Below are 72,089 nucleotides of genomic sequence, written 5' to 3'. Positions count from 1 at the left end.
TACATTTAATTTTAAGCATGGGTCTTCTTGTAAAAGTGTTCTAATGATTTAACTATGTTTATCATCGTATGAATTGATGATTTCCATGTTAAAAACCTAATGAACTCATTTATATGAATATTTCAAACTTTTAGTTAAATAAGCATGTTGGTAAGGTGTGAGCTTTGGTTTTCTAATGTTGTTGTTTTGGTTTAGCTACTGCCCTAAGGGCCTTATTATGATGTAATATTGAGAAATTGATTATAATGGATGATTTTTTGGTTAAATGATGAGTTGACTATATTGTATAGTTCTTATGTTGAATTGCTTTTGAGTAGTATAGTCCACCTTCTTGGTGGCGGTGTTTATTTGATTAACTTGTTATTACTTAGTATGTTTTGTGAGTGTGGCTTTGAAGGCCTAGTATATGAAATGAAGTGATATTGAAGATAAGTCTTGCCGTGTGTTTTGTGAAGTTGAATAGCATGTTTGACTTAGATTATGTCTAGGTAAAGTATATGACTTGTGAAGCATGTAAAGTGTGTAAGTTGATGAATGTAGGACTAAATCATGTATAGAGGCTAATGTTGGTGAAGTTATTCTTATATGCAAGATGTGCTCCCAAGTACACACACCCACACTTAAATGAATGTATAGAGCTAAATTGAGTAATTGGAGGATTTTTGAGGTGAAAACTCTTCGAGAGTTGAGATGAAGTGTTTAGTAGCAACTTCACTACATCCTAAGATCTTTCTAAGATAGGTCGCAGGATGAACGCCCTTCGTGAGTTGAGATGTGGTGTTCACTAGATATCCATAACCAATAGTTTAAAATGTTTAGAAACTGTGGGGGTTATGTCTAGCACGAGAGGATATGAAGAAGAGGTGGTTACACTTCATGAGATGAGATGTTGTATTCCAGTCTACCTCTTGAGATGAGTACTCCTCGTTAGTAGAAAATGAGTACTTAGAAGCAATCTCATTATCCCTTAACTATGCGCCCGTATAGGTGTAACCATTGGGAAAGCCATGTAAAAGCTAAAAAGAATGACCTTACTCTAGGCAAGTGAGGATTCCTCATCCGATAGGGGTTAATGTCGGAATTCCATGTCTAGCTCTCATGTCTTATGTCGGTTAAGCTAACCCTCCAAAAAAGAATGGATTGAACTAAGTCTTCTAAAAGAACGTACTACTTAGGGTAAGAGACAGTATGAAACGTTATCTACTCATTGCACTAGGTAGGACCTTCCGAAAGTGAAGACTTGGTGCCAAACCTTCTAAAATAATGTACTACTTAGGGTAGGTGGTGGTAAGGGATGCTATCTACTCATTACACTAAGTAGGCATTCCGAAAGGGAAGACTTTGGTGGTTTGTTGGGAGCCTTTTGATGTCTTGCAATTGATTGAGGGGCTTGTTTCTCCCGAGTTGAGTAAGTCGAAAGGGGTAGTCTTGAAGATTGCTTTTGTGTGTATTGAAGGATGCATATGCATATTTCCTTCATGTCTTACATTAATGAGTCTTAGGATAATCCTGAGGTAGGGAAACTCTTACAGAAAATGAGTTCACTTTCTTTTTCGGGCATTGAAAGTTCACTCATTTAGAATTATGACAATTCATTGTGAATGACTTAAATGACTTATTGTTAAAGTTCAAATTAGTTCACTATGATGTTATATTTGAGTTCACAGTATGTTATGGAAATTACTGTAAATGGTCTTTTTTGGTATAAAATTATCAAAACTCTTATCTAAGTGTTAAATGATGGTACTTATGATGTTTTGCTTTTAAATTCATGAATTTTATACTTATTTGGAATGAAAAGCTATTTTACTAAGATGTCCCTTTTTACATATTTTTGCATATGTCATGCTTAGTAAATTGTTTTGTACTAACCCATACTTTTCTATACCTTATAAGTATTGGTTGAAGACTTTTTGGAAGATTCGAAGGTGAAGCTTGGGAAATTCACTCTCTCAAGAATTTGTATGTCCTCATATATTCAAGGACATACTCTATTGTTTCCTAGCTTTATTATTAAGACTTAATATGTATTTTATTTCAATGTAAAGGGTCGTGTCCCTAAGATATTACATGTCGTGTATTAAGTTTGACTTGTGATGAAGAGATTTCTTAAGTATTTATGAAAGATTTCCTTTTTATTAATTTATTCGTGAAAAGTTTTAATTTCTCACTACTATTCATGTGTTATGTAATGAATGCTAGTTAAAGGGCTTGTACAAGACCCTAAAGAGTCAAGTACGCCCGGTCACAAAATGAGGGTCTCTCCTAACTTCTATGCGGTGCTTTTGGGTCATGACAAACTTCGTATCAGAGCCTAAGGTTATGGGAAATAATTTAGGTTCTAAAAGTATCACAATCCACATCTAGTAGTATCTTGGTCATTGGTGTGTGTCGCGACACATCTATGGACGAGAGGCTATAGGATGATAGAAATTTCACTTTCTTCTCTATTTTAATGTCGTGCCTTGGAGTTGAGTCATATAAGGTGTCTTCTCTTAACCTCTTCTCTTTGTGTTTATAGTACATGAATACGAGGAGATCAACCGCTATAAGGGAAGAGGGAGTTGTAGATAATGAGAGGATCTCTCCCCGTCTTTACCAAGTTCTTATTGTTGGTCTAGATGAAGAGAACGAGGAGGTTCCTTTTCAAGAACCTCAAGTGCCTCCTATGACTCAAGATCCTTTTGTTGAAGGAGATATGACTAATTCGGAGTTCAGGGATGCCCTAATGAACTTGACCCAACTCATGACGGCTCAAGCTCATGTAGTCAACAATCACTTTGTTGCCCAAGCTAACCAAGGATATAGGCCCCAACAAAATGCTAGTACACCCACTTTTAGAATTCGGGATTTTATGAGGATGGACCCTCTCACTTTCCATGGCACTAAGGTGGATGAATATCCACAAGGTTTCGGATGAGGTTTTCAAGGTGGTAGATGCTATGGGTGTGACCCTTAGGGAGAAAGCGGAGTTAGCCGCTTACCAACTCAAAGATGTAGCTCAAGTGTGGTTTATGCAATGAAGGATTGAGAGACCCTAGGAGAGGGTTCCGATTGATTGGGAGGAATTCAAAGAGGCTTTACTGGATATGTTTTTTCCCCTAGAGTGGAGGGAGAAGAAGATGGTTGAATTCATGAACATTCGTCAAGGTGGAAAGAGTGTGCAATAGTACTCTCTCAAATTCACCCAACTGTCTAAGTATGCCCCAAGCATGGTAGCCAACCCTAGGTCTAGGATGAACAAATTTGTGATGGGGGTGTCTAGCTTGGTGGAGAAAGAGTGTCATACGGCAATGCTTCTTAATGACATGTATATCTCTAGGCTCATGGTCTATGCACAACAAATTGAGGAGTCCAAAATTAGGGAGATAAGGCAAGAGGGTAAGAGGCCTAGGTTCTTCCATGGGAAACAAGTATAGGACTCCAAACCAATATTACCAAGATGGTGGCCATTTTTTTGAGAGGACTAGGTGCCCTACTTGTGGAAAGCCACATTTGGGTAAGTGTCTTTCCGGAACGGATGGTTGTTTTGCATGCGTTAATAAGGGCCACAAGATGAGAGACTTACCCAACATCAAAGCAAGAGGGAAAGAGGTCAATCAAGCTTCCTTAGATCCTAATGCTCCAAAGAAGAACCCTTCCTTTGGGATGGGAGCTAGGAAGGATAACTAGTCCTGAGTTGATGGTTTTGGTAAGTCTTAACTCTTTTTATTGTTGTTTTTATGATATGAAAAGATTTTATGTGGTTTTATAGTGCATATGATCATGTCATCTTGATGAATTCCTCAAAGAATGGAATTTTGAAAATTTTGACTATGTTGGGAAGTGTTACAGTGAACCTCACTGTAAAATTTTTGCATTTTGAAAAAAAATTGTTTGTCTTGAATTAATGTTTCAATGTGTTCATATGTATTGTATATAAGCATGTTTAATGTTGGAGAAGGTATTTCCTCCATAGGAGAAGGTTAAGTGTGAGTTTTGAAAATTTTGAAGTTTGCAAGAGTTGCCTATGTTGCTAAGTGTTTGAAAGTGTGAAATGATGTTCCTCGCTAGTTGATGCTTTTATTTTGAGTGTGTTTATCATTATTTAAATGTGTTATTTGATTCTAAGATACTCCTTTTTGTTCTTGAAGTTTTAGTGTCATTCGAGAACGAATGTTATTCTAAATGGGAGAGAAAGTAACGCCCCAAAATGAACTAAGGTGAACTAGAGCCTCGTGAGTGTTTCTTGAGTTAATTTAATTGTAAAATTATTTACTTTAGTGTTATTAGGCAGTGTGTGAAGTTTGGTTAAGTTTGTAGTTCAAACGTCCAAGGACGTCCATGATGTTCAGAAGGTGTGTCTTAGAAAGTGTTCTTGCATCTTGTTGTGTTTGAGTGAGTTTTACGTGTTTGTTTTCCTTGAAACTAATGTGGGATGTTCGTAAGACCTAGACAAATTATTTTAGGGGTTTAACATCCAGGTGCCACCCCACCTAGGACCCACAAGGGGCCCTAGAAGGAGGGCCCAAGACTTGGACAAAACTGCCAAAAATCACTACTCCATCGACGAGGCAGTCTACTGGCATGGACCTATCGACGCCCTGTCGACTAGGGGGAGTAGTCCATACTTAGTGGGAAGTCTATACCCCCATGTATCAGCCTTTGAAGTCATCGACGCCCAGCAGGACGGGACGTCGACCAGGCGACGCCCCATAGCTTGGGTCGTCGATTGACTCTTCCCAAAAGTTACTGAAGCTTGCTACCAACTTGGGGTGTTTTGTGTAAATTCATACCTTATTTTAAAACCCTAGGTAAATATTTTTAGTGTTTTAAAGTTATATTAAGTTAGTTTTAATCCCTAGACCTAGACAAGACCCCTCACTTCAAATATTCAAACTCCCTCTCTAAAGAAAACTCTCTCAAAGTAACCATTGGAGCTAAGACTCAAGGAAGGCAAGGAGGGCTGGTTCGCACGTGTATCTTCACCAAAATTAGTAGGTTACCTTCTCTTTGAGGTATGGTATCCATCCTTGAACTCTCTTCCATTCAAGGAGTCATTTTCAAAAGATTTCAAAAAGGGTTTACAAACTCTATTTCCTTCTACCTTTGATTTTAAGCATGGGTGTTCTTGTAAAAGTGATCTAATGATTTAACTATGTTTTTTCTTGTATGAATTGATTATTTCCATGTTAAAAACCTAATGAAGTCATTTATATGCATATTTCAAACTTTTAGTTAAATAAGCATGTTTGGTAAGGTATGAGATGTGGTTTTCTTATGTTGTTGTTTTTGTTTAGCTACTACTCTAAGGGCCTTATTATGATGAAATATTACAAAATTGATTATAATGGATGATGGCATTGTTAAATGATGAGTTGTCTATATTGTATATCTCTTATGATGAATTGCTTTTGAGTGGTATGGTCCACCTTCTTGATGGCGGTGTTTATTTGATGAACTTGTTATTACTTAGTATATTTTGTGATTATGGCTTTGAAGGCCTAGTATATTAAATGAAGTGATATTGAAGATAAGACTTGTCATGTGTTTTGTGAAGTTGAATAGCATATTTGACTTAGATTATCCCTAGGTAAAGTATATGACTTGTGAAGCATGTAAAGTGTGTAAATTGATAATGTAGGACTAAAGCATGTATAGAAGATAATGTTAGTGAAATAATGCTTATATGCAAGATGTGCTCCCAAGTACACACACACTTAAATGAATGTATGGAGCTAAATTTAGTAATTAGAGGAGTTTTGAGGTGAACGCTCTTCGTGAGTTGTGATGAAGTGTTTAGTAGCAACTTCACTACATCGTAAGAACTTTCTAAGATAAGTCGGAGGATGAATGCCCTTCGTTAGTTGAGATGTGGTGTTCAATATCTATCCTTAACCTGTAGTTTAAAGTGTTTAGAATATGTGGGGGTTATGTCTAGCACCGAGAGAATATGAAGAAGAGGTGGTTACACTTTGTGAGTTGAGATGTTGAATTTCAATGTACCTCTTAAGATGAGTACTCCTCGTTAGTAGAGAATGAGTACTTAGTATCAATCTCCTTATCCCTTAAATATGCGCCCGCATAGGTGTAGCCATTGGGAAAGCCATGTAAAAGTTAAAAAGAATGACCTTACTCTAGGCAAGTGTGCATCCCTCATCCGATAGGGGTTAATGTCAGTATTTCATGTCTAGCTCTTATGGATTATGTCGGTTAATCTAAACCTCCACAAAAGAATTGATTGAACTAAGTCTTCTAAAAGAATGTACTACTTAGGGTAGGTGGTAGTATGAGACGCTATCTACTCATTGCACTAGGTAGGACCTTTCGAAAGGGAAGACTTAGTGCAAAACCTTCTAATAGAATGTACTACTTAGGGTAGGTGATGATGTGGGACGCTATATGCTCATTGCACTAAGTAGGCATTCCGAAAGGGAAGACTTAAGTGGTTTGTTGGGTGCCTTTTGATGTCTTGCCATTGATTGAAGGGCTTGTTTCTCCCGAGTTGAGTGAGCCGATAAGGGTAGTCTTGAGGATTGGTTTGTATTAAAGGATGCATATGCATACTTCCTTCATGTCTTACCTTAGTGAGTCTTAGGATAATCCTGAGGTAAGGAAACTCTTGCAGAAAATGAGTTCACTTTATCTTTCGCTTGGCCTTGGAAGCTCACTCATTTAGAATAGGATAATTTATTGTGAATGCCTTAAATGACTTATTGTTAAAGTTCAAATTAGTTCACTGTAATGTTACATTTGAGTTCACTGTATGTTTTGGAAATTACTGTAAATGGTCTCTTTTGGTATAAAATTATGAAAACTCTTATCCAGTTGTTAAATGATGGTTCTTATAATGTTTTGTTTTTAATGTTATACTTATTAAAGTTATTTTACTCAAAATGTCCTTGTTTACATGTTTTTGTATATGTCATACTTGGTACATTGTTTTGTACTAACCCTGTACTTTCTATACCTTATAAGTATAGGTTGAAGATTTTTTGATTAATTTATTCGTGAAAAGTTTTAATTCCGCACTACTTTTCATGTCTTATGTAATGAATGCTAGTTAAAGGGCTTGTACAAGACCCCAAAGGGTCAAATATACCTGATCATGAAACGAGGGTTTCTCCTAACTTTTAGGGAGTGCTTTCGGATCGTGACAATTATATCCCCTATAAATTACAATGTTCAGGGGTATATGTACCCTTTTTCCCGACTAGAAATGTTTATAGAAAATAGGGCATTCTCTTTTGACATGTTTTCATTAATGCATGAAAAAATTTGAACTTCTGTTTTTATTAGCATTATTATATCATTTGTTTTACATTCAATGTCCACTTTTTCTTTTACACATTTTTTTTAAGAAACCATTATAAGAAGAAAAATTTTGTTGATTACCCTTTTAAACAATTATTTTAAAGTTTTACAAACTTTTTTGTACATTTAAAAAATATTACTTTTTTTGTCCCATTTTATGTAATACCTTTAATTTTTCTAGAGTTAAACAGTTTAACTTTGATCGGATATTTACGTATAAAATTTTTATTTATAAATAAAATTTATCTATTTATAAATTACGTAAATAATATTATAAATCACAAATTGATAAATCAAAATGTTGAATGTGACAAGTTAAAATAGATTGAAAATGTGATGTCCTTTATGTTGAAAGCTGCCATGTCGATGATGAGTGGGTCCACGTGATCAAATATTTCAAAATCCAACTTCAAATTCTTGACTTTGACCCTTTTCTTACCTACAAATCTCAAAAGAGCCTTCAATTGAATATGCTGCCAACTACTGCAAAAGAATTATTTATGAACCACTAACAACATGCCACGTCAACATCCATGTTAGCTAGATCTTGACTATATTTAAGAATGTCATGGGATCAACTTGCTCAAATAAAGGACCAATGATTCACTTAATTTAGAAAAGGAACATAATATTATAAAATGAAAAAATTAGACACTAAATGACCATTATGCCACTTTAGATCAAGGTCCATGAAGCACTTCCTCCTCTTTTCTTGCTTTCATTTCTTCCTTCCTCGCCCTTTTTTTCATATTTAGACTTTAAAATTCAAATTTAAATTTGAATGTACGCAAATATGAAAAGTGGATGAATATTATAAACTTGAAGTATTGAGAAGAGCTCATATAGAAAAACATATATTAGGATTGTTTAGAGGAGATTTGAGTTAGTCAGCATTGAAAGACTTCATGTTCAATTATTAAAGTTACTTCAAAGCCTGATTTTAAAATTTGATGTATCGTAAACGTGAATTGTTTCGAGTGAGTAATATATTAAAAGTTTTGAAACATTAAGGGGAGCTCATATCTGAAATTTGAAATTGTTTAGAGGAAATTTTGAGTTGATGGGGAATGAAAGATTCCACTAGCTATTAAAGTTTCTTCACAACTTCATTGCTTAGAGGAGATTTTAAGTTGGTTGGGATTGAAACTCCAATGTATAAATATTGTATAAACATTGTTTTGAATGTATATACATCCCTAATACATAGTTATACATCTCTATCATGCGTGCATACACACCCACACCCACGCACGCGCACAAAGGCACGCATAGGCAAATATCCATAATTTGAAGACTTTGAATATATTAAATATGATCTTTAAGCTAACCTTAAAACAAAAATAATGAAACTATGCTCTAGTTCATATAGTCAACCAATTGATCTACTAAAATTTTCTTGAAATTTGCGAAAGTATCCTTATTATGTAGTCATCTACGAAATGTTATGTCACTCCTAGACAACATATCATTTACGAAAAAACTAGACAACTCCGATCCTCAAAGCATGAACACATGCAAAACCACATTTTCTAAGATACCATAAGATTATTTTACCACACTTTTTGTATAGAATTCTACCATTTATAATATAAAATAATTCTAGGACTAAGTATTGCTCATTATCAAATACAAAATAAAATAATCTCTTAAGATTTTATGAGATTATTTTCCTTATTTATCAAATAAAATACACTTAATTGTGTTTAGTCTCTAATCATAAATAGAGTTACATTTTTTTTGCATATTCCCATTAGTAGTTTAATCTGGAAATGTGAGAAATATGGTAGGAGGGGAGGGATTACATATGAATAATTGAATGTAAAATGATTCTAATTAGTAATTACCATAACCTGTTAAGCAATTTAATTAAAATTTTAAGTGTAATTTTCTATTAATATATATGAATTGATAGTAGAAAACATGAAAGTGAAACAATGGTTTATTAGAAATTGTTTTAATCCTATAGTACACCTACTTGAAAAAATCGAGTTAGTTCCAGAAGATTAAATATAAAATATCAACAAAGATGAATTAAAGTAGTTGATGGCAAATTCATATAGATTTGGAACCAGTAGAGGTGTGACAAGCACTCTTTAAGTCAAAACAAATTTATAGAGGGAATTTCATTTTTTTTCCAAGTATACATGTTTATGCTATTCTTGAAGACATGATCTAGTAACAAAAATTGGTTGTGATTGGAGGCACGTCATATTAGTTGGAAGACTCCCTCTAATTAATCTATTTTTTATTTTACCTTCTTATGTATTAAAAATTTAGAATAATATGACAAATTTATACTTGTTCACTAAAAAATACATACATTATTTTTACATCTTAAATTTGCCAATTTGGGCTCGTACTTAGCACGGTTACTAATTATTACTTATGTGGATAAAAATGAGCAAAAAAGATGAATCAAAGAATATCATTTCTAAAATAGATAAACAATATTTAGATAAATTGTATTAGGCAAGTTCTATGTGATACGCTTAATTCAGACAAAAATAAATTAACATAAGTTCAAAAGATGTCACGTAACACTATTTCATTGAAATTTTTTACTAAATGTATGTATATAATTAAAGGCAAAAAGAGAAATAGCGAATATACTATATACAATGACATCCCTCAAACACAAGCGTACACACCACTTAGTAGGCCAGACACGTGAATTCGAAGGGCAAGGTTGTGAGTGTTCGAATGTAGATCTTGTAAAAAAAATTCACCCTTCTTATAGGCTTATTTTTTTATTTATTTTTCTTTCACCTTCTTTCTCATCATTGAAATTAATTGAGAAAATACATAAAATCTTTTCTAAATTTGTGCATAAAATTTATTTTAGCATCGTAACTTTACGAATGTTTAAGTACCCATAAAAAACTTTCATGTGAATTAAATACAATTTTATATATACAATATCAACTTTATGATTGCAAGGTGATATACACACGGCCAAATCATCGCCACCTGAGTGACACGTTGACAACACATCAATGGTGAAAAGATTTAGTTTTATTTTCATTTTGTCTTTATCCATGTCATATTTTCTTTTACATTTTTTTTATTCTTCCATACTATTTTCTTGTTCCCATTTTCAGTGTTGCTCGTCTTCTTCGTCGTTTCATTTCTCCGTTACAATGCTAAAATTAAAAGTTCCCTAGATAGAAAACTAACACAAATAACATGATTTTCTAATAATTTAACGACTATTGTGTGTCAAACGGAGAAATATATATATATATATCATTTAAGCTAGAGTTGAGCTTCAACGGCAATTGTAGGAGTCATTGTTGTTATAATAAATTTAAGATTGACAGATCTCAAGGTTTTCAAACCTTTTATCGTGGAGCTTCAACGTAATTATCGGAGTTATTTTTGTTATAATAGACTTAAGATTGACAGATATGAAGGTTTTCAAACTTTTTATCGTGATTGCCGGAATATGAGACACATGAAAAGAACAATTTATTTTAGGAGATATGGAAGAAAGCCAAGGAAATGGGTACAACCGGCGTTTTGTCCAAGTCATCTTGCCGGCGAGTACTTGTCATTAGAATTTCTCGGTCAAGGGAATAGAGAGAGTTAAAACCAAAAAGAGGAGATGAAACAGGGTCATGGAAGACAAAGTGGGAGCCACTGGTTCTAATTCTTTTTTTAATTTGCCACGTCACTCATTGAGGTGTGTTATTTAATTCATTACAAAATCTTTTAAGGTATTAGTAAAATTACGGTGCTAAAATAAATTTTGGTGACAAGTTTGAAGGAGATTTTATGTATTTTCTCAAATTAAATTAAAACAATTTATGAAACACTTAATATTATTAATTTTAAAAAGTTTATTTTGAAAAAAAAAAATCTCTTTAGAAAAGGTATGGTAGTGAATGCAAATTGTATTTTATTCATATTTTGTTTTGTTTTTTTTTAAAAAAGTAATATGATGTCACATTATTTTATTTATTGTTTTTCATTTTAGAAGGTGACATCCCTTATAAAAATCATGCTTACGTCACAGGACATTGAAGGAAGATAGATCCCGAATCATCTATGTGGATGATCATCCTCTAAACTAACTCAATCAATCCCGAAGGACCTTGTTTTCAAAGTTATTAATATTTTTTTTGTTATCATACATATATCTTTTGTCAGGACATAATTGAAATATCAAAATTATGGCTTACACCATTTTGCGAAAAATTCTGAACAAAGTTAATTTTTTTCTTCTAATTTTGAAGTGTTTAAATTTTTAAAATAGTCATCTCTTAATTTTAGTTTAAAAATTATTTTAAGGTTATTTTTCTAAATATAACTTTAATTTAAAATCAAATTCGAAAAGGGGTTCGAATTATTTTCCAAAGAAGGCGTGAGATACTTTTGATAACCCACATAGTGACACCCAATGGATTGAAACATCAACATTAACATTAATTTCGCTAAATTCAGAGGAAAATTTTGTACATAAAATAAACCTTATTTGAAGTGAAAATAAACTATTTTTAATTTTTAAATACTTAAATCAAAAAGGGGAAAATGATAAATATACCCTCAACTATCATAAATAGAATTTACATATTCTTCATCATACTTTTAGGATATTAATGTCCCTGATGTCCAAAAAAAAAAAATTACAGCATATATACTATTTATATTAATGGACATACAGGTGTTATAATTTTATTCACCGCGACTAGACATTTATTAACATCAAATTGACAGATTAGATTGCGTCACGTATCTCTATTTAGTCTTCCTTTAGAGTTTAGGGCATACATACTCGTTTTTTTAATGACAGAGGCACAAATATCTCAAAAATATGACGGAAGATATCTATATATCATTTAAAATAGTTTAAGGATATATTTGTCTTCCAACCAAAAATTAAGTATTCTAAACTATTTTATACATGTATGTAAAAGAAATTTGGTAAAACAAATTGAAATAATTATTTCATGACTATGAGTATATGTTGTATCATTGATCCAAAAAAAAGTCAAATTTCTTCTATATAAACTTTTAATAAATACATAAACTTTTAAATAGATACGTGTTTATATTTTGTCAAATACATGTACGCCTAATCATATACATATTTTGATCACTCTTTCTCTCCCCCTTCATCTCTCTCCTCTTTCCGGGAAACGACCACCACCAGCTCGCTGCTCGTTTCTTAACCATCAAAAACACAATTCCTCTCTGCTCTTCTTCTCACCACAAAAACCCCCAAGAAGGAAATGCCGGTGTAAAACGATACCACCATCTTTGTAATTTTTTTTTAATATTTCTATACGTATAATGTATTAGTATTATATAATTGAGACGTTTCATTAAAAAAAAAACAAAGACATAATATCCTATTGTATGAGTTTATATGAGTAGAAGTCAAGTAAATAATAAATATCGATTACCACAAGCTAAATATCAAAATCAAACTTTTAAATAGCATACTACGCCAAATTAGTTTGACATTATAATCTTGTAATTATTTTTTAAAAATAAAATTATCGAAACAAAGTTGTCAATATTGTATCATATTAAGTAATTTTTTTAAATAGTCATTCATGTTTAGAAATTATCTAGGAAGGTCACTTATGTTTGTTTTAGGACTGCAATATCACCAAACTTTTACCTATTTTTTTTCAAAATATATTTAACACAAAAAAACATTATCTCTTTCCTAATGTAATGTCATATCACACTACTCCTTTTTTTAAAATATTATTATTAACAATTTTTTTTTAAAAAAATTAGACATCCCATATACTATGCCTAGTAAAAAATATTACATAAAAAACTGTAATATGACCTCCTCCTGTTCTTCAAGGAATAAATTAACGTATTTGCATAAGGAATTGTCTCCTAAGGCGCTATATGTCTTTGATGTCGACCAAGGAAATCACCACGAGGTGAAATTCAAGTTTTCTTCTGATTCTTTTATTTTTGAAGTGTAAATTGTGAAATAATTTGAAACATGATATTGGAGTAATTTGCTTAAAATTTAGGAATTTTTGCTTGCTTATTTTTAAAATGGAGATTTCTATTGTTTGAATATGCCTAAGCTTTGAACAAATGTTTATAGCTTGTGTAAGAATCTTATTTTTTTTACCATGAACAAGAAACCTTTGATTTTTTACCTTGAACAAGCAACACATCTTTATATCCAGTTTATCCCTATATATCCAACTAAATCTATTGTCTTCTTCATGAGCTTCAAGGAAGTAGTTTAATTTTTTTCTCAACAGAAATACTAAATTTTCGTTTGAATATAAACTACAAATACTCGTAAATAAAACATATGATTTTCACTATAAAATTAAAGTAACTAGATTTTAATAGAAAATGAATAAATGTTCTCTTATAGATACATTAAACAAGTTGTCATTTAAAAAGTTTAAAAATATTATTATCAAATTAAAAATATGATATGATATCTTAGTAGGAGAGAAAAATGTATATTTTGAGTCTAAGTATATTTTTAAAAAATAGCTAAAATTGGATGATATTGTAATCCTTAAACATATATAAAAAATATTAGTAGATAATTTCCCAAACATAAATGATTATCTGGAGAAATTACTCTACTATATTCACCCCACCTACAAGTTAGTAAAGTGTGTGTACACTTTTTGTAACCAGAAGGAATAAAAAAGGCATTAATTTTATCACGATTCACAACCTAGAATTTACAAATGAGAGAATCACATTAACGTACTATTTAAGATTTAATATTATAATAGGAGTTTTCACTTTCAAAATATAACAGTAATCTTTTACCAAAATCTAATAAAAGAGGTTTAAAAAAATGGTAAAGCTATTTTCTCAAAACAAGGAAGTAGCATTCTCCCTTGCTATTTATTCCATAAATTTCTCCTAAATTTTTGCATTCCTCTATTCTCTTCTTTGAATAAAAATATAAAGGCATGTTAAATGATTTTTTCTCCTTCAAATACAATAATCAGTATTTTGTTCGACATTTATCCCATAAATTTCTCCTATATTTTTGTCTTCTAATATTCTTTACTTCGAATAAAACAAAAGGCATGATAAATGTCTTTCTCTTCAAACATGATAGTCAATACTCCCTCCCTCGGAGTTGTTCGGATGGTAAGCACCCTCACTTTCAATTTGAATATTGCAAGTTTGAGTCACTGAGGAAGGAAAAGGGGTGGGAGTTCCTAGTGGAGGGTGAAAAAAAATTATCTCCCTAATTAGCTGTCTATTTTTAAATTGACACTATTTTACCCTACTAATTTATAAAGTCAAATGGATTAAAAATTTAAGATTTTCAATTCTTGATTTGTCAAAATATAATTAGGTATAACTAAAAAAGTAAAAATGAACAAATAATTAAGGATAGAGAAACTATTTTTCATGATACTTATATCATAAATTTCTCCTAGACTTTTGTCTTCCCTTACTCTCTCATTTGAATATCTATTTAGAAATCCTGTTAAACATACCTTCATTTTCTCTTCTTTTTTTTCAAGCTCCATTACATTATTAAATTCACTTCATTAAAAAAATTATTTATGGGGAAAGATCCCCTCTAATGAAAAAGTATGTTCAGTGTTGTTCACTAACATTGTTGATCTTTTGCCATATATCCATCTAAATCTTCTATGATTGAGATTCGGGTAAAATTTATCCGCATCGATGTTTAACCAATTCAATACATGCATGTCATGTGTTTAAAAATATTGTTCATTTTATTTATCCTTAATTAATTAACACGTGTTTACTTCATTAAATCACATAATAATGAAAATTGAATTAGTTTGATGTGAAGCATCCGATACAGGTGAGTTTTTTCCTTGAGATTTAGTCTTGTTCTATATAGTTAAAATTGATAAAATTATTATGGACATAAATAATGGAAAATTACTTTAGCTAACGACAATTGTTTCTTCCCAATTCATTTCGTTGCTATTAAGATACTGACAATAAAATGCGTGAGTTTGAAAATTGAGCTATCTAGCCGAGATAAGTTGGCCTTCGTCCCATCCTTACTAACTAAAAGTTTCTTTTACGTAGGAAAAAATTGGGGGATGTCGCCCCACAACGGGAATTGTTGTAGTTGCTCTTAAGTCGTTAGAGCAGACAATATGTCACACTCCGAGTCTACACCCTGAACGAAATTGACACTCGAAAATCATTGTTGGTTTCCAAGCAAACCCTTGGTCTGGCTCATTACTCAGCGGAAGACTTATTCAAGCAAAATGAATACTCATGATGCAAAATAACTTTAAAAACTTAATTTAAACTTGACTCTAATAATCGTTTGAGAATAATTTAACAAGTATTAGTTAGATGTCTCATGGACTCAAAACATTACAACAACAGAGGAAATAATGATAGACTCGACCTGAACTATGTATAAAGCTTCTACTATTCAGAAGGATTACCGAGACAAGATTCATAACATCTTAACAACTGAAAGTACAAAAATAAAACCATCCGGAAGCAAGAAGGCTAACCAAAACTAACTAGAATTGTAAGTGGTATCAAAGGAGCATCTGTTGATGATCCTGAATATATCTATCTGCATCATAAAAGATGCATGCCAAATGGCTTCAGTACATGGAATGTACGCGCATGTAAGAGAAATTCTAAAGTATAAACATAAGCTTGAAATGATAGAAAAGAAACATACTTACCTCTTCTCAAACTAACTTAACTCAACTCAAACTCTCCTCAAGGGTAGGATACTTAGCTCAGGAACAAGATACTCAACTCGAAGATACTTAGTTAAGATACTCAACTCAAAGATACTCAATACAAGATACTTAAGTAAATCAACAATAAAAAATAGATGCAATATATGGAAAGCTTTTAAAACAATAGATAACAACTCAATTTGTATGTAAAAATACAATAATGACTCAACTGTATGTAAAATACAATAATAACTTTTATTTAGGAGATACTCTAATCAATAACTATCATTATGATCTATGTAATGATACACCATCTCCTTCACGTTGCCAACATTTTCCTATACCTTTATGGAGTATAATGTTGGGAAAGACAAGGCACTAACAAAGAATGCCTGACAGGATAACAGCGGAAGAATACCCAAGTCTATACTTTCCCTTTTCGATTTGAACCAAGAGAAGACAAACAACCACAAGCAATATGATAGTAAGGCAGCAAGTAATTCAATCAAACAAATATAACAAGGCAATGATAAACCAATCACACAAGACACCAAGATTTACGTGGAAAACCCTTCGATGTGAAGAGTAAAAAACCACGGGACCAAAAGCTCCACTATAATCACCAAGAGTTACAATATTGTTCTCCAAAATTGGCCACAAAACAAGTGCCAAACAACGAGCAACAACAAAATAAGATTGCACCAAATCTAGAGAATTAAAGGAGCAAAATCACCAATTTCGCAGCTACTGTTCACGACAGCAAAACTGAAGCTGCAGGCCACCAAATCCAACTCTGTCAGTTCCTAATCAAAGATTGAGATGAAGATAATATGCTGTCCAAAAATCAGCTCAATCTGACAAGAAACGAAGCGGGAATCGCAATTTGAAGTTGGCAATCTGCTCTTTTTCTCTCTTTTTGGCTGCTAAAAAATTCTCTGTGTATTTGAAAATAAGACCTAAATAGGCTTATATTTGCCTCATAAGAATGGGCCTATGAAAAAATGGGTTGGTCCAAATTGGGCTTTTATTTATCCACATAGGAAGGGAAAAAAGACCCATAACCCAACAATTCTCCCCCTCACGACTATGTGGAGGAGACCGCCATCCCGGCGACCATGCAACAATCTTCAAACTTCCCTCTTGGCAAAGCTTTAGTCATCATATCGGAACCATTGTCATTTGTATGAATCTTTTCAAGCTCAAGCAACTTAGAATCCAACACATCTCGAATCCAATGGTATCTCACATCAATGTGTTTAGACCGACCATGGAACGTAGAATTCTTGCCAAGATGTATAGCACTTTGACTGTCACAATAAAGCACATACCTCTCTTGAGCACAACCAAGTTCCCCCAAGAATCTCTTCATCCAAAGCAATTCTTTACAAGCTTCAACGACAACAATAAGCTCAGCTTCTGTAGTAGATAGAGCAACACATTTTTGCAACCTAGATTGCCAAGACACAGCTCCCCCTGCAAAAGTAACCAAGTACCCTGAAGTAGACTTGCGAGTATCGACATCACCAGCCATGTCTGAATCAGTATAACCACAAAGAATAGGCTTCCCTGTACCAAAACACACACTCAGACTAGAAGTTCCACAAAGATATCTCATAACCCACTTCACAGCATTCCAATGTTCTCTTCCCGGATTAGAAAGAAAACGACTAACAACTCCAACAGCGTGAGCAATATTCGGTCTTGTACAAACCATCGCATACATCAAACTACCAACAGCTGAAACATAAGGAACTTTCTTCATATCTTTCTTCTCATCATCACTAGAAGGACACTGTTTCGTGCTCAATTTGAAGTGCATAGCTAAAGGTGTATGACAACCTTAGCTTTGTCCATGCTGAATCTGCGAAGTACTTTCTGAATGTACTTCTCTTGTGATAATACCAATTTCTTGGCCTTTCTATCACGGACAATCTGCATGCCAAGAATCTGCCTTGCTGGTCCTAAGTCTTTCATAGCAAAGACTTACTCAACTCTTGCTTCAACTTCTGAATCATGCAAGTATTATGACCAACAACAAGCATGTCATCAACATAAAGCAACACAATAATAAAGTCACCATCAGAGAACTTTTGCACAAAAACACAATGGTCTGAAGAAGTCTTCTTGAAGCCCTGCTGACTCATAAAAGAACCAAACTTCCTGTACCACTGCCTGGGAGCTTGTTTCAAACCATACAAGCTCTTCTTCAATTTGCAAACATAATTCTCTTTACCCTTGACTTCAAAACCTTCCGGTTGCTCCATATAAATTTCTTCATCTAAGTCACCATGGAGGAAAGCAGTTTTAACATCCATTTGTTCAACCTCTAAATCTAGACTTGCAGCCAAGCCTAGAACCACATGAATGGATGACATCTTCACAACTGAAGAGAATATCTCATCAAAATCAACTCCTTTTTTCTGATTAAATTCCTTGACAATTAATCTAGCTTTGTACCGTGGAACTGGATTACCATCTTCATGTTTCACCCGAAAAACCCACCTGTTTTTCAAAGCTTTTCTGTCTTTAGGTAACTTAACCAAATCAAAGGTATGATTATTATGCAAGGATTTAATCTCATCTTCCATAGCATCAAACCACCTTTATTTTTCTTCACTTTCCATGGCCTTATCAAGACTCTCAGGTTCTCCCCCATCAGTCAAGAGTACATACTCATTGGGAGAATAACGAGATGAAGGAATTCTCTCTCTACTAGATCATCTGAGAGAACTCTCTGGAGCATCTATAATTGGTTGTTGGACAACCACATCATCTTGCACTGGAGCATCAACAACATCATGCCGGTCATTCTGAACATGATCACCATATTCATTATCAACTTGATTTTCATCATTATGAAGATTTTCTTCTAGTGCAATAGTCAAAGGAACTGGATCAACATCAACTAAGCTCTCACTAGTCTGAAAATCAGCCTTGTCAGCTTTGTCAAAATCTTCAATTGTTTGGTCTTCAAAGAATACAACATCACGGCTTCTAACAAGTTTCTTCTCAACAGGATCATAGAAACGATAGCCAAATTCATCTTGACCATAACCAATGAAGATACACTGCTTAGTTTTAACATCCAACTTTGACCTTTCATCCTTAGTAACGTGTACAAAGGCTTTACACCCAAAGAATCTAAGATGATCATAAGAAAAATTCTTACCAGTCCAAACTCTGTCAGGGACATCACCATCTAAAGCAACAGCAGGAGATAAATTGATAACATAAGCAGCAGTATTAAGTGCTTCTGCCCAAAAGGAATCTGACAGCTTAGCATCTGAAAGCATACATCTAACCCTCTCAACTAGAGTTCTGTTCATCCTCTCTGCTAAACCATTTAACTGAGGAGTCTTTGGAGGAGTTTTCTGATACCTAATACCCTGCTCTCTGCAATATCTATCAAAAGGACCAATATACTCACCACCATTATCTGAGCGGATGCATTTTAATGTCTTCCCTGTTTGTCTTTCAACCAAGGCCTGAAAATCCTTGAACACATCAAGTACTTGATCCTTGGACTTCAAAGAAAATACCCAGAGTTTGCGAGAATGATCATCAATAAAAGTCACAAAGTAAAGTGCACCACTATGAGATCTTACCTTAAAAGGACCACACAAATCAGAATGTACCAACTCCAGCAAATCGAGCTTTCTTGAAGGCGGATGACTCTGAAAAGAAACTCTTTTCTGTTTACCGGCTAAGCAATGAACACATTTCTTCAACTTTGCTTGTTTCACTCCATAAAGCAAATTTTTCTTAGCCAAACTGTCAATCCCCTTCTCGCTCATATGACTCAGCCTTCTATGCCATAACTCTGATGAAGTATCATTCTCCACCAAATTTACTGAGTCTCTGGACATGGAGCCCTGAAATACATACAAGTTAGACAACTTGTCACCACGGGGCACAACCATCAAACCTCTAGTAAGCTTCCACTGGCCAACACCAAGTGTATTAACATAACCCTCATCATCAAGATATCCCACAAAAATCAAATTCAAGCGAACATCTGGAGCATGCTTGACATTATTAAGAACTAGTTTGGAACCATTGTTACTTTCCAAACAAACTGTCCCAATGCCAATAACTTCAACTTCATGATTATTGCCCATTTTCAACGTTCCAAAATTACCTGGAGTATAAGAAGAAAATAATTCCTTCTTTGGCGTGACATGAGAAGTAGCACCAGAATCCACAAACCAGCTAGACTCATCACGAACAAGATTAATGACATTTTCATCACAAGAAACAAGAAGATCATTATTAGCAACAACAGCAACACGATTTTCATTATCGCCTTTTCTCTTTTGTTGTCTCATATCTCTCTTGTGCTTATAACAATATTTCATGATATGTCCATTCTTGTGGCAATAGTCACATGTAGTATTCTTGTATTTAGACTTTGACTTGCTTCTACTTTTACCTCTATCATTTTGACCTCTGGACTTGTTTCTCCCCCTATCTTCAGTAACCAAAACATCAGAGTGTGAAGCTGAAGAAGATGAGGCTTGAGATCTTCTTCTCATTTCTTCATTCAAGACACCACTCTTAGTATATTCCATGGTTACAACACCACTGGGAGCAGAATTAGTCAAAGAAACTCGAAGAGTTTCCCAAGAGTCTGGCAGAGTATTAAGAAGTCAAAGTCCCTGTATCTCATCATCAAACTTTACACCCATTCCGGACAGCTGGTCAAGAACACCCTGAAAATCATTAATATGATCAGAAATAGGAGTGCCCTCTTTATACCTGATATTCATTAATTGTTTCAATAGGAACAACTTGTTGTTGCCAGTCTTCGAAGCATAAAGTGTCTCGAGCTTGTCCCCCAAACTTTTGGCATGTGTCTCATTCACAATATGATTTCTAAAATTATCTTCAACCCATTGTCTAATATAGCCACAAACCAGCAGATGCTCAAATTCCCATTCTTCATCATTCAAAGACTGAGGCTTATTAGAAGCAAACACAGGTAAATGCATCTTCTTGACAAATCGAAGATCTTTCATCTTGCCTTTCCAAATATGATAGTTACTACCATTTAAACACACCATTTTGCTCATATTTGCCTCCATCATTCAAAAACGACAATCAACAATAACCAATGCTCTGATACCACTTTGTTGGGAAAGACAAGGCACTAACAAAGAATGTCTGACAGGATAACAGCGGAAAAATACCCAAGTCTATACTTTTCCTTTTCGATTTGAACCAAGAGAAGACAAACAACCACAAGCAATATGATAGTAAGGCAGCAAGTAATTCAATCAAACAAATATAACAAGGCAATGATAAACCAATCACACAAGACACCAAGATTTACGTGGAAAACCCTTCGATGTGAAGAGTAAAAAACCACGGGACCAAAAGCTCCACTATAATCACCAAGAGTTACAATATTGTTCTCCAAAATTGGCCACAAAACAAGTGCCAAACAACGAGCAACAACAAAATAAGATTGCACCAAATCTAGAGAATTAAAGGAGCAAAATCACCAATTTCGCAGCTACTGTTCACGACAGCAAAACTGAAGCTGCAGGCCACCAAATCCAACTCTGTCAGTTCCTAATCAAAGATTGAGATGAAGATAATATGCTGTCCAAAAATCAGCTCAATCGGACAAGAAACGAAGCGGGAATCGCAATTTGAAGTTGGCTGTTAGGGCTGAATTTTGACTGCGAAAATCTGCTCTTTTTCTCTCTTTTTGACTGCTAAAAAACTCTCTGTGTATTTGAAAATAAAACCTAAATAGGCTTATATTTGCCTCATAAGAATGGGCCTATGGAAAAAATGGGTTGGTCCAAATTGGGCTTTTATTTATCCACATAGGAAGGGAAAAAAGACCCATAACCCAACATATAAGACATCATCAACTAAATGGATTTACTAAGTTATGCTTAAAAACAATAAGAAATTATCTAAAAAGTATGACTCTTTTTACATATATTGACATACATGATTACGAGGACTTAGAGTTGTCTGGACTTGTCCACATACCGGCGTTCCTACTCCCAATAATATAACTAATGCTCATATGATCAAAAATATTTTCTCATCCTCAAACTTAGAGATTATTACTCAAAAGGTTCTCTTAAAAGAGATAGTGCTTAAAACTCCACGTGAACTAATTTGAAAATTGAGGTTTCCTCTCATCTTAAATGTAAAAACATTAAATCTTGAGTATGCTTAGTTCCCATATATTCATCTTTGATAAATGAAACTCAACTCTCCGTACTCTCATTCTCAGTTACTCAAATCTTCAAATAATTTATAAATAATGGTAAAAGACTTCTCGAAATAGGGTTCATGCCGAATTATGAAATGAACGACTTATTTAAGGTTTTCAATAACCATATATCAAACTCAATACTCGAAACTGAACAACTTCAGAAATCAAGGACTCAATGATACTACTTATCTCAAGAATGCTCGACTCATAGGGTTCATGCATGATTATAAGCATGAACAACTCAACTCAAGGACCTTCATGTATAACATATGGTATTCCCATAATTTATAATATAATTTAAAAAGTACTAGGAACTCAATACCCAAGAATATAGATTCAAAGATGCTACTCCTCTCAAACATACTAAATTTATGGAGTTCATGCGGAATTTATGGGCATGAAAGACTCGACTTAAGAATATCGATAATAATGTAGGCTCATGAATACACTATCCTCATTCTCATACTCTTTTAATTGATTCTTGAAACAATTATAAGTAATTGTAGAAGACTCTTCGAAAGAAATTCACATGAACTTTCTCAAATTGTACTCTTAACTCTACGTTGCACTTGAATTATGAATTCAAGTATCATGATTATGATAGATAGGATATCTTGATGATTAGATATAGTTTGGATAGTTAAAATCAAGAAGAGAGTCAAAATATATTTTAAAAGAACTTAAATGAAATGAACGATGAAAGAAGAATGGGGGCAGGCGACCCTAGCACATTCCTGGTGCAGGGAGCCAGCCCCTCAACTTCAGAGGGTAATTTCTACCGCACTACAGGCTCCTCACTCCATCCCCTCTAGTGCATCTAGGGGGCGACGCGCCAACCCTCTCCAGAACAATCTCATGAATTTTTCTTTTTGATTTTTTGTCCTAATTTAACTATAACTGATTCTTTTCCTCAAAATTCTCTCATATTTGTAAACAGAATACATGTAAATGAAATTATACTCAAAACTTCTCAAGAAACAATCATCAAACATAAAACTCTCACCTCAAAAACTCATCAAACTCCATTAATAAGGAATGAAAAACAAAACCACAAGAAACTCCTCAAGAACTCAAAGCATTCAACTTTAGGAGTGACATAACGGATGGAATTCACATGATTGGCGTATGGTCGAACGAAATCAATACTATGAAAACTTACATATGTTCACGAACTAGGTTCTTTGCAAAATCTTTGATGAACGTTTGGAACCTTTCCTTTTGAATCTTCTCTCTAAATTCCTAAACATTTTTGGGGATAAATGAAATTGATTTTAATCTATTTAGAACCTAAAATATGTGTAATTCACGATTATACTAAGTGGGGGTAAGGAAAATACTAAAATATCCATCCTTAGTTTGCTGAAAAGGCCCAATCGATAAATGTTGCACTCAAACAATCATATATCCCTCATTCGGACTCAGATTTTAACAAAATTGGTGATTGGAAAGAGGACTCGAAGATCTTTAGTTTGATACCTTATGGGACACCTAATTCATTATTTACTAAAAGTTAAGGTCGTTTGAAGTTGAACCACAACTCAAAAGAACTTACAAATAACTCGAATTAATTTCTATTTAGTTCGTTTTGAAACTCGAGATGCTACATCTAATTACTTTATTCACTTGCCCTATGTTTGGATCATTGTTATCCATTGTATTGTATTGTACCGTTACTATACCTACAATGATTATTTTGATTTTTACTTAAGATGAATTGTACTGTATTGTCAAATTTTGTTGTTACGAAATAATGGAAACCCCTATTTTGTGGAACAACCAATTTGGTGTTCCCATTGTTACTTAATTTTTTTTCCAATTATATCTTTACATAATATTTCAAAATACTATTTTACCCTTTACCTTAATATTTAAACCTAGTCAGACCTGTTACTCTATAATAATTAAGGATATTTAAGAAAATTTATAAATTACAATACAATCAAACCAAACAATTAAAATGGTACTAAACAACAACAAAAAATACAATCTAGTCAAACATTATATCTATTATACAGTACAGCATAATAGAGAATAATACAATACAATACATTATGAAATAATGGGTAACAATGATCCAAAAAAAAAGTGTTAGAAAAATTTAAATTCCTCAATAAAGTCTGACAACAAATAATGATTCGACTCTTAGCTCAAAAAGTTTTGGGGTGTAACACAATGGCCCCAACAAAATTAGCCTTTTTTTTCTTCTTAGTCTAAATTTTTAAAAGGTTGACTCCTCCTAAAATGACTTGGGACTAATTTTAAGAAATATACCTTAATAACATGGAGGCAAGTCTCTCAAGAAACACGTATCAAGACCTTGTCTTTAAAAAACTCTTCTCTAATCTCGATAGAACTGAATCAAGAGACGAGAATTCGTGGCTCCATAGCAACAAATTTACATTCAAGTGATCTATAATTTATGTGTGTTAGACTATAATTAGAAAAGATATATATAGCCCAAATTTGATGGGATAGCTTAATTAGGTATGTGAGCACCATGTTTGAATGGATAAAACATGTAATTTTTGTAAAATAGATATAATTGTGTATTGATGTGTTATCTTATGAATCCATTGATAAGAGTTTCATACTAGAATGAATTAATTGATAAATTATAAGGTCAATATGTAAATGTATGTAACACTAGAGGAATCATATGGACTTGTAACCTAAGAATTAGGTATAATTACCATTAACAAGGGTGAACTTCGCATAGTGAGGGCATAATGTTATTACTAAATTATTACTAGGCTATCGATCATGATAAGTGAAAAAGAATTCGTGTGGTTAATAAGAGTGAGACTTGATTTAGATTCATATATACTCTAAAGTTGAATATTTGTTGAGCGGTCTTCAGACATTATTGAGAGTCTATTTAGATTGACTTTTAAGTTCGACTTATTTTTATCATTTAACTTTATATAAAATGATTATAAATACTTTTAAAATTTACCTAAACACCTTTGAAATATTTAAGAACTATTTTAACTTAAAAACACTTAAATAAGTCAATCAAGCAGGCTCCGAACTTGATAATGTGATTTTGGTGCTTAAATTGTATGTGTTGTCATTGATGAAATCATTGAAATCCTTGTATTATAAATATATTTATAATTATTGTATACTGAATTTTATGAGTTAGAGTGGTAATGATAACATGGGTCTAGTACTATGACGAGTGACTTGAATTCGAGGTGATCTTTCGGATGAGTGGTGTGTGTGTGTGTGTATATATATATATATATAAAGAGAGAGAGATATATATATAAACATATATATACCCCTCACGGCTATATATATTATCACGCCCCGAGCCTAGATCATGGGCGTGACTGGCAGTCGAAGACCATTGTTGGCTTCGAACAAACACTTGACCTGACTTTCTTAACTCAGTAGAAGACTTAAACACAAGAGATAACTCAAGAAATGACTTAAAAGTAATACTTAGTCAAAATGGCAACTCAAGTCCTACTCGTTTATAAGTATGAAAAGACTAAAGAAGCTAGTACTATATGTCTATGAAGCCTCTAAACAAAGAGGAATGTTTGGACAGGACCCCCAATCATCCTAATAACTGAGAACTAAAAATAGTAAATGAATGATAAATATGTCCTCCAAAATGAAAAGAGGTTCACCAACTGACTTTGAAATGCTCACTGGATCAACGGTACGCCGGATGCTGATCCTATTTACATGTATGTGTTTCATGCAACGATGCAGGTCAACTGACATCAGTATATTAAATGTACGAGTATGTGAGTTGGAATAATAAAACGACTTAAGCTTGAAAATATTAAAAAGGAAACAATTATCTTGGCTCTTCTCAACTCATGAATACTCAACTCAATATTAAGCAGTAAAACACATGTGAATATATATATATATATATATATATATATATATATATATATATATATATATATATATATATATATATATATATACTGAAAACAATCTTAGTTCATTAAAGATAAAGCAATAACAAACTTAACTTTACTCATTTAAAGTAATATAACTTCTGTCGGAGATTCTCTAACCGACAATAATCACAATAAACCTAAGTGATGATACAATGTTTTCCTCATGCTGTCGAGGACCATCCTATACCTTGCCATCGGTATAGGAACTTACTTAACTTAGTGGATCCACTAGCTTAACTTAAGTGATCATCTAAAAAGCATGATCATTTGATGCCCATGATGGCTACATGGTTTAAGGAGACTTGAGTTATTATAAACTCGCATTTCACATATCGGTGTTCAATACTACTCCAAAAAAATATACTTAGCTCATGTGTTTTTAAAACAATTTCTTTCTCTGAGTTGAGATAATTGCTCAACACTTAGCTTTAAAATCTCTCTTGGAATGAATGTTCCCTTTTCTTGCTCAAAACTCATTTGGAAAATCTTGGTTTCCTCTTATCTTAAATGTGAAAACATTTATAAAGTATTAGGAAATACTTAGTTCCCATATAACATTTTGAGAAATGAACTCAACTATTTACTTTTTACTTAGCTTGAAACTTGAGTCTTAAAACAAATCTTAGGGAATATTTACTGTCCTTTTAACTTTTGGAAAATGAACTCAACTTTACTCTTTAACTAACTAGAAGCTTTAGTATTAAAAACAAAGTTAAAATGTTGCTAAATACTCTTGAAAACCTTTAAGAACTTTGTCTTGACTTGCTTCTTAACTTCTAGACTTGACTCTTAACTTCTTTGAATTTGATCTTAGCTTTCCTTGAATTGGATTATGAATTTAAGGTTCACGATCTCATGTTTATGGATTATTTTATCATGTTTAGTTTTTCCTTAGACTGTTGGAATCAACTATTAAACATAGGTACATCACTTAGAAACTAAGACTAAAAGGTGGGGGAGGAATGGGGAGAACTGGCGTCCTTGACACTTTGAGAGGTACGCGGCGCTAACCCTCAAACTTCAGTGAGAAGGGTGGGGCGCTCTGGCTGGCGCGGCTCCACAAGGCCCCACGAGGCACCCCAACCCCTATCTCCAATTGTTCTAGACTTTTCTCCTTTGTTTTCATCTCTAAACCCTATAAACTTCCATTGTTCCTTCCCCAAATATTTAGGATCATTATTACTCTCAATACCTAATAAATTCAACCCGAAATCACACCTAAAAATGTGAATCAAAACTTCAACAACACAACTATCAAGAATTCAACTAAAACTTCAACAATGTTCTTCAAGAACTCAATTTCTTAACATTCAATAGTTTAGATTCACTGAATTAAACAAGATTGACGCGTGGATTAACTAACCCAATACTATGTTATCTCACATACCTTTTTAGGGATCAACCCTGACGAATTCCACACGCATAGCTTGAATGTTCTTGGCAAATTCTTGTGTTTCTCCTCTTTTCTCCTTTCTCCAAGCCCTAACGTGATCTTTCAAAACTAAATAAAATCTTATTTTACCCCAATTAATCCCTAAAAATGAATTAATTTCATTAGGTAAGGAAAATACAACTTCGCCCTTACCAAATACGAATTGCACTTTCCTTAATCCAATAGCCCAATTCACTCATACGATATTGAAATCGCACAAATTTGGCAGAATTGAAAAAATTATTCTAAGGGTTCCCAACCATATATGGAACTACTCCTAACTCATCCTAATATAAGAATTATAGTCGTTTGAAAATGACCAAAACTCACTTTCCTAACTTAGACTATTTTTCTAATTTTTCTTATTCTTTCAAAAATAAATATTTTCATATTCTAACCTCTTTTCTAGTCATTTCTAGTTGTGAGATCTTACAATATCTCCCCCTTGGGAACATTAGTCCTCGAATGAGATTACTCTTACTAGACTTAGGGTAGCAATATCATGTTCAAACACACACAAGCAAGTGCAACCAAACGATCATGCTTACTCAAAATTAGACAGTACAAAAAAATAGTACCTTGGTCTACACTTTCTCCAGATTAAAAGAGATGTGTACATCTATTCTTCATGTCCTCTTCATCTTCCCATGTAGATTCTTCAACAAATTGGTTCCCCTAAAGGACCTTGACTGATGCTACCTCTTTGTTCTCAACTTGCGAACTTGGTGATCTAGGATTTGCACCAGAATCTCCTCATAAGACAAGTTAACTTTTATGTCTACATTCGAAGTTAGAATGATCAAGGAAGGATAACCCATACACTTCTTCAACATGGAGATATGAAACACTGGATGCACTGTTGCTAACTCTAGTGGTAGCTCCATCTCATAAGCTACATTGTCAATCCTCTTGGCTATACGATATGGTCCAATATATCGGGGACTGAGTTTCTCCTTCTTACCAAACCTCATAACACCCTTCATGGTGAAACTTTTTCATATACTCAGTCATCTACTTCGAACTCTAACGACCTTATCTTAACATCAGTGTAGGATTTTTGACGAATTTGCGCCATTTTCAACCTCTCTTGAATTAGCTTCACCTTCTCCATAGCTTGGTGAACTAAATCTGGTCCTATCGATCATGTTTAACCAACTTCAAACCATCCTCTAGGATATCTACATCTTCTCCCTAAATAGCTTCATTTGGAGCCATTTGTATGGTAAGAGTGGTAACTATTGTGGAAGCAAACTCAAAAAGAGGTAGGTGATCATCCAAATTTCCTTTAAAATTAATCACACAAGCCCTAAACATACCTTCTAAGGTCTAGATAGTACCCTCTGCTTTCCCGTTAGTCTGAGAATGAAAGGCAGTACTTAAGCTAATCTTTGAATCCAAACCATTCTGAAAAGATTTCCAGACTTGTGCCATAAATTGTCTACCTCTCTCTGATTTAATGGAGATCGAAACTCCATGAAGTCTTACCACTTCTTGAATGTATAACGTAGAATTAACCTCTGCCAAACGGGTAGTCTTTACTTACAAAAGTGAGCTATTTTTGTCATACTACCGACAATCACCCAAATAGAATCATGTTGCCTGCGAGACCTTTGTAAACCTCCGGGACTTTGGTGCTCTACTTAAACTTGCTGAGAATTCGAGCAATTGGCAACAAACTCAACAATTCCGTTCTTCATACCTTCCCACCAATATTTTTCTTTCAAATCGCGGTACATCTTCGTGGAACCCGGATGAATGTAATATATGTAGCTATGAGCTTTCTCATTGATTCTCCCTTGGATTTCATCAACTCGATACATACAACTTACCTTTATACTTCAGCACACCATCTCTCCCTTGTTCAAAAGGCAATACTTTTTCTTATGAACATTTGCCTTCAAAACAAGAAAAATGGTATCTTGGTCTTGCTTTTCTTTTACTTTTGACGCTAACGATGATTTAGCCCCATTTGTCACTACTATTCCTCCTTTTGTGGAATCCATTAGACAACACTCTTAAGCTTGAAAGTCTACGCACATCTTTTTCTAGTTCTTTCTTATTTTCTTCAAGATGAGCGGTACTACCCATAAAAACCTACCTAAGGCATCAACAACCACATTAGCCTTACCTGGATGGTAATGAATTCTCATGTCATAATGCTTGATTAATTATAACCACCTCCTTTGTTTGTGATTAAGCTCTCTCTAAGTGAACACATATTGTAGGCTCTTGTGATTAGTGAATATATCATCATGAATGGCATACAAATAGTGGCACTATTTTCAAGGCAAAAACCACAACAACCAACTCTAAGTCATGGGTTGGGTAGTTCTTCTCATGAACTTTCAATTGTCTGGATGCATATGCTATAACCTTGTCATTCTGCATTAGGACACAACCCAAACCAACTCTAGATGCATCAAAATACACTACAAAGCCTTGAGTACCTTCTGATAAAGTCAAAACTGGGGCAATAGTCAACCTCTTTTTCAATCTCTGCAAGCTTTTCTCACATGTTCAGACTATCGAAACTTAACTATCTTCTTATTTAACTTGGTCAAAGGAGATGAAATAGACGAAAACCCCTCAACATACCTTCTATTGTAGCTAATCGAACCTAAGAAACTCCTAATATCAGTTGGATATGTGGGTCTAGGAAAACTCTGAACTTCTTCTATCTTTTGGGTATCCACTTTAATTCCATCACCGAAAACTTTATGGCCCAAGAATGCCACACACTTAATCCAAAACTCACATTTTGAGAACTTGACATATGACTCCTTATCTTTCAAAGTCTGAAGAACTATTTTGGGAGAACTAACATGATCCTCTTCATTCATTGAATAGATTAGTATGTCATCAATGAAGACGGTAACAAACATATCTAGATAAGGTTTGAATACTCTGTTCATAAGATCTAAGAATATTGCAGGTGCATTGGTAAACCCAAAGGACATGACCAAAAATTCATAATGCCCATATCTGGTTCTAAAAGCGATCTTTGAAGTATCACATTCCCTAACTTTCAATTGATGGTAGTCTGATTTAAGGTCAATTTTTGGGAAGCAGGAAGCACCCTAAAGCTGGCCAAAAAGATCATCAGTTCTTGAAAGAGAATATTTATTCTTGATGATAACCTTGTTTAACTGGTGGTAATCTATACACATCCTAAGGAACCATCTTTATTTCTCACAAATAAGATCGGAGAGCCCAAAGGTAATACACTTGATTGAATGGAACTCTTATCTAACAAATATTTCAACTCTTTCAAAACTACTTGTGCCATTATGTATGGCGGAATAGAGATAGGACGAGTATTTGTAATGATATTTATGCGGAAGTTTATTTCATTCTCAGAAGGGACTCTAGGTAGACCATCAAGAAAGACTTCTTGAAACTCTTTTACCAAGGGAACTGACTTAATGGGGGTACCTAAACACTTCAGTCGTTAACTCGGACTAAGTGATAGACACAACCCTTTGAAACTAACTTTCTCACCTTAAGTTACAAAATATAACAACCCTTAGGCAATGCTGAACTACTACTTCATCTATGACTGGCTTATAAGGAATCTGAAACTTGACAACTCGAGTTCTACAATCTATTTATGCATAATAAACATGAACCAATCCATACCTAGAATGACATCAAAATCTATGTAACTCAACAAAGTCATCCATGGTACTCTTGTGATTGACGGGAAATGGTACAATCACGATATAATCACTCTACTAGAATAGAATTCTCAACATGTGTAAAGCTTTGAAGGGTCATGAAGTTGATCATGAATAACATAAAAACTGAAGACTTGGATCACACCAGTAACAATATCTTGGGATTCCTCTTGTTCTCCACGACTAGTGATAGCATAAAAATGATTTCCTTCTCAGTATACCCCTGAAGTATCTTATCCAGATACAAATCTTACTTGGAGAAGAAACTGAAGAATATTGGGCTCTATTTCCCTCTTTATCAATTATGTGCCTCTTATTAGGATATTCTCTTATAAAATGAAAATTTTGGCCATACTTGAAACAATCAGTGAAGCTATCACGACACAACCCTGAGTGGCTCCAACCACACTTGCAATATAAAGGGGTCTAAGTACCCCCTTGTTCCTTACCATCTTGCGATGCGAAGGCTTATATCTAAAGTTTTGAGAATCTTGAGTATTGTACACATATTGGTTCCTTGGTGCAGGTGAACTAACAGATGATGAAGTATGTCATTCTGCTTCTGTTATTAAGAAGAGCATATCGCATTACTCTTTTCTGCCCAGACTCATTCCTTGATGTCTTAGATCTTTTGTTCTTAAAATCTTCTTTATCCTTCATCTTGTCCTCGTCAAATTTTGCACATGAATCATTAGCCTTGCTATGTCAATGACACCTACTAGTGTGGTTGTATTACTTTCCTTACTTGATTGATGAGACAACTTAATAACAACAAGCTCATTCTACTTCTCATGTCGGAAACCATATCTTAGCTTCTCTTAGATCACGGGGGAAAGAAATGCTCAAAAAAGGCCTCCTCCAACAAAGCGCAACTCACAATTGGTTACTCCTATGCATGAGTTAGAAAGAAACATAAACTCTAACGCATGAAAACAGTGTAACAGAGTGAAGGAATGCCTAGATGTTGCAGCCTCCTAATTATTGATTTGTTGCTCTTCACACCAATAACTAGGACTCTACAGACATAACTTCATAGAATCCTTAGGACTTTTGAACTTTGTGCTTCGATACCAAGTTTCTCAAGCCCCGAGCCTATTGGAGGGAGTGGATCACGAAGACCATTGTTGGCCTTGATCGGACCCTTGAACAAGATTTCTTAACTCAACGGAAGACTTAAACACAATAGATAACTCAAGAAATAACATAAAAGTAATACTTAGCCAAAATGTCAACTCAATTCTTAATCATTTACAAGTGAAATGAAAAGACTATAGCAACTAATAATATTTGTCTATGAAACCTCTAAACAAAGAGGGATGTTGGGATAGGACCCAAAATCATCCCAACAACTGAAAACTAAAAATAGTAATAAATGATAAAGATGTCCTTCAGAATGAAGGGGGCTCACCTACTGACTCTGAGCTACTTATTGGATCAACGATACGACGGATGCTGATCCTAGTTACGTGCATGTGCATCATAAGACGATGTAGGACAACTGACATTGATACATTGAATGTACGAGTATGCAAGTTGAAATTCTAAAATGACTTAATCTTGAAAAGAGTAAGAAGGAAATAATCACCTTGGCTTTGCTCAACTCATGCATACTCAACTCAACATAAAGCAGTAAAACACATGTGATATATATATATATATATATATATATATATATATATATATATATATATAGCAACTAAAAAAATCATAGTTCATTAAAGATAAAGCAATAACAAACTTAACTTTACTCATCTAAAGTAATATAACTTCTGTGGAAGATTCTCTAACCGAAAAATATCACTATGAGCCTAAGTGATGGTACAATGTTTTACCTCACGTTGTCGAGGACCATCCTATACCTTGACATCGGTATAGGACCTTACTTAACTTAGTGGATCCACTAGCTTAACTTAAGTAATCATTTAAATAGTATGATCATTTAATACTCATGATGGCTACATGGTTTATGGAGATTTGATTTATTATGAACTCTCATTCCCCATATAGGTGCTCAATACTACTCCAAAAAATTAAATTAGCTCATGTGTTTTTAAAACAACTTCATTATCTGGGTTGATATAATTGCTCAACACTAAGCTTTAAAAACTCTCTTGGAATCAATGTTCCTTTTTCTTGCTCAAAATTTTTTTGGGAAATCTTAGTTTCCTCATATCTTAAATGTGAAAGCATTTATAAACTCTTAAGGAATAATTAGTTCCCTATAAATGAACTCAACTCTTTACTCTTTACTTAACTAGAAACTTGAGTCTTAATAAAATTCTTAGGGAATACTTAGTTCCCTTATAACTTTTGAGAAATAAAATCAACTCTTTACTCTTTAAGTAACTTGAAACTTGAGAATTAACAAAAAACTTAATACGTTGCTAAAGACTCTTGAAAACCTTTAAGAACGTTGTATTTACTTACTTCTTAACTTCTAGGCTTGACTTTTAACTTTTTGACTTTGATCTTAACTTTCATTGAGTTGGATTATGGATTCAAGGTTCATGATATCATATTTATGAATGATTTCATGATGTTTTGATGTACCTTAAAGTGTTAAATCAAATAAGAAACATAGGTACATCACCTAGGAACTGGGACAAGAAGGGGGGGGGATGGGGAGAACTGTTGTCCCTCGAGATCTTAGAGACGCCGGGTGCCATCCCTTAATCATTAGAGAGTAGGGTGGGGCGCTCTGTCTTGAGCGGTGCCCCAAGGCCCTACAGAAAGAGGTTTTCTTGTTGGGCTATGAGAGGCGCGACACCCTAACCCATATTCCTAGGTTTTCTCGACTTTTCACCTTCATTTTTCATCTCTAAACCCTTTAGAGGTTCTTTCTCCAAACACTTAGGATCATTAGTACCCTTAATACCCAATAGATTCAACCCGAAATCACATGCAGAAACATGAATCAAAACTTCAACAACACAAATATCAAGAATTCAACTAAAACTTCAACAATGTTCTTCAAGAACTTAATTTCTTAACATTCACATAGTTTAGATTCACTGAATTAAACAAGATTGGAATGTGGTTGGACTAACCCAACACTATGTGATCTCACATACCTTTTTAAGGATCATCCCCGATGAATTCAACACGCAAAACTTGAATGTTATTGGCGAATTCTTGGTTTTCTACTCTTTTCTCCTTTCACCATGCCTAGCATAAATTCTCAATCTTTCTAAATTGAATAAAGTGTAATAAAAAGACTACTTTTACCTTCCTAAATCTAGACAGGACTTTCTTTAATCCAACAGTCCAACTTCTGAAATCGAATAACTCACTCATACGATATTGAAATCACGCAAACTCAGCGGCGTTGGAAAGATTATTTTCTAAGGTATTTCCAACCATGTATGAAACTACTCCTAACTAATCATGATATAGGAGTTATTTTCATGTTAAAATTACCAAAACTCACTTTCCTAACTTAGATAATTTTCCAAATTTTTCTTATTCTTTCCAAAATAAATATTTTCAAATCTTAACCTCTTTTCTAGTTGTGTCTAGTTGCGAGATATTACATCCATATTTTTAATTATTTGGTGGGTCAGATGCCACACTGGTAATGGTACATGAACGAAGTTGTTCTGTGAGTATATCACATGTCAAATAACTCAAAAAATTCAATAAAAACTCACACAACAATAGTAAAGTGTATACTCACTAAGGGTCTTATGGTACATGAACAAAGTTGTGTGTGTTTTTATTAAATTTTTGAGTTATTTGATATGTGACATACTTGATGACTGACATGATTTAATCTATTATGGCTATACTTTTTGGTTGGAGAATTATTGTTTTGTGTTACATGCATGATAATATAGTTGATGTGGCTAATCGCTAAATATTTTTCTCATAAAGTCATGAGGATTATAATATTAAGTTTGATGGTTGAGGGGGATGGAGTGAAATGGGATCTTAATGTTAAGTTTGATGATTGAGGCTTGGGTGTTATAATGTAAAGTTTGATGATTGGCTTGAGGGTCAATCAATGACGCTTATCAGTACATATGGTATAGTGATAGTACTCTTGGTACATCCTTTGTTGGGTGTAGATATGTTACATATTGACTAGAAGTCTCCTATGAAGCGGCAAATAATCATTCTCATTTTTTTGTGTATTTTTTCTGGCGAACGTTAAGTTTTTTCTTGTTGTATTCTATTTAGAGGCTCTTGTACATACCTAGATTAGATCTTAAAAGTTGGTTGTTTAGAATGTAACGACCTGATCCGTTAGTATTCAAATGTACCACGAGTCAAGTCCTAATTTTGTTTGAATATCGGTGCCTAATAAAAATTGGGGCACACAAAGAAATTATTTAAAATTGAATTGATCTAAACTGAATTTGGCCCACCATGACGGATATTTATCAGTTATGGAGAAACACTTAAAGCCTGCATGACCGCTATAGTGGGGCTGACAGGATTAAACCCTGATTAATTCAATGTATTTTATTTTCCTCTCACTTGCCAAGGAGAAAATAAGTGAATGTTACTATAAGTATTTATCTAATAAACCTTAAGCACAAGGGAAATGGAGGGGAGATATTTTCGCACAACAAAGGGCAAGACCCAATAATTTTCAGTCCACGCTCGTTAGGATTCACTTCAAAGAGTAAAGACTTGCTTTCAAAGTATTTCAACAATTGTTTGGTGTTTAGGTAGACTAGAACTTCTTAACTGAATAGTTAGACCTATATCTACTCATGTTATATTGTCTAGACTATCGAGACATATTCATGCATAAGTCTTCAAGCACGAAATCTGATGCTAGGGGACATGATGACCTTAGAGAGAGGTGATTAAATGAAACATGGCACAATACTAGATTATTGGAGGCAGGACATTAGATAGCAGATTATTGGAGACATGAAAGTAGATAGGGGGTGCACATACGTGTATTATAGTAAAATGTTAGTTGGTTAGAGTGTTGTCTTTATTTTTGAGAGACTTAGCCATTTTCTTATAGTGTCTTGCTTTTGATTCCACCATCACTTACTGTTGATTGTGTCTAGCTTATCACATTATTTTGTGATTGTTATTATTTTCTTATTAGTTTTTTTGTTTCTCCAATGTGGTTTTCTCTCTTGATTATTCGAATATGTTATATTTAAGCCTAGGATCCTCTAGAAATAGTTGTTTTGCCTCCACGAGGTATAAGTATGGTTTGTATACCCTCACAAACTCTACTTGTGAGATTTCAGACTGTATATTATTATTGTATTTTGTATACAATATTTTATGCATAATCCATATACTTATTAATATATATTTGTATATAACTTAAGCTTATAAAATCAAGTAAATCAAATTGTATGTCATATTATATATCCATTTTATGAACTAACATATGTTATAATTCCCTTAGTTGCCAAAGAATAGAACACTCTTCATTATGAAGAAGGCATAAATAAATTAGAGAAAAATTAGGGTCTAAAGCATATAGAGATTGGCTACAGGAGACACCCTATGACTATAATATTATGCATGTGTAGGTAGATTCTTGACAAGTTAGTGAAAGTTGAAATCAATCTGACATAACTTTGATGCTCATCACTCATCATATATATATATATGACCTTAAATATATGTGGTGTAATTTTGAGAAAACTAAGCGGAAAAGCAAATATATACTAGTTAATTAACTAATATATCTATATTTTGAATTAATTACGACTCACAACTTAATTTTAGCTATATTTTTGTTGCCTCTCTCCTCTCTAGACTCTCTCATCTTTTATACAAATTTTACATGTATATTACATACAAATACAATTAGCCTTTCTTCCCACTCTAGTTCGCCTCTCTCCTCCCTCTCCAAATCTCGCTTGCTTCTCTCCTGTTTTTCTCATTCTCGCTCGCCAGATATACAAATACATATGTATTGAGATTGATTAGTTGATTATTTTATTAATTCAATTAGTTAGTCAAGATAATTAGCTTTGTGATTAAGTTGGTTAGAAAGTTGTTTAGGGTCAGTTAAGTTGCCGGTGATTAGTTGGATCAAGAAGATACATACATATATATATATATATATATATATATATATACACACACACAGTTAATTGTGATGAATGGAAGTTTCAATCTTTATAAAAATATATCTACTAAAATCTACATAGTATTAGAGCGCTGATTCAATTCGACCAGAGAGATGAGAGATGTTGCAACTGCCGCCATTGTTGTATCACAAACTGTTACAGTTGAAACAATTGATGATGTCGATCAAAAGCGAAAGCATCCCCTTCATCTTCATCACTCATACACTCCTACTAGTGTACTCACCATCATGCAACTTACAAGGATGGAGAATTACTCTCTATGGAGAAGATCCATGTTGAATAACCTTCTATCCAAGAGTAAGTTTTGTGTTCGGAACTTGCAAGAAGAGTGTTTATCAAGGTGAATAAGAACACTGGAGAAGTGCAACGCATTTGTATGTTCTTGGATCATGAACATTGTGTCAAAAGAACGCTCAATGGTATTGTTTATGCTATAAATGCATCCACGGTGTAGAGAGATTTGAAGGAGATATTTGATGAGGTTGTGATACGCTCAAACTTACTTCTCAAATAAGAAGTAAAGCGGTCGTATCAAGCAAAGAACACAACTAATGAGGTTAGGATCGTTTCCACGAGGAAAATATTTCAGACTTAACTTCAATCTATTATTACTATTATTTAGTCAATTATTCCCTTAGAAAACAAAGACAATAAAAGGGGTTTTTTTATTTCTAGATGAAAATAATTAGCTAAATCAAAGTAGACAACTAACATATTCAAATGTTGGAGTTTAATTAATTAATAAAAGTAACTAGGGTTTACGTGTTCCCCACAGGTTCCTAACTTGATAATTCTAACTATAACAATTCTTTCCTAGTATCTTGCATGCAAAGTGATAAGTTATGTATTTCTAAATACTTGGTCCGGCATCTAAAAAATTTCACTCCGCACCTTGGTCCGTCTACGTGTGTTGCTATACTAACCCTTACCTTTACGCCATATTAAGCATTGTCATTTGACTAAGTTATTACCTCGTACCAATTAATACTAGCCTATTAGATAGTATACACTAAATCTATGTTGATAATTTTTTTCCTATTATCTACCTCCTTGGTCCGGCAAGTAGAATTAAGACGAGTTCTAACATTGGTCATCCGTTAAAAAGACTTCTAAGCGAAAGAATTATCAATACATGCAAGACACTATTCTAGAATTGTTATTTTAGTTAGGTTTTACCTCATTATTCGCCTATGGTTCCCACAACCCTAGTTATGGAGTTTAGTTACCCATAGTCATAATCACAATATTCATATATATGATATAAGAATTCATGCACTTACTTCAATGAGAAAGAATAAAATCCAGAAATTTACTTGATTAATCGACAAAATCACCAACAATCAACTCTAGAGAAAAGTGTAACAATCCAAAGTGTAATAATCAAAATAATCTCCTCACAAAGAATATAACATAAAAGTGTCTAATAACCAAGAGTCTAACCCCAAAAACTAGGTTTTTTGAACTATTTATAAAAAACAAAAACCTAATAAAAGAAGGACTCTATTTGCTGGAAATCTGTCGAAACGCGGCTGGGTCGACGAACCTCGCGACGAGTCGTCGTGGTCACGAAGGGCCGTCATGGACTCTGTCGTCCTATACTTTGCAAATTCTTTTGTTGCTCTCTTCATTGCCCTCGACGACAGGTATGACGAATCGTCACAGGCATAACGGTCTGTCGAGGGTCTTCGTTCCATAACATTTAAAATCTTTGGAATTTAGGTACTGGACTACTTCTCTGATCATCACGACGAACCAGCATGAAGGATCGTCATGGCTACGACGTTCCATCGCGCACTTTGTAACCCCACACTTGGTCATACTTCCCCATCTTCCTTCAACAGCTTCACTACGATGCCACCTACGGACCGTCACAACCTCCGTAGGTGGTACTTTTCTGTATTTCTTGCTCAAAAACTTCCGCATTCATCTTTAGAGAGATTTTCTGCAAATAAAGAGAAACTTACATAAAAATTAATACAAAAAGGCTTTTGGACACACACTAAACTTAAGGAAAAAGCATTAAAAATTCCGTGAAACCACGGTATATCAGGTTGACGATCGAGAAGTTATCAACTGCATAGGGAGATTTGCACAACTCATCAAGGTAATTTGACAATTTCAACATATTTCTCAAAATTTTGATTGTTATGGGATGAGTTTGATAAGCTGGTTTATCCACCTTTATGCAAATTCTATAAGTCTAGAACTTATGTTGATCACCTAGCTTGTTTGAAGTTATTCTCTTTTTCATGGGATTGCATGAAGTGTATTTTCATGCACGAAATCAAATCATGATGATGAACACTCTACCTAGTGTCGGAAAGACATATACTATGCTAATGGTAGATGAAGGCCAACACATATTACAAGTTCACATGCAGGTGTATTTTAGATCTTGATCCAACTGCCATGTATACAGGGAAAGACATTCTAGATACAACTGTATTATATGCATGGAAAGAGAATTTTCAAAGGAAATCTTAGGTTAAAAAAAATAATTGGGATCAAATTTTTAATCGTTATAAGCTGCAAGACCACATCAAGGAGGATTTTTTCAGGCTGATTGAATACCCAGTTGACTGGAAGTTCAAGAAGAAGTTAGGACCACCAGCAAACCAAGTTCCATTTACTAAGCAACAGGACATGATAAATCATGCAAATGTTACTTCTGATGATGCATTTGGCTCTGTTCTCCAAGAGAAGAACATTTATCAAAAATATAAACACATGATAGTCAAGGAGGAACCAAGATCAAGATCCAAAGGTGAAATGAATATGACAAACATGGCAGGTATAATTTCAAATCCTAAAGCATTATTTAAAACAAAAATATAAATAGAAAAGAAAGATAAATTGATAATGGATTCAGGTGACACATGTCATATGACATCGTCTATGCTAAAAAAATAACATATACATCTAGATGTTTATTATGCAAGAGGGTGCATTTACCTAATGGTTAATCTACCTCATTGTCGTATGTTGGTAAATATGAGACTATTGATGTTAACGTGTTGAACAATATTCTTGTGTTCTCCAGATTCTCTCCAATGGGATGTTGAGGGGGATTGGTTAGGAGATTAATGGACTGTACTACCTCCCTATTCCTGTTTGGAGAATGAATGAATGATGAAATAGTGTCCCTCACACATCACTCAGATGCACACAAACTCTTTTGACATTGGAAACCCTTCAACAAAAGTCTTGTAACATGTAACTTTAGGAAGATAAAATATAGACATTATTGCATGTAATAGATGTTCAATGTGTCCTCTTTCAAAGCAAACCAGATTGCCTTTCCATATAAGTATATAAAACTGCTACTCATTGTGATTGTAGATTTTTCTTGACAATTGTTGATGACAATTCAAGAATGATCTGATTGTATCTGTTGAAAAAAAGAGTGATGTCTTTCAAGTTCTAAAACTCTTTTTTGCTTTAGTTCAAACTCAGTTTAATAAGCATGTCAAAAAGATAAGATTAAATAATGGCACAGAGTTCTTCAATAATGAATGTGGTACTTTATTTAAGTCTCTTGGTATTATTCAGGAAAGTAGTTGTCCTCACACTCCACATGCAAAATGAAATAGTGGAGAAAAAGCACATGAACATACTTGTGGTAGCAAGGGCACTAAGATTTCAAGGTACTACTCCTATCAGATTTTGGGAAGAGTGTGTAGTAGCTATTGTTATCTGATTAAAAGTAGGTGGTTTTGAAGGGAAAACTCCTTATGAAAAATTCAATGACCATAAGGCAAATCTTATCACCTCAGGACAATAGGATGTCTATGCTATGCAACTAGAATTGTTAAGCCTGATAAGTTCACCCCTAGATCTTAGGCATATGTCATGATATGATACTCAACAACTCAAACGGGGTATGTTATGTAAAATTTGTCTCAATAGAAATTTTTGGTGAAAAAAAATGTTGTTTTCAAGGAGGATGTGTTTCTTTTTCATCAGATGACCAACACACAACCACCTTTATTCTTAGGAAGTAACTGTCGTCCTGCGATTGATGATGAACTTGATAAGGCACCTATACTCAGGGAAGACAACTTGGTAAATATTAATGTTGATTCTCTAAGCATGATGTTCCTCACGTGGAAAATGAAGAGAAATAGGTTTACTGAGTTGATGATCTGTTGATTACACGAAATGACATTGGGTTATACACAAAGCACCTAGATTATTCTTTGTTTACTAAAAGGAACGGATCATCTTTGGTAATAAGCTTAGTATATGTTGATGATATGTTAATTACACGAAATGACATTGGGTTAATAGAAGAAACCAAGTGTGTGTTGCATAGTCATTTCAAAATTAAAGATCCAGAAAAGCTTAAATAGTTTTTGGGAATTGAGTCCCTTAGGTCCAACAAGGGATTTGTGATGAACCCAAGAAAATATGCTTTGGAGTTAATAGCTGAAACATGATTGGAAATGCTAAATCAAGTTTGACACCATAGGAATGCAACTTGAAGTTGACCACTGTAGAATTTGATCAATATATTCAGACTATTGATATTATGTATGAGGATGTTTCCAGATACGAAAGGCTTATAGGTAAGTTGTTTTACCTTACCAACACAAGGCCAAGCATAGCCTTTGTAGTACAGACATTAAGACAATTTACTCAACAACCAAAAATGTCACATTGGATTGCTGTTGTGAGAGTGAAAAGATACATTAAACTGGAACTAGGGAAGAGATTGTTGATAAGATCTGCTTAAAGACCTCACTTAATAGACTAGTGTTATACAGATTGGGATGCTTGTCCAAATACAAGAATATTTGTTACTTGTTTTGTATTGAAGTTTGGTGATTCACTCATCTTTTGGGAGTCCAAGAAACAAATTACAATTTCTAGGATATCTACGGTGACTTAGTACACGAGTTTGGCTAGTTTGATAGTTGAAGTAATATGGATTGTTCGCTTGTTTAGAGAAATGAATGTGAAATTGATTGAACCATCTTCTATCTTTTGTTATAGTAAGATTGCTATACAAATTGTTGTGAACCCAGTGTTTCATTAACGTACCAAACGCTTAGAGATTGACTATCATTTCATTCAATAGAAGATTCAGAAAGGACTCATCCAGACCACCTACATCAACACTAAAGACCAACAAGCTGATTTACCTACTAATGCTTTGGGAAGGACATAACATGAGTTCTTACTAGGCAAGCTTGGAGTGTTTTAACTTGTTCAGTACATCCATGTTGAGAGGGAGTATAGGAATTGGTTAATTGATTAGTTGATTATGTCAATTAGTTAGTTAAGGCAATTAGCTTTGTGATTAAGTTGGTTAGAAAGTTAGTTAACTTGTCAAGGAATTGTACATATACATGTAATGTAGCTGATGTATAGTTAATTGAGATGAATGAAAGTTTCAGCCTCGATCAAAATCTCTCTGTAAAAATCTTCAATATGTATATTACATATATATATATATAATTTATTTGACGTATATACATATACAATTTGCCTCTCCCCTTTCTCCTCCCTCTTACAATCTCGCTCACCTCTCTCCTCCCTCTTACAATCTCACTCGCTCTCTCCTCCCTCTCACAATCTCAATTGTCTCTCTCCTTCCTCTTCCACGTAATTTTTCCTTTGCGAAATATAGTGAAGGATGAGGCCGATCCATTACAAGAGCCCAATGATGAAAAGAAAAGAACGTCCTATCAAGCCCAAATTTTACCACGTGAAAACATACTGAAATGACAGCGTTCAAACAATATATTTGATTTTTCATTTTTATGTGGAAACTACAACATGGCCAGCTGTAAGCAACATTATGGAAAATAACTAAATTATCTGTTTGACCAGTCAAACCAAACATTGGGAGCACATAGTATGTTTACTTCAATTGTCAGTCCATTTTCTACTCAATTTTACTACTTCCTAGTTCCTCCGTCCCTATTTGTTAACGATAAAACCGATATTTTGAACTTTATATCTCTATATGTAATAGGTAAAGAAAAACTAAGACTAAATATCTAGATGGCACCTTAAACATAACTTAGCATGCATGTTCAACAAAGATAGCTACTCAAATTTAATAGAGGTATCTTATGAACATAAATGTCATACATAATAAATTACGTCTTAAAGTTGATTTTGAATATATAAATATTTATTTTACTCTTGTTTTCTTACTTTATTTATGAATTATCATCTAATATTTCAATAGTTCTTCCTCACATCTCCAATAATATTAGGCAAGAAAGATGTTTGGTATGATGAAGCTTAGGAGTACTACGATTTGTTGAGAAATCTCCCTAAGCTCAAAAATCAAATCAATTAAGATTATAGATATGTTTTGGATTTAGTTTTGTATAATTATTAAATTTCAAAATATAGACAGCATTTGATTTGATTAAATTGAAAAAAAATCGACAAATTATATATATAACTTTTATAATTATATATTGTAAAATTTTATATGTAATTTTAAATATTTTGTATAGCTTCGATCATCAAAACATGATTTGTTTCACTTATTTTATAGCTAATAATGAAATTTAGGTAATCAAGCTCATTTCTTAAAAGAAAGATATGAATCCAAATCAATTGATGTAAACAAAATATAACTATGAAAATTTTATTTTTTGAGTTAAGTTATACTTATTAAAAATATTTAAATTACCTAGACCATTCACTAATTAATCTATTTAATGCATGATAATCAAACATATTTCACGTATTTGGTCTCATTTATACAGGTGATTATACCACACAATTTTGTCAAATATAAATATTTATATGATCACTAATTAGGTTTGAATGACATTAATCTTAGAATGTGAAGAGAGTATATAGCCTAAAAACAACTAAAAAATATGTAGTAAACATAAAGAACCGAAACCACAAGTGACCAATCAAAACCTATTATTATGAAATTTAGAAATCTCCTTTAAGAAGAAATATGTAGGCTAGTTTTCAATCAAACTATTATGAGTCATTTTGTGAAGTATATTAGAAGAAGTAACACGTGTATTAACTTTGTATATTAATAGTATCTTATTTGATATGCATTTTTAATTTATAAACATTAATTATATATTTAATTGAGTATTGAGGAGTGTAATGCTAATATAGAAAATCAACAATATTGAAAATGCAGGGGAATTTAATGCATGTATTAGTATAGTTAAAGACCAATTGCCTCCTACAATTCTTTTTATCTTTTTCACCATATTTATGGAGGCTATTTTCAAAATAAATATATATTTTTAAAAAGAAATACGTAATACATGTTTAATACACTAAATTAAATAATATATAATAAAAACGTATATATAAATAATATAAATTATTTAATATTATTCTTATACACCATACTAAATGATATAACCCGAAAGAAATTAAAAGAATGATGTGAGTAAAGATGGAGTGGATAGTGATAGTGTTTGTGGGTGCAGACTAGACAGAGTGACAGTGGAGAGGAATAATGGAGCATGGTATAGTGGCAATTAGGAGGAGGCCTCACAAAGGGGTCATTTTGTGCTAGCTGGATACCCTCTTCCTCTTAGTTGGCATTCATTTTTACTCATACCTTTTTCAAAGTTGCATCTTTTATTTTAATACAGAAAAAATATTTTTTAAGTTAATGTAAATTATTAGTTTCGTTTTTGAATTATTAATAATTTTAATAATATGTTTTTATTTAATTAACTAAATTTACATCTGATTTGTCATATGACATAGCAAGCGATTTCAAACTGTTATAGAAGCATAAAAACTTTTACAAATAAAAAGCTGAAAGAAGTGTTTTAAAATACTTGTAAACTTGACGAGAATTTAGGGATGTATTTCAATTATGTTACAAGATTAAAAGTGTAATTAAATTCAGTTAATAAAAAAAAATATTACCAATAATTTAAAGACATGATTAAGAAAACGAATGATTCAAGTTCAAGTACTGGCAAGAGAGATTGGAAGAACGAATCGATGATCTCATGCTTCCCCAATATCTTAACATTCTACAGATCAGATGAAACTAATAATTTTCTTTAAATCTAGAACTGTTTTTAATATTTCTCTAAAAATAAATTGAATAATTAACATCTCATTTGAGTCAGTGTATAAACTCGCTTGCATTATCATAATAGTATAATGGATATCGTCCGACTTTTATATTTTTAATCGGAGATTTTGGATTCGGAGCGAAGGTATTCAGGAGGATAGAGCTGTCAAAGCTCGTGCTAGCAAGAAATGATGGTCACGTCGTGGACAGGTGTGGGAATATTAAAACGAATTTCTACTCAAAAAAATAAGAGTGTATTTATTTTTATATTTTAATAAAATAAAACTAAAATTACGGTCATCACGTGCAGCTGACGAGACCTTTGCCCAGTACTGGTCACGTGCCTTACAGAAGCACTTCTCCCTCAACACTCATCTCTATGCTGTTTTTTAGAGTTTCATTTGATTTTATCAACTAGGCGTTTTGGATATGTAATTATATACTGTAATATGAAATTATCATTTGATATGTGATATTACATTGATTTCATTTAGTGTTGTTATATTATGAGATCAAATTTTAAATTCTTAAAAATTTTATGATTTGAGAATTTTGAATGATGATTTGAGATTTTTTAAATATAAAAATTGATTTGCAAGTCTCAACTTATTTTTATAAGAATAACCCATATGTATACTTACTAATAATTAATTTCATGTGTAAATAAAATTTATAATTTATATCATTAGTTTTTTAGCTATTTTTATCTCATATAATAATTATTTTCACTAACATAGAATTTATTACTACTTCAAATCAATTTCTTCTTTACGATTTATATTCACTAAGTTCATTATTTTTTTTTTTACAAAATTTATTTACAAATCAAATTGACCAACAAATGACTCAAAGTAGCAGTGTTGATTTGCCTTCTTAGTCATACATATGAGCGAGAAATACAAATTCAGCGTAAAAAGATTGATCACATTATGTGGAGGACTATATTAATTAAAATAATACACCACAACTTATATATGTTTAATTTTATTTTTATTGAATTAAAAGTTGATCAATAAATATTGTATTTTTTAGGAATTTCTTTATGATAAGAGCATTATGAGATTTTATTAACTTTCGCTTATTAGGTAAAATTGTATAAATAATTGGAACATTTTTATATAGTTTTACAACTTATGAAATTTTTATGTTTATGAGAAAACATACTAACATAAAAAGTCTAAATAACATTTTCAAACAAAACTTTAATTTCGTCTCATGATTACATATCATGATTTCATATTGCATGGCCAAATAGACCATAAGATTAATATATTTATATTTTTTATTTACATTTGAATATAAAGATAATATTTTTATATTTAAAACTACAAAGTTATTAAGATGATTTATTTTTTATATTTAAGTACCCATAATTTATTTATTTTAACATTAAACATAACAAAATACATTAATTCAAATAAAGAATAGTTATATATTAGAAAAAACATGAATTTAATATGATATAATTATTATTGGGAAAAGCCTCTGATATACCTTGAACTTTGTTATTTAGAGTCGATATACCCCTTGTTATGAAAGTAATTCATATATACTTCTACTTATAAACAAATGACTCACATATATCATTTTCCTCTAATGGATATGAAAAAAAAAATTAATCTAATTTTTTATTATCTTTTTCTAAAAAATATAATCCCATATGAGTAAATTTTATCCTTATCAAACATATTTTTTTTGACTTTTTTTTAATTTCAATGACTAATTTAGAATTATTATTTTGATAATCAAATTTATTTATGTTTCACTAATATTCTTGTAAAATTTATTGTAGATGACTAAATTTTTTTATTCGAATACAAAAATCAAATTACAATATAATTTTTTTTCTTTAAACTAAGGAATGAAAAAACAAAAAAGAATAAGAACTCAAATAATTATAATAAAAGAAGTCAAAAAATAATTTATCTATGAAAAAAATTAAAATATACCTTGAACTTTGATAGAAGAATCATATATACCCCTAAATAATTTTTTAAAAAATTAAAAGTAAAAAATATAAATTTAAAACTTTTTAACTTCCGCTAAATGAAGGGTATATGTGATCTCATTTTGTAACGGTACGGATATATGTGAGCTGTTTGTATAACGGTAAGGACATATATGAGTCACTTTTATAATGAGGGATATATCAGCTCCAAATGATATATATATTTATGTTTGCTATTGATGATTATAGAGTACTTATGGATCAATTCAATCTGATTTATATTTTATTGATTTGTTTTCTCGTTTATCGGTTGTAAACATGTTAAATCAATAAGATAATTGCGATCAAATTTTGGTGAATCGGCTTACGATCCTTAACTATTCAATTTTTTGTTTAATCAATAAAAAATGTTACTTTAATTTTTTTTCCCCTTTCTCTTGTTTCCACTAGTTGATATATATAGCTTTCACAGGGTATTTATTGCTAAAACAAACATTTTGAACTAATAAATACAAGGATAAGAAATAGATGGATTATTTATGATACTAGATAAAACTACTAAAAAGACGTATTGTGAATGACTTGTGTAAACTTGTACTTTTAAGACACAAATTCATTTACTTCTTTCCAGCTATCTTTTTAGTGTCAATAGTGCTTATTAATTTCAAATCAAAGTAGAAATCTGAAAAAGCCCAGGAAATATTTTTTTGCCATTTAAATAATGAGAAAATATAAAAAAGAATAGCAAAAATAATAGATATAATAAGCTCTTTAGTTATAGTTTTCGTAAATGTACCCTATAGCTATAGTTTCATTTGCAATGAAGGTTGTCGTTTATGCATTTCACTTGCCCGTTTGTATATTTTTCTTGCAAATATAAGTATATACAAATGGAGGCTGCATTTATATTTCACTTGTGAATATATAGATAGGGTAAATATATATAAATTTTGCATTTATACATTAGAAAATTTTCAGATTTTGTTCGTATATTTCACTTGCTAATATAATAAAGTAATTTATCATGTGATTTTTTCATAAATCATAAATAAATAGTTAGTGTAAGCATATACAATTTTGAATTTATACAATCAAAAATCAAATTATACATATTTTAAATTTATACAATTAGGAAACAAAATAATAAAATTTAACCACAAATTAAAAAAAAAAAAACTGCAACTATATTACATAATATAGTTTAGAAGTTCTCTATTTAGTGTATTTTTTTCTGTACTTAAATGATCTTATCAGGATACCAATTTAATCATTAACTAAAACTTAAAAGTTGAAATCGAATTGATAGTTCAATAGTTAATAACTCGTTACAAAAATTAATTCAATAACTCAATATTAATAACATTTTTTTAATTTAATTTATTGGTAATTTGCATACCATTATGGTAGAAATTATTTGTAGTGGTACGGTGCAAGCGACTTATAATGGTGGTAATGATACTTGCGGTGAAGGAGATGATTAATGTTATATTAATTGACTTGATAGTGATCGTTGATAGTGATGATGATAATTAGAACGGTAAAGTTAATTGATGCAATTAATAGTTAAAGATGTTGGTGGTGGTGCTGGCTAAAAGATGTGTGGTAATTTATGGTGATGTTTAATAGTAGTTGCCGGTGATGCTAGTTGTGATGATAAAGGTAATTAGTAGTAAAAATTGATCGTATTAATGATAGGGATTTATAATAATGATGGAGGTGCGAATAATTTGGAGCTCACATTGAAGCTCTGACTAAATTCGGATCGTATTCTGCAGAGCCCGTTTGAAGATGACGCTCCCAATAAGATTTTCTCCATATTCAGAACACAAACTTAAGAACTTTGGTTAAGGACAAAACACTCCTACCAATACACCATCATAATGTCAATAGATAATTATAATGAAGAATACAATATGTATGGTAGTGACTTACCATTGTGGTTGCATTATCTAAAAATGTTTTGTTTGTAGTTTAATTATAAAATCAAATGACATCTGTGAGACAGTTTCAAGCTAGATGTGGGTGTTTGAATAAATGGACTTACATTATTTAATATTTATTCCTCTTGCTCAACTCACACATGATTCAATACTCTCCTTTCAAGTAATTCGGATCACCCAAAGATCTCTAAAATCTCGTCTACAATATTTAAACATGTAAGTTTGGATTATACAAAAATAAGGGTGGATCTAATAACACTAAAAGGAGTGTCGTGAGACACGACTTCATCAAAAGAAAAATTATTAAATACATATATATATATATATAATTAAAAGATAGCAGAAGAACTATTACAATAATGTTGTGATAAGTTAATTTGATACAAAAGTATATGCCGTGCGGTTGGTAAGTGAAGCTTACCATTCGAGGGCCCTGAGTTTGAATCCAGACAAACTTATATTTTTTATTTATTTTTTCCTTTGTTTTTTCTTTTCTTTTTTTGCCTTTTATTTCTTCTTCTTCTTCTTTATTTTTTTCCTATTGTTTTTCTTTTCTTCTTTTTCCTTTTATGTATACTGAGATTATATTTTTTTAACAAAATTATCCAGAAATAGTTAATTTTTTGGAAAAGATGTAATCCCCCTTATACGAAAGGGGACACCGCTTGTAAAAAATTTCTACGTACACCATTATATACAAAGAACCATCTCTACATTTAAATACATTCGATCATTCATGAATTAACATGTAATAAATGCAATATAATAAATAAATTTGTTCCACTCACATAACCAACACAAAAAGAAAAATTAAACATGTATCATGCATGGTATTGAGGGGTGGATCCACACATACTCTATCAGGTGCTCGAGCACCCATTTTCCTTTGACAAATACATTACATATGTATATAAAAAATATTGAGAATTGATATGATGTTTTCGTGAGCACCCATTAACCAAAATGGATGATCGGTACTTTGGTTCTTAAGCTAAAGTTAAAGTATGCGTGAATACCCTTGAGTGCGAGGGTTTGAATCCTTGTACAGTCAATTTTTTTAAAAATATTCATCTACAAGATTATTAATATGTTTGAAGAAATGTCTCTTTGTGTGGGAAAATGGTCGAACTATGGGTGGTGATTGGCTGTGTTGTTTGAAGATATAGGTTTGCATTGTAGTTTGGAGGCTGAACCCATTAGTGACCATCTAAAGATGACATCAATTTTCACTAAGACATTTTAACTAGGCTTTGTTTATTTTAGACAATTTATGTCGATGGGTTCAACCTAGTTTGGAGGAAGGTATTGAAGGATGTAACGACTGGATTCCTTCGTTATAGAAAAGTCAATGGAAAAAATTTTAGGGGTCAAAAAACTCTTTGATAGTATTTGAATTTTTCCCAACCTAATCCAAATCTGGACAAAATCGGAGTCTTTAAGGTGTGGAAAATCTGATAACAATCGGGTGAATCGTTTATGATTTTGATTTCTTGAGTAGTTAGATAACTCGTTAAGTAATTCGTACGAACTTTAGAAATAGAATTTGGGTGAGTAGAACTCCCGTAATCGAACTTAAAGTACAGGGTTTTTTTTATAGAGCATCGTGGGTTAGAAGTGTGTTGTGAAATGAGGATTTTGGAATTTTTTAAAAAGTTCTCTGTTTCGTTTTGGCCATTTTGGCGCTAGGTTAGGCCTCTCTAGCAGGGCCTCTACAATGGGAAAGAGGAACTGTGGCGGGTACGACGAGACTTAATATCGTAGGTGAAAGACGAATGACTCATTGGTTCGAGAATGCCTCAATGGCGGGGATTTGGGTCGCTTTGGCGTCGCCACTACAACAGATGAGGGTCGTTGTGGCGGTCTAGGCGCGACTTAATATCGTTAATAAATTTCTAAACGATCTTATTTGACATTTTTTGACTTTTTGAGCTAAGTGACGAATCCCAGACGACTCCTACTCATTTTCACCATCCTTGAGGCTAAATGTAAGTTTTTCACTCCCCAAATCCGTTTTTTGATCCGTAGAATGCAATAGAATAGATTAATGATGATGGTGAATGGTTTTGATATAGATTCTACGGTAGATGAATAACCCTAAATTGGCTGATTGACATCATGGGTTTGACCTAGGGTTCATAAAATTCTTATAGTTTTGGGTAATTAACGATTGTTTGTTGATTCCCGTCTTATTTTGCTTGTTTGTAGACCAAGAACAAGCGAAACGAATTCGAAAATGAAATGATCAAGTTTCTAGGGTTTAAAGCATGTTTCGAGGTAGGTTATAGTTGTAATTCTATGATTCTGTGATGTATTCTTGTTATTACTTCATTATGATGCAGGTATGTGTACGGATGGTGCATTGTTGATTCACACTTGTTGTAAATGACCATGACTCACTTGAATGTATGACTTGGAAGTATACTTGTATTTGTGATTGTGGTGTGATGGATTGGATTGCCACGTTTCGGCATAACTACATGAGATCGGATTGTCACGTTCAAGCATAAAATGTAATCGAATTGTCACGTTTCGATATAAAAATGGATCGAATTGCCACATTCTGGCATAACTTTGGGATTGGGTACCTCTTTCCGATGCACTAATAGTTTGGTTTTGGGTTCCATGAGAGGACCAACTATTTGTGATAAATGTAAAATTTTGAAGCATATAATATTCAATATTATACATGTTCGATATATTACATGATTATATTGTTGTAATTAACTTGTTCATGTTGCACTTAGATTGATAGCCATGTGATCATACTAATACTGATAATGCACTTGCTCTTATTTTTGTTGAGTACAGGACATTTTTCGATAACTATTGGCGTACCTCGCTTAGAAGATCTGTGATCATTACTTCCAAATTCAAGGTGAGCTAGCATCTTTCGGGCTGCCATGGAATTTCCTTTAGTCTACATCCACCATTTTTGATTTTCGGACTTAGACATTACTCTAGCTTGTTGTTTAGCTCATTAGATTGGGGTTGCATCCATTCTTGTTTTAAACTTTATTATCATTTAATAGTTTTGGTACATTGACTTTCAGGTTCTAGATTGTTTACTTCCGTATTTGTTTAATTAGTTTTTTAGAATCCTTGTTGAAGTTTATAAAAATTTCTTAATTAATTTATTTAACTTGCTTCTGTAACTTAAATGCATTAGTTATTAATTTAGTTGCTTGAGTTTTAATTGTAATAGTGATTCTCCCACCAGAAGGTTAGTGTGGGCGTCAATTACGACAATTTAAACCGTAACAAAAGAACCATCAATAGAGAAAGATGTGAAAGATATGAGTGAAACTTCTCTAAGTCAAGTCATGTTGTAAAATAAATCATCCTTGTAATGTGCAAGATGGGGTCGGTGATATATCTACAGAACTTGGAGACGTGGCAGCCACAATAAGTAAGATAGCTTGTACTTGATTAGATGTGACAATGTTATAGGAAGAAATTATGACTATTGAAGGGAAAGGGCAGCTTAATGCCATTAAAAATGAGATATCTATCTTAGACCCTCAAATTTGAAAGATTCAATTTTTTTAGTAATAATAAAATTATTATAAACCTTTATCAATAAAAAAAATTGTTATATCTTTTAATTTATTTTGATATATTAAAAAAAAATTCTTTTTTATTAATTTTTAAATTTAACTTTCACATAATATGTCTGATACCATAAGATTAAAAAAATATTTTGATATATATATATATATATATATATATATATATATATATATATATATATATAAAAATAAAGTTTTTCGTTAAACGAAAAAAATAACTTTACATGTTGTAAATAAAAAATAAAAAATAATAAAAAAGTTAGACCTCCAATTTATTTTTGATTTTATGCCACTAATGGAAGATAATGAGGAAGAGTTCTTAGCTGATGCTTTTGATCATTTGGTGTAAAATGATTCTTAAGTTAAGATATTCATGATGAAAAATTAAAATCTCCGTAATTGTTATTGGAACGATCCAATCTGCAACATAAGTAAATAGAATACACATGTATCGAAACTCGAAAGAACATCTTCTATTATTCATCACTGCGCAAACGGGATTATACTTTTATTTGCTTAAATTCAAATTTTGCATGTCTAAGCGAGTGCTGTTTTACCGGTTGACCATTTATTAGTTTCTTTGTTTAATGACTTTATTAGTTCAAGTAATATACCTTATTGAACTATCAAAAAATATTCAGAATTATATTATTAGATTTGGGGTGGGTGTGGCGAATCATAAGAAAGCATCATAATTTCGTGGGACAGAGCATAAGAAATATTTTCTTAAAAAGTCTTTCTAACTTACCAATTATATATGGAAAAATAAGCCAAAAGAAAAAACTCATTTTTAAGAAAAATATTTTCTTTTTCATTGAACACTTATAATATATTTATAATAAAGTTTTAATACACGAGAAAAATTTATAAAAATCACACTTTAATATATTCTTATACATTGTGTCACTTTTTTTTTCCCAAACAAGCATAGAATATTATAAGAAAAAACTGTTTAAATATACATGCTATTTTATCATAATCTCTAAGATTACCCATCATTTAAAAAGAAATATTCAAAAATCTCTCCTTGGATACATCATTCTCCTTTCGCTGATACATCTCAATTCCGTTGTCGAATATATCCCTCCCTTCTGGGATACATTCCTCACCTATGTATCAAGGTGTGTGTTGATGTATATGAATGTCCTATCCTTTCTAATACATCCCTTCTCTCTTGGTTACACCTCTCACATATATATTCAGAAATCCCTTCTCTCTTGGTTACATCTCTCACATATATATTCAGAAGTCCAGTGATGTATCCGTTAGTCTAGTGATATTTCAAAATTTCTAAAAGGGATTTTTGTAATTTGAAAAAGAGTACAGGAAAATAATGTAACTAGCTCTTAACTCCAAATAAGAAGTACTTCTTTTGTCCCGTTTAATATAGCACACTTTCTTTTTTAATCTGTCTCGAAATATAATGTAAAAAAAAATTAACTTCAAAGTTTTGCTTTTACCTACAATGAAATGAGGTATAGACACAAATACAACGAGATAGAAGGAGACAACTGATTAGCAGAAACAATTTTGTCTGAAGCTGCCTATACTTATCAGTCTGCCTTTTTTTAAAAAAAAATAGATACATGTTAAACAGGAGCGACGAAATAGGGTACCCGGTGAAACTTTCTGTTGCATTTCCGGTCTGAGGTTACCATGGGCCTGATAGTCCATGACTAATACGGTACCTGGCACAAACAAGAATTTTCCCAATTTTGAGCAAGACATATGGACTAGTCAGGCGCAAACAGTAGAAACTAGAAAATCCATATAACATTCTCTTTTTTTTTTTGGAAAATCAATATCAAAAAACACTAGAAGAATAGAACAGATCCAAATGTTTGGGCACTTAGGTGCTGTACAAACTATAATAGATGGTTTGTTCCAAGTGACATTCAAAACCAAATGGTATGTACAGAGCGGAAGAGAATTAAAATCAAAGTATAGCAAACAAATATATTTGCAGAAATTAGTAGGAATCCTTTAGGCGTCTAGTCCTCTCAAACAAGTACCAACAATGTTGTTGACAGTTTAACACAGATATCAGCAAGAAGAGAAACCCTGGCATCTTGTACCAGCAAAAGACTAACCACTGTTCTGCAAAATGACAAGAAAGGATTTGTGTCAAACTTTCAGACCATGCATCTCAATTTGACACTCTTAGAATGCAATAACCTGAAGTTCCTCTCAGCAAAACGAAATGTTCTCATTTTTTCCTTTCTCTCAAAGATACTGATTTCCTAATTTCTTATCAGTTTCCAAATAAATCACATTTAGACAGCCTTTTCTTAAAAACACTTTCAGAGCACGTTAGAAAGAACCATAAACTGACAAGTATTTACACAACCTACTCTTAGTCCTGCAATCACAATTGGGACTCTCCATAACCCTCAGTTCCACACAAGAATCCAACATCACTTCTCGGCCTGTCATTAAAGTACATGAATAACCAGTTCGAAGTTGGCGCAGAGGGTGATATATTTAAGGTCAAGTTTGTGTTTGTGCATGATGGTAAGATCTGGTTATGATTAAGGACAAAATATAATCAAGCTTGGCAGGTTAAGGTGGTTTATTATGGAAAAATTGGGTACCACTACAATGTTGGTTTTGCTCTTTTTACTTCTGGGAAAAGTAATCTAATAAGGTGAAAATTTTACGTCACCAAACATAGAGGGGGAGGGGGGAGTTCGGAAAACTTGACACAGTTAAAATTAAAAAATTCACATAAAGAAGATATGGAGTAGAAGTGGTTTACGATTGCACTAAGTGTGGGCAAGCATGTCACAGAACAAATACAGGCAAGCTTGATGCTATGATGGCAAGCATCGGTTTTTTTTTTGGTTGAATATATAGGCAGCCTCCTAATTGCCAATTTTATTTTTTCATTTTGACAGCTAAATGAAAAACTTCTCAGCGATGTGTTTTTCTCTGTAAAAAGAGCAAGACCAGTAAGAAAAACACATCACTGAGAAACAAACGCCAAAAAGAAAAAGAGAAACAATGACGAAAATCGATAGATTCTCTTATCATGGGCACTCAACAAGCATTGTGTCGCCACTGTAGTCCCTCACTAGGAAAGTGCTTTAATGGCCATGTCCACTGGTTCATTCCCTCACAACACCACCTCTATCACAGCTTACAATTGTCCTCCGTCGATGACTATAGACGCCCATTAGGTCCTTGGGCCTAGATAATCTATCTTTTGCCTCTGAAATTGTTCTAAAATTTTGAGAATTTCATGGGTTACTGGAGAAAGAACTTGCATGGGTTTCTTATGGACATGAACTTAAATGGTGAAGGTGTGGGCTTTCATTCGGTTTCAGTTTGGGCTTGGGCTTGGGCTTTGCGGTGGTGCCAATGCCGCAAAGTGGAGGAGGAGCTGGGTGGGACAGTAATAGAGGTAGTTTACATGGCGGTGGATGTGGCATAGTGACGGTGGATTGGAGGCCATTTGCAGCGGCTACAGCGGTCGAGATACAGTGGAAAATTAGTAGATTGAAGAAAAAATTTGAAAAATGCCTTGTCAAAAAAATAAATAAATTGAAAAATGAATTTGCACACTCTCATAAGTGGTGTCACACTGTACCAAGTAAGAAATTTGTCTTCACTTCAAGTGCTCAGTAGGTACTTTACTTGGCTTAAGTGTAAAAATGGAGAGCAAAAAAAACAAGTTTAAGGGGTCACCTATGTATTCAGCTTTTTTTTGGGTATGCATCCAAAGTTCTTTGTTCATCCTACATGAACAAATAAATAAGTGTGATTAGAAACTGAATAAGCTACAAGGAGAAATATGCCAATTTGAATAATCTAAGAGCAATCGAGCCTCAAGAGTGCCATAACATGCTGAGTTGCTGACATTCATGTAACTGTAAAAATTACAAAAGAAACACAAGTGCCAAGAACAATTGAAGTCCATTGGAGCTATGTTTCTTGGACCCTTCAAAATCCTTGACACATCCATGATCGATTTGGTTGTGGGTGTAGCCATGTAGGTGTGGGATCCACATCAAATTCAATCAACTTAACTTGAGTGTTTTGACTGCATTTATAATCAAGAAGTATAGATCGATCTGGTATTTAGTTTATTTTTTGGGTTTATATTCATATATATAGCTATATAAAATAAGATAAAATTTTGGTATTACAGGAGATATCTTATAAATAAGATAATAGATATCTCGGATCCGTACCCTGAATCCTAAAATTTATATGATAAAAAATCCAACCTTCAGATCCACACTTGTATCGCATACCCATACCCGGCTCCGAGCAAGTGTTTGAGAAGAGCCTAAATGCAACCTATGTGGCATTGTTCCCCAAGAAGGTGGGAGTTGTGGAACTGAGAGATTTCAGACCTATAAGTTTGATAGGTGGAATATACAAGATCATTTGCTAAGATACTAGCACAAAGGTTAAAGAAAGTGATCAGTGAGCTTGTTATTAAACACCAGATGGCCTTCATAAAAGGTAGGCAGATTATTGATGCAGCACTTATAGCAAGTGAGTGTGTGGACATCAGAGTTAAAGGAGATGATCCAGGAATTATGAGCAAGCTGGACATAGAGAAGGCTTACGATCATGTCAATTGGGATTCCTTATCAGGATTCTAAAACAAATGGGTTTTGGGGAGAAATAGCTGAATTGGATCGATTATTGCATAAAAACTGTTAGGTTTTCCAATTAGTGAATGGAGAACCTGCTGGTTTTTTCCCATCCGAAAGGGGTTTAAGGCAGGGAGACCCACTCTCTCCTTTCTTTTCATCCAAGCGATGGAGGGCTACAATAGTATGATGAGAGTAGCTACCCAAAACAATTGGTTAAAAGGCTTCAAGGTCCGCAACTCTTGAGGAAGGGAAATGCAGATTTGTCATCTGATTTATGCAGATGACACAATTACTTCCAGTGAAGCCAAGGCTGAACAGGTTGCCTTTATAAGAGTGACTCTGGTGGTTTTTGAAGCAGTCTCGGGTTTATCTATAAATTGGAGGAAAAGCAGCATCTTTCCAATTAAAGAAGTTCCTCAACTTCAGAGCCTGGCAAGGATATTGGGTGTAAAGTAGAACAGCTTCCCACTACTTACTTGGGCATGCCATTGGGGCACAATCACAAGGAGCTAGAAATTTGGGGCGGCATAATTGAAAAGACAGAGAAGAAATTGGCCAATTGGAAAGCTCAGTATATCTCTTTGGGAGGGAGAGTCACTTCAGTAAACTCTGTGTTGGACTCTCTTCCAACTTATGTTATGTCTTTATTCCCTATGCCTGCCAAAGTGGAAGAAAGACTTGACAAACTGAGAACAGATTTCTTGTGGAAGGCAATAAAGAAGGGAAGGGTTTGCATATAGTCAAGTAGCAGACTGCACAGTTACATAAACAATCTTGCACAGTTACATAAGCAATCTGGTGGACTTAGAATCAGAAACTTGGGGTTGCAGAAAAGATGTCTCTTGTCAAAATGGCAATGGAGGTTCAACACTAAGGAAGAAGCACTATGGAGGGAGGTGATAGTCAACAAGTACGGGTTGAATGGAAATTGGGTCTCCAACTCTGTGAATAGCAGTTATGGGGTGTCAGTTTGGAGAACAATAAGAAATTTGTGGACGATCTAAGTAGAAACATAGTCTACACGGTGGGAAACGGGACGAGAATCCTATTCTGGAAAGAGAATTAGAATGGAAATGAGACACTGATAATATTATTTCCTGACCTATTCTCCTTGTGTACAAATCCGGACGAAACAGTGGCTGGGGTTTGGTCTATTTATGGATGGAATATTGTGTTTAGAAGGCATTTAAATGACTTACATGTTCTCAATGGGTTATCGGCAGAAAAAGATTCTATCATATGGAAACACTCAAGAGATGGTAGCCTTTCTGTTAACAAGCTATATATTAAGGAGGTGAAGGAGCATCCAGGTGGTAAGCTTGGCCCCTGGAAGCAGATTTGGAGGAACAAGGTGCCAACCAAGGTAAAGTGTTTCTCTTGGTTGGTTGCCAGAAGAGCATGCTCCACACATGAGAAATTGAAAAGGAGGGGTTTCTATGTTGCCTCTTAGTGCTCTCTCTGTAATGAGACTGAGGAAACCAACAACCATTTGTTCCTCCATTGCGAAGTGACAACACAATTGTGGTACATTTTTTTGGGACTAGCACATACAAAATGGTTTATGCCTGAGCATACAACAGATCTACTTAGTTGTTGGATCAACAGAGGGGGGAGAAAATCTAAGAAAAAGTGGAGTATAATAACATCATGCATTTGGCGGTGTATTTGGAAAGAAAGAAATAGCAGATGTTATGATAGCAAAGCTAATCCAATAGAGAAAGTAAAATGGAACTCTGCTTGACTACTTTTTATTTTTAGTGTAAAGAGGAAGGAATAGAAGAAGCTGCACAAATTTTGGATTTTATAGGCACTTTGTAATCTATTAGCATCACCTTTGTTTTTTCTCCTGTGGGAAACTAATTATTGAAGGTCTCCAACATATCCTTGATGCTGATGTATACAACATTATCTTTATCAATTTTTTTTTTAGATAAACTCAGAAGAGACTTCCTTTGGAAAAAAGGCAAAGAAGTAAAGGGCTCCATCATTGTATTCAAAAGGAAGTTTCTTCTGAGTTTATCGAATCTTTTTTTTTCTGATAAAGATAATATTGTATTCATCAGCATTAAGGATATGTTGGAGACCTCCAAAAATTAGTTTCCAACAAGAGAAAAAAACAAAAGGCTAATAAATTACAAAGTGCCTATAAAATCTAAAATTTGTGCAGCTTCTTTTATCCCTTCCTCTTTGCACCAAAAATAAGAAGTAGTCAAGCAGTTCTATTTGACTTTCTATTGAATTAGCTTTGTTATCATAGCATATGTTATTTCATTCTTTCCAAATACACCACCAGATGCTTGATGGCATTATACTCCACCACTTTTTCTTAGATTTTCTTCCCCCTCTGTTGATCCAGCAACCAAGTAGTTTTGTTGTATGCTCAGGCATTCTGTATGTGTAAAACAAAAAAAAAGGTTCCACAATTGTGTTGTGACTTTGCAACGGAGGAACAAATGGTTGTTGGTTTCCTAGTCTCATTACAGAGAGAGCACCAAGAGGGAATATAGAAACCCCTCCTTTTCTATTTCTCATTGAAGAATACTACTTACCAATTGTCAAAAAAAAACTGACTCGTTCTTAATGGTTTTTCTCTCCATTTTAATTTCATGACATGAATAAAAAGTCAAAATACCGAGATAGCACCTTGAACTTGACAAAAACTTTCTTTTAGATGAGAGCGACCAACGGAACACCTGAAGTACGTGCAAATTGTGCCTATTGAACACAACAATGAGGGGTTGTTTGGTATATAGGATAACGAGAGTTAATCCCGGTATAAATTTTGAGTAACATTTAATTCCTTGTTTAGTTACGAAGTTTAGGATAACTTATCTCAAGGTTAATAATTAGTATGGGGATAAAGTTATCCCAATCTTTGGCTGGAATTGTAATTTCGAGATAAAATGACAAAGATATCTCTTTAAATACTTTTTATATATCACTTTTCACATTCATGTATATTCACATTATTTTTAATACCATGTACAATATGACATTCACAACCTTCACCACTTCTTATTGTTATGATAATTCTTTATATTTGTCTATTAGATAATTACATTGTACAAATATAATTTTTGTTTATGAATTTATTTGCCTAGTTCTAATGGTTACTTATATTTTGATTTCCCTACAGTTGAATTACATATATTTAATTGTATATTATTTTAGTCACTTGAAAGCTTGTATTTTGTACATCAATTAAAATGGAGTTAATTTTAATATGTTACTATTTAAGAGATATGCTCTCAAATGAAGCAATACAAATAATAAATACTCATTTACTTTAACTAACATAAGATGGAAGTTCTATTTAGCCTAAATAAGAAGAAAGATTTTATTTTAAAATACATTTTATACCATCATGAGAATGCACACACAAAAATATTTAAGTGAAATAAGATGAAAGTATTATTTTTAAGAATGAATAAGTAAAACTTGCAAAGAAATGTAAAAAACTAACAAAGTGAAGGTTATTTTTGTAAACAAACAACTTCTTCTTAAAATTTATGCAATGCACACTATTTTGAATATAACCAAACCATCAATAAGAAATAATCTCAGAATGAACAATCCCAACATAACTAATCCATCATTACTAATCACAGTATAACTTATCCCATCATAATTAATTTAATCATAACTTCAAACCAAATGACCCCTAACAGTCACCAAATGTGGGTGACATTGCCTTGTGCTTTTTTGAAAATGAGTTGGACACCGAGATACCACCAGCGATCGAAAATCATTGGACACTTCGGAAACTAAACTCTATACCAGATACTACAATACTTCCTTTTTGTTGAAGATACCACCCAAAAATAGTGAACTTACAACAACTAATCTGGCTTGATGCCTATCAATTGTAAATTGTCTAGCTAGACTCCACCAGAGATAGCAAAGCTTCAAAACTTAAAAACCTTTTCCGGCAAGTCAATATATTTTCTAGGTTTATTATGCCGAAGCTGGGTAATCCAGTTGAAGCCTATCGATTTCTGGCATAACAAGCTCTTTGGTTAAGTACCGGCCATTTACATAGGTTAAGAATGTCTTTGAAGAAAAGTTCAGGTATTTCCTTTATGTGTTTGTGATAAAATTGTAAGTATGTCATGTTTGCTCCTTAGTTGCATGTCAGGGTCTGATTTTCTGAAATTAATGTGTGAAAGATATACTCACAAGTTATGCTAAGAAACATTATGTTGGGATAAGTTATGCTAGGATTAGTTATGCTAGGATTATCTCTTATCCTGTCTCGTTTGTTATATTCAAAATGATATGCATCGCATATTTTCTAAGAACAAATTATTTGTTTATAGAAATACCCAGTTTTTTATATTTTCTTTGCAAGCTTTGGTAATTTATTCCTAAAAATAAAAATTTCATCTTATTTGACTTAATATTTTTGTGTGTTTATTTCCATGATTGTGCCGTATGTGTTCAAAAATAAAGTTCTCATCTTATTTTATTTATGAAATAAAAACTTCCATATTATTTAGCTTAAAAATAAAACTTTCATTTTATTATTTATGTCACTTCACTTAAACACATATCACTCTTAAACTGTAAAATATTAAAGTTAAACTTCATTTTAATTGATATATAAAATACAAAATTTCAAGTGACTAAAGGAATAATTAATTAAAAACATGTAATCTAGCAGTAGAGAAATCAAAATATGAATAAAGATAAAAATTGGTTAAATGAATACAGCATATAATATATTCATAAGTAAGAATTATATTTATAAAGTGTGAATTTTTAATGGAAAAATATGAAGAATCGTCATAAAGATAATGAGTAGTGAAGATTGTGAATGTTATTATGCATCATATCAAAAATGATGTGAATATACATGAATATGAAAACTAAAGAGTGATATACAAATAGGGTTTAAGGGGATACTTTTATCATTTTACCTAGTTTATCTCGGGATAAGTCATCTGATATTACTATTCCACCCAAAGATAGGGATAACTTATCCTAGTACTAATTACTAATCCTGGAATGGAGCTATGCCAAACTTTGAAACCAAATAAGGGATTATCAAGAGTACTCAACAATTATCAACAATTATCCCAGTATTAAGTTCCCTTATACATATCACCAAACGACCCCTTAGTAGTTTATCCATAAGATAGTTCATATAAAAACTAAGTGTTCTAGTAAATATCTAAATATATATAGAACATAAGCAAAACAAATACCTAATCAACATATACTTCTTCGCCATAGATTTCGTCAAAGCACCCACGATACATTTGACCAAATCAAATGTGTCGATCCCACATGGATACCAAATTGTGTAGGATTGACATGGTTGCGTGTATTTTGAAGGATCTCATCAACACAGCCTCGGATTGTAATTCTGAGATCGCGAATTAATGGGTACTCATTTCAAGGCTCACTAGTTGTAGGTAACACAAGTATGTGAAACATAAATAGACAATTAAGGATTCTTAATAATTTAAGCTTCCCTTGCTCATCCGGCCACTCGCTATTCCAACCCTTCCCGGCCCAAAAGCCCCTCAAAAGAAAAATAATTGAGCCGAGGGTCTTTCGGAAACAACCCCTCTACCCCCATAAGGGAGTGATAAGGTCAGCGTACACTCTACCCTCCCTAGACCCCACTTAGTGGGATTTTACTGGGTATGTTGTTGTTGTAATTTGCATATATTATCGGACTTGTGGAAACAGCAGTATTTTGGCTTCTTTGCAATATTTTACTTGAATATATAAGGGAGTTAATTGCTTCTTATTTCGACAATGACTTATTTCTATAAGTGTTGCATTAAGGCATACTGCAAAGATAGAGAGAATGCTTTGACAATCCATCAAAAACTCTATATTTTGGACATCATGGAAGGGAAGGACCAAAGCTAAGTTGAGGGAGTTCCAGCTACCATTTCTTCCATGAAGGCTAGTTTCTTAGTGAATCTGTTTGGCTGGAGCAATCATTGTAATGGAAATAAAATAATGTTAATCAGTTTTGGAAATTTGTTGGCTCTAGGTTTATTTATAAATGAGTCAATGTTACTTTCTAAAATGTAGCATCGACTGATGCAACAGAGCAACAAACTGTTTGTTGCCTGATATAGAAAATGTGTCACAAAACGCAAAAGAGATCCTGCTAAGTCATGACATGAGGGTTGAGTTTATTGAAGAGAAGCTGCCTGTAAAACATTTAAAGATGAAAAGCACATCATTAAAAAGACTTTTTGGGTACGAGAAAAACTTACTTAAAATTCATAATTGGGAGTTTCCATAGTCTAAGCCTTGTGCAAAAGAACCTTCATACATGAACTGTCAATTTCCACAAGAAGTATTGCGTGTCTTATTAGATAATATCCACGTAAGAACTACTAAATGGTGAAGCAAATGAGCTAAAGAAAGAACAAAATAAAATACAACCACCTTACCTGCGTATTGGACCCAAGCTGACATCCAACTACATCTTTTCTAACAGATGCATCACCAACCCTTGCAGATCCCTTGGCATCTCCCTGATATTAGTTTCAAATCACAATACAATTTTAATGAAAAATCAGAGATGCAGAAAATAAGGAAATCTATCTCAGTGATGTGGAGAACTGTGTACCTCCATCTACAACACCATTGATTGACCCATGCAACCCAGCAGAGAAAATTGTCCAGGAACCAAAGAAACAACATTTACTTAGTTGATTATGAGAAAAAACTCAATTGAACAAAACCTTAAAACAACAATAGTGCAGTCCATATAAACCAAAAATACACAGTGCAACATTAAGAAGATGGCAATTGGCAAATGCAATAGTCCATATATTCTTTTATCAATTTCCTCGCAAACCAAATAATGAGGAAGCCTAATAGAACATAAAATAAAGACAATAAAGCGGTTCATATGAGAAACCAGTCCCAAAACCACTAAGGGCGTGAAGAAGAGTTGCATTTACCTCTCTGTATCGAGTCAAATAGACCTTCAGTGGTTCAATGTAGTCCTCAAATCCCAAGGTAGCCAGGGCTGATAGTAAATCATCTCCGTTGATCGTCTTTCTCTTCTCTTTCTGACACTTGTCACTAGCTCTATAAAATAAAAGAGAACTCATTTGAAAAACAAGCAAGAAGAGTGGTTGTTACTTCCAAATGTCATCATTCTACTAAATCTCAGTATGTATACGTATGGAAGTCCACCCTCTGACAACAAACATTTGAAAATGTAACACATGTCTTCTACTTCTACACAAGTACCCACACATATATTTGGACTCGAACTTCCAAATACTGGCAACGTCTTTCCATATATTATTTATATAAAGACATCTAGATCAAATATACAACTTTTATTGAAACTGGTAAAACAACATCTAATGTAAACGTATATGATCCAGAAAAAGAAATAGCAGTAAAACAATACCATCCATAAGATATTAGCTACGTAGATACTTTTAAAGAAAGGTAAATATCATGTTCAAAATGACATTGCGTATGAGCTACGAGACCTAACAGTAAAAGGAAAATATTTGATCTCCCAAATTCTGATACACACACGACTCTGAACTCAGACTAGTGGAAAGCTAGCATGCCATGAATTTGATAGAATGGCATAATTAGGACATGTAACCTTGTCAAAGAAAGGTAAAATAGGAAAGAGGACTTGTATTTTTAGCGAAGGAACTGCAGTGCGAACATCTAAACAGGGATATAAACAACTAGGTATGGCATGATCACTTGAATAACAATGCACAGAGCAACTCAGCACAATCACAGGCAGAATTGCAGCACTGGATACCTTCTACTATTGGGGATATTTTCCTACGAAAAACAAAGAAATAAGGGTTTTCTTGACAATAGCCTTTTTTTTAACTCACAAACCGAAAAGCAAAAGCAGCTATTCAATTTGGGTCAACTATAATCCATTCTTAAAAAATGTCACAAGTACAAACAATAAAGTCTCTGACAATGCATTGCATTCCAAATTTTCTTAGTGAACATGGGGAAGAATTGTCACACACACCGTGTCGTTCTTTTTTATGGATTTGCCATCGAAAGTGGTTGATAACATGCTTCCATGCCCACCTTATTTCCATTTTATTTTTGCATTCCTCCCTCCGTACTTCTCCTCCATGTACTACTATTCTTGTCCTCCCCTTTTTACATGTTTGTCTTAAGGGCTTCATTAAAATGGCAGGTAACTCTACCCTACCTATCGTATTGTCAAGTCCTCTTTTCCCGTAATATTTCCACTCAAATAGATGTGTTTTCCCATATTAAGGACACCATGCATTTATGATTCCCTTGTCTACTAATTGTCAACACATCTTTCATTGTGCTCTTTTTCCCCGTACGGAGCAGAAGGTGACAACATGTCTATGATTATCCAGCCTCGTAAATGCCATGCCCAATTCAGCTTGATATTGCTAATCATTGAGGAGGTGGCAGGCATGAAAAATGAAAAGGGATTAAACAAACAATTACAGCAGCCAAGGAAGAGTGGGATGGAATCTCCAGTGGGGAGTTTTGGTTGTCATGTAATTCATGGAAGAGTCATAACCATATATCATAAAGTAAGCTATTACCTACCAACCTTTGTTAATTGCTATGGACTAAACACCAACAAGCAGTGTTCAGGGAAGCGTGAAGCGGTAAAAAGCGATAAGGCTATGCTTCACGCTTTAGGCGATGAAGCACTCGCTTTAAGCGATGAAGCGCACACATACTCATTCTAGTCTGTGAAGCGTAGAAGGCTCGCATCACTTCGCTTCATCGCTTTCCTGAACACTGCCAACAAAACATCCTATTGATGTTGAAAGAAATCTTTCTAAGGGTTATCTTTATCATGTATAAAAAATTTGGGAAAGGAAACACAAGCAACACCACGAAAAATTATAACTCTTAGAGACTCTTGAGCTAAAAAGGTATACGAAGTAGTTATCCATCTCCATACACATCAAAAACACAAAACAAAAATAAAATAGAAACTCTAAAATGGAACCATCTGTGCCTAAAGGAATTCCAATAAAATTTCTTGAAATGATAGACTACCAAAATTATAAACATCCATGCATAGAGTTTAAAACTTCAAAAGTTACCCAGTACAATGCCACAAAACCTCAATTGACATAGCGATCTTTAAGAATTAGTATAAACTTACTATAAAAATCACATTCCTCCATTTCAGAATGTACAATTGAACACTGAATACAGGTAAATAACACATTTCTATAATTCACTGAAGCAATACAGACAAAATAGTAACTCTAAATGGAACTGTATGTGTCTAAAAAGGAATTCCAACAAAATTTATTGACATGATAAATTAGAAATATTATAAACATCTGATTTAAAACTTCGAAACTTACCCAGTACAATGCCACAAAACCTCAGTTGATCTTTATGATTCAGTTATAAACTTACTATAAAATTCGCATTAGTGCATTTTAACATATAGAATCGAACCATGAAACGAAATAGAAGCTTACTCGCTAGTAATAAAACTGATGAACTCAGATACGCATTCCTGAACCGTGTCTTTAGAATCCTTAGCGATCTTCCCATTAGCAGGCAATGCCTTCTTCATTATGCGTCCAATATTAGCGATCGGTAGGTACCTATCCTGTTCTCGCAAGTTGGACTGAGGACTCGGGTCACCGCCACTCTCATGGCTTCCGCCGCCGCCTCCTGGACTTGCCGGCTCCGCCATTCTCAGTGTACCGGAACCCTAAATCTATGGATGATCGTAGGTAGAGGTTGATCAAACAGAATATTTTGTTAAGTTTTGTTTGACAAAGGAATTTGGCGGAAAATGGATGCTGAGCTTTAATGGCTTTCTGCGCTATACACAGATCCAACGGCAGGGACAGCCGTAAGAAGAACCTATTTTTACGCACAAGGCCTATACTTTTTTTTTTTCTCTACTTCATTTTATATATATATATATAAAATACATAAACATGTTCTTTAATTTAGTCTAGAATAATATGGATTAAATGATATCCATAAACTATTCGTTCCGCTCAAAACTATTCTTTCTGTCATACTATTGAGTCAAAATTATCTTTTTTATTAACAAAAGTTGTTAAATGCCACATGAATACCATATGAATGTCACATTGCATGCCAATAGTATTTCACTGTCACGTAGACTAAATATAAAGGGACAAAATACTCTTAAGTTATCCGAAATAGCTCATATTTACATTTAAACTATATTGCGGCTCAAAATTACCCTTCACGTCAAACTATTGAATCAAAAGTACCCTTCTTATGAACAGAAGTTGTTAAATGTCATGTGGATGTCACATTTCATGCTAATAAGGTTCCATAGCAACATAGACTAAATCCCTAAATCCTAATTACTTCCCCCCTCATTTCATTATTTCAGAAATGATATATTCACTCGTTCTCCCTCATTTCGCGGCTAGGGTTTCATACTTTTCTTCGTAGCTAGGTTTCAAAGTGGATATTCGTACTTGTAGGCTAGTAAATATTTTTTTCTTATTTTATTATCTTTACGATTTCAAAGCATGATATATAGGATTTCATAATTTTCCCCTAATTTCGCAGCTAATGCTTCGTAGCTTTCTTCGGGGCTGAGTTTCAAAGTGGATATTCATAGTTATAGGTTAGTAAATATTTTTCTTATTTTATTACGTTTACGATTTTAAAGTATGATAGTTAGAATTTCACAACTTTTACGTCATCTCACGGCCAAGGTTTCATAACTTTTTTCGGAGCTGAGTTTCAAAGTGAATTTTTGTGATTGTAAACACAATAAAATAAGAAAAAACTTTACTAACCTATAACCACGAATATCCACTTTGAAAACCAGCGAAGAAGAAAACTGTGAAACCTTAGCCATGAAATGAGGGAGAAGGGGTGAAATCGTTTCTAAAAAATAATGAAATGAGGGGAAAATGAGTAATTAAAATTTAGGGATTTAGTCAATATGACACATGTGGAATTTAACAACTTCCGCCAATAAGAAGGTCACTTTTGAACCAATAGTTTGACGAAAAGGGTAGTTTTGAGCCGAAATATAGTTTAAGGTAAATATGATCTATTTTGGATAGTTTAGGGGTACTTTTGACCCTTTTTCTTTTAGTCTATGCGGCAGTGAAAATCTATTGGGGTGCCATGTAGCATTCATGTGTCAACTACATGGCATTTAACGATTTCCATTAATTAGAAGGGCACTTTTGAGTCAATAGTTTGACGGGAAGGGTAGTTTTGAGCCAAAATATTGTTTAAGGGTATATCTGAGCTATTTTAGATAGTTTAAGGGTATTTTGAGCCTTTTCCGCTCATAAAATTATTCGCATAATTCACTTATACATCTCATCTAACACTAGTATCTATTGAACAGTTGTACCTATTCAAAAATTGTTCCTGTTAGATATTATTTTGATAATCAACCAAAAAAAAAGAAAAATAAAAAGTGTGTGATACATTTGTGCTGAATGACCAAACGAGTAATTAAAAAATGGCATGTGTCATTGGGTCCCCAAAATTATTTTTAAAAAATTATTTAAAATTATTTCAACCATATTTTATATCAATTTTTTAAAAAAATGATGAAAATGTCAAGTAATTTTAAGAACCCCTCCTTCACCCGTAACCGTCTTTCATTTTCATCTTCTTCCAAAAATATATTTTTTCTCAAGTCACAAAACCTTTCCTTTCAACTTCATCTTCTTTCCAAAACACATTATTTCTCAAATCGCAAAACCTAAGATTATTTTTTTTTTAAAAAAAAGATACATTGTCATACTAAGAGTGAAGAAGAAAGAAAATTTTATCGGCGATTATTCATCTCTACATCGATGACAAAAAAAAAATTGATAACTAAAAATTAATTCTTTTAAATTTTTGAATATCATTTTTGATAAATTTAATGGGTTTATATTTGAATTTGAGTAAAACTATTTGTTCGAAAATTGTAATTAAAAATATCGACTAACTTTTTTCATACTAAAATTATTTATCTTCTTTCTTCTTCTTCATATTTGTTCCATTACTTATATGAGATTTGAAATAAATCATTCAAAAAAAAGTCTTTCTTTCATATTTGAATAGTATGATTTCTTTTTAATTGATTTTCATTTATCTTCAGATTTAGAAAAATTATTTTTTTTATGTATAAAAAAGAGAGATAAACAATGTCGGAGCTAAAATGGAGAAAGTTTTGCAAATTAAATTTTGAGGAAGATGAATAGTAGGGGGTGGGGTGCTCTTCTTCTTTGAAAAAAAGTGTAAATGAAAGAAGAAAAAACGTTTTTAAGTTAACTAAAGTGCTCAAGTGTAAATAAAAGAAGAAAAAAATATAAAAAAAAACGCTAGTTTGAATCTTTTCACACGCTTCAGGGAAGTGCAAAACATATTCTTTGCCAAATCAGTGTTTTATGTTTAATAGGTACATGTTTTGAGCAATTTAAGTGCTCGATAGGTACAAGTTCTAGTTAAGGTGTCTAAGTGAATTAAGCGGACAACTTTAAGGGGTTGTCGATGACTTAATTTAGTATTTATATTCATATAAGGCCAAAGTCATATGCGGCCCCTCAAACTTGTCCTCATTATTCATTTAGACACCTTAACTATACCTACTACCTATTGAACACCTCTACCACCCCAGATTTGAACCGTACAACCATTTTTTGCCTACATGACAAATCATTTGTGAGTCACGCAAATGGGGCGCGTGAATTGGTTGTTCTCTCATTTTTTACCCTACCTTTAAGACCTTCAGTGTTAACTTTATATTTCAACGTTAAAGTTAAAGTGAAATCCCAATTCTTCTTTCCAAAATCCATTTTAGAACCCTAAATCCTCAATTCTCTCTTCTTTTTCTAAAGGCAAAAGTATTCATTACCCCCCTGAGCTTGAAGTTTTTTATTCTGTGTATACCTAAACTTTATTTTGTTTCAATTACCCCCCTGAACTTGCTTATTCATCCAACACATACACCTTTTCTGTCCACCTGGCATAGAAACTAAAATCAAACTTTACAAGGCGCGTGAGACAGCGATTTTTTGCCACATCATGAAGTTACAACAGTAATATACGTAAAAAATTTATTTTTTCTTTAATATTTGGGTTATTTTAAGAATTTTTCTCTCTTTATTCTCTAGAAATTTATTCTTCTTCATCCCTTCTCCCTTTTCAAATTTCAGATTTTTTTTTCACTTTTTTATTTTAATTGTTATTGCTAAATTCATGAATTGTAACTAGAGACTTGTATGTTTATGTGGGGCTCCTCCAATTCTGAAAATTTCATGGACAAATGACAATCACAGACGTAGATTTTTCGGTTGTAGACACTATGGGGTATGTATTGTTACTCCTTTTTTGCTTTTTATTTGACAAGTTCGTATTATGCAATTTCATTTTTTTAAACTTTGATTTTATGAAATGCAGTCCTCATTTTGAAATTCTTGTAAGTTTTTCGATTATTATGATCCTGAATTCCCGACCCAAGCGAATATTGTAGTTGAAGAAAATCAACTAACAAGAAGAACAACTCAAGTGTAAATGGATATTGAAACTGATTTTGGGTATTAGTTTGATATGCAATGTGATATTGTTCTTTTATTTAGTGTGCCGTTGAATTATTTTTTTGAATGCAATTGTTATTAAGGCAAAATCATTTGGTTTTAGGGTACTCATTTGTGGATTAGTATGGTTTGGTGTTCTAGTAATGTATGTTTTTGCTGATTAAAGCTATATATATATATATATATATATATATATATATATATATATATATATATATATAAGGCAATTGACTTATAATTTTTCATCAATCTATAATTACATGTAATATTAGGTAATATGATTCCATAAAATAATAACATGAAGGCAACAAACATAACATAACTAGTGTTTTCTTGATCATAAAAAAGAAGCATCATAGTGTTTCATTGTTTCAACCAACAACCACAATAACTTAAGTTAACCAGCAAAGTATAAAACAATCACTACTTTAAGGTTAGTTGAACAACCACACAAGCACCAAAACACTAAACAGTAACTACTTTAAGTTTGGTTGAACAACCACAGAACCATCAAAACATAAAACACTATTTCAAGTTTGGTTGAACAACCACAAAACCATCAAAACATAAAACACTATTTCAAGTTTGGTTGAACAACCACAGAACCATCAAAACATAAAACACTATTTCAAGTTTGGTTGGACAACCACACAAACACCAAAATAAAAACATTCAGTAACTTAAGTTTGGTTGTTACACCCACACAACCACACAACTAAGAAGTTTTCTTTGAGGGTGATTTTCCTTTGGCTTGTGACCTTGTTTGAATGTCATCAGCTTTTGATCTGGTTTGAATACGACACAAAACACTTTCGACTTGAATTTCTCTTTGAGTCATGGCCTGTTTGCCTTTCCACTTTAGTCCTTTGGTAGTTTAAAACCAATTTCACCTGTCACATGCGCAAAACCCACCACACCAGTATTAACCCTCCTCCTGCTAGACAATCCTTGCTGCAATATCAACTACATAGTTATTTTGGGACTCACATTTAGAAGACATATAATTTTTACAGTTTTATAAGACACTTACATTACACGTATATCCAGTATCAGCAACAAATACACCTTGTCCAACAACTTTAGGCCTCTTGTAACCACTTCCTGCACCTCTTCTTGTACCAGTCTTACTGGTGCTTACTCTTTCATAGTGATCTTTATCCCTCTTTTTTTCAGTGGTGGACTAATATGAGTGGAAAAAGA

At 33.0% G+C, this 72,089-nt stretch overlaps 1 protein-coding gene across 5 annotated transcripts; it reads right to left on the bottom strand.

Moving 5' to 3' along the window:
• Positions 1-54,090: 54,090 nt before the first annotated feature.
• LOC101251575 (nuclear transcription factor Y subunit B-10-like) lies at positions 54,091-67,247 on the bottom strand. Of its 5 annotated transcripts, none has more exons than XR_011220695.1 (6): positions 66,822-67,245; positions 64,296-64,425; positions 63,780-63,863; positions 63,600-63,663; positions 56,444-56,493; positions 54,091-54,447 (listed from the first exon to the last, which is right to left on the bottom strand). XR_011220695.1 is itself a non-coding variant. In XM_069297143.1 (5 exons), exons 1-4 carry the CDS (start codon positions 67,040-67,042, stop codon positions 63,607-63,609), a joined length of 492 nt encoding a protein of 163 aa, XP_069153244.1. In that variant the 5' UTR covers positions 67,043-67,247; the 3' UTR covers positions 54,091-54,447; positions 63,600-63,606. The 5 variants fall into 5 exon arrangements, 2 of the variants coding, with proteins under 2 accessions (XP_069153244.1, XP_069153243.1); XR_011220694.1 differs by lacking the exon at positions 54,091-54,447 and adding an exon at positions 54,525-54,856; XR_011220696.1 differs by lacking the exon at positions 54,091-54,447 and adding an exon at positions 54,525-54,851.
• Positions 67,248-72,089: the final 4,842 nt, after the last annotated feature.

This window comes from Solanum lycopersicum, chromosome 4, assembly GCF_036512215.1.
Source record: "Solanum lycopersicum chromosome 4, SLM_r2.1".
Lineage (NCBI taxonomy): Eukaryota > Viridiplantae > Streptophyta > Magnoliopsida > Solanales > Solanaceae > Solanum > Solanum lycopersicum.
Note: the sequence above shows the minus strand (reverse complement) of the source record. Positions and strands in the feature narration are given on the sequence as shown.

Excerpts from the sequence above, each read along its gene's own strand:
- LOC101251575 (XM_069297143.1), bottom strand. The coding sequence starts at position 67,042 with ATGGCGGAGCCGGCAAGTCCAGGAGGCGGCGGCGGAAGCCATGAGAGT. Across the intron at positions 63,864-64,295 it reads ATTTGACTCGATACAGAGAG|GGAGATGCCAAGGGATCTGC; the intron begins GTAAATGCAACT and ends AACTAATATCAG. Across the intron at positions 63,664-63,779 it reads AGCTTGGGTCCAATACGCAG|TTCATGTATGAAGGTTCTTT; the intron begins GTAAGGTGGTTG and ends GGAAATTGACAG.